The 60,948-nt window shown below is 46.6% G+C and overlaps 1 protein-coding gene across 2 annotated transcripts; it reads right to left on the bottom strand.

Moving 5' to 3' along the window:
• Positions 1-1,479: 1,479 nt before the first annotated feature.
• On the bottom strand, positions 1,480-40,666 carry TNFAIP8L3 (TNF alpha induced protein 8 like 3). Of its 2 annotated transcripts, none has more exons than XM_070422905.1 (2): positions 40,539-40,666; positions 1,480-2,999 (listed from the first exon to the last, which is right to left on the bottom strand). In XM_070422905.1, the coding sequence occupies exons 1-2, from the start codon at positions 40,588-40,590 to the stop codon at positions 2,437-2,439; spliced, it is 615 nt and encodes a 204-aa protein (XP_070279006.1). In that variant the 5' UTR covers positions 40,591-40,666; the 3' UTR covers positions 1,480-2,436. The 2 variants fall into 2 exon arrangements, with proteins under 2 accessions (XP_070279006.1, XP_070279017.1); XM_070422916.1 differs by lacking the exon at positions 40,539-40,666 and adding an exon at positions 19,542-19,623.
• Between the last annotated feature and the right edge of the window lie 20,282 nt (positions 40,667-60,948).

Here is a 60,948-nt window from a genome sequence, read left to right as displayed (position 1 = left end):
ACGCAGTCCTTAATCAGATGAGTACACCAAGGCAGGCACTGAGGGCTCTGCATGTGAAAACTCATTTGGCTACTGCTGGGCTGCTTGCTGCCTACTGGTGGGTGAGAAGGGGAGCCATCTGCCTGTAATTCCCACCAGCTTTGCCCCAATGACCAACGACTCCAGCCCAGATGTGCACAAGGTATCATTGTTAGTCCTTATGTCTATGAGGAGGCACTAGGCCAGTGGTCGGCAAACTCATTAGTCAACAGAGCCAAATATCAACAGTACACGATTGAAATTTCTTTTGAGAGCCAAATTTTTAAAACTTAAACTATATAGGTAGGTACATTGTTATTAACTTTATTAGGGTACTCCTAAGCTGGCCTTTGCTAAAAACGTGGTATTTTGTGGAAGAGCCACACTCAAGGGGCCACAGAGCAGCATGTGGTTCGCGAGCCGCGGTTTGCCGACCACTGCACTAGGCCATGCCTGTCAAATATGGAGAACAGGGGCTGACTTAACTATTCCCTATTCCTCCCTGGACATCCTTCCTATGAACTAATTTTGAGCACTGGTAGCTGAATAACTGAACTGAATGGTTTGCACTGATATTGACATGGGAGCCAGTTGAGGCTAAATGGCCACTGTAGGTTTGTTTCACATGTTCCCAAAAACCATCTCTTGATGCTCCTGCTAGAGAGAGACCATGGAGTGGGATGTACTATGGGGCATAGCTAATGTGGTGTTCTATAAGAGAAGCATAGTGGGACAGGATGTGATGTAGGAAGAGCACATCTTTTTTTGTAAAAAACCCTGTTTTTATTGATTTTTAGAGAGAGGGAGAGAGAAACATTGATGCAAGAAACATCGATTGGCTGCCTCCTGCAGGCCCCCTACTGGGGATTATGCCCGAAACCCTGAGCATGTATCCTGACTGGGAATCGAACCAGTGACCTTTTGGTGCATAGGGTGACACTCAACCAACTGAGCCACACGGGCCAGGGCAAGAGCACGTCTCTTAATGTGGTGTCCTTTAGACAGCATTATAAGACAATACATTGTCCTGATGTCTATTAAGATTATGATGAAAATGTCAGAAGCCACAGTGTGAAAGGGAGGCTGTGAGACATTCAGAAGAGGCAGTCAACATGTCTGTGAGTTGGCTCCCCCTGGACCAGGGACACATACCCACCTCGTTTCCCCTGGGGCTACTTCCCCGTAGGGTCTAAGTGCAGAGGCCTTACTCTTCATTTTCTTCTTCCTTTAAATCCCATTATCCTTAACACTGTATCTAACTCCAAGGAATTTTATTTTTTATCCTCACCTGAGGATATGTTTATTGAATTTAGAGAGAGAAGAAGGGAAAGAGAGAGAGAGAGAGAAACATTGATGTGTAAGAGAAACATTGATCAGTTGTCTCCAGTACAGCCCCAACCGGGAATCCAACCTGCAACCTTCTGGTGCATGGGACGACGTTCCAACCAACTGAGCACCCGGCCAGGGCAGGAATTTTATTTTTGAATCACAATTCCAAAACCTCTTGTTGGAAGGGTAGTTTTAATTTACTAACAAACTAGAGAAAACAGCACACAATGACTATGAGAAGCCAAGAAAGATGGGTAGGGGTTCACTTTGCCTGACTCTCCTGTGCAGCTGGAAAAAACCCTCCTGTGCCTCACGGACTGTGCCCCTTAGAGGAGGGAGGGTGGTCCTGCAGGGAGCACAGTTCTCCGCTTCTGAGTGATGGGTGGGACTCTACCCGCCCGCTGGAGGATCATAAAACCGCACATCTAAGATCCAGAAAACAGAGCTTTTGAAAAACATTTTCCCAATGTGCAGCTATACTTTTTCACACCTTTAGATTCATTTTAAATTTGTTTGAAATAGCACATCTAGAGACAGATTGCAAACCCAGCCCACCAGAGCCTATTGTTCTGTTCTCTGCTGCTTAATAGTCTAGATCCAAGTGGATTCCTCTCACACTCTGAAGGGAAAAGAAAACCCTACATTAGAGTTTTCAAAATCGTGAACATACATTATTTCATTTGATCCTCACAGCAGCTCAGGGAGCAGGCAGGCGGGCAGGATCCAGAGGATGGAGTCGTAACTGGTGGAGCTGGGAACCAAACCCATGTCCTATGCCTCCTGGGCCAGGGCTCCTTCTACTCCACAGATGAACTGAGCTCTCCTTGATGAGCAGGGCAGCCTTTCTGCTTAGCATAGAAGACATGTCCTTTGGGCTCGCAAACAAAGGTGATTTAAAGTACAGACCTCGTCAGCAAGCTCAGAGGATAAACACACCTGAGCTCAATTCGGCATCCACATCAGAGGGATGAAAAGGACAGAACATGGGCGTCTTCGACGAGGGTTACTTCCCGTTTTCTTGACTCTCACCCAGACCACACTGGGGGGCTGTGACTGGAACGCAGCAAAGTCCAGGAGGAGGGAAAATATTCAGAGGACTTTCTCATCTAGCAATTTGTTGATTCCTTCACACATCCTCTTGAGGCTGGGTCTACAGTTTCCATCTGGACTATAAAGGGTGGAGAGGAACTCCACATCAGCAAAGTGGTTGAAGACGTGGTTGATGCGCCCGTGGGTCCTGGGGGTCAGGTGTCGCTGCACCAGTTCATGCACCAGGTCCTTGCACTCGTGTAGGAGCTTGGAGAGCACGTTCCTATCGAAGGTGTATTCCACCTCATAGAAGCTGACGATGGTCATGGCGGTCTGGTTCAGCTTCTTCCTGAACTTCTCCACGATAGCAACCTCCTCCTGGTTGAACTGGTTGTTCCGGTAGAGGATCCCGATTTTGATGGCCACCTTGATTAAGTCTTTCATGATCTTGTGGGCTTCCTTCTTGTTGTGGGTGTGCTCTTTGGTGACTTTGTAGAGCTCATCAAAGATCTCACTGCTGGTGTCATCAATCAGCATGTTGGCCACGGTCTTGCTGGCTATTTTGCTCAGAATCTTCTTCTGGGCTTGAAGGGCAAAACTCTTTGAACTAAACACATCGGGACCTACGATAAGAAAAGAAATGAAAGTTATGGCAATAGGAGAACCATTTGTTATTTTCCTACAAGTGACACACACTAATTTGCACTTATGTTCTTAGAGCAAAAATCCATGCTTTTAGAGTCCACACTCCCTAACTGAACCCCACCCATGCCTGGTCGCCACATGGTCCTGTCCACATGACATGCTCATTTACTCTTTGAACCTTCTAAATTGTGCTCTTCCTTCTCTGGAACGGGTCTCCTCTTGTCTAGGCCAAATCTCACCTCTTTACACCTACTTCACATACAGCCTTCCAGACTCTATTAGATCACAGAGGACTCCCTGTTGTGGCTGTTGCACTGGAAGCCATTCAGTTTTGCAAATTATACAGGAGGAAATTATAGCTTAATGACAAGAATGTAGTCTTTTTTTTTTTTTTTAAATAAATCCTCACCTGAGGATATGTTTTTACTGATTTTAGAGAGAGAGGAAGAGAGAGAGAGAAACACTGATGTGAGAGAAAAACATCCATCGGTTGCCTCCCATAAGTGCCCCACCTGAGATTTGAACCTGAAACCTAGATATATGCCCCGACCGGGGATCAAACCCAAAACCTTTTGGCGTATGGGATGATGCTCCAACTGAGCCACCTGGTCAGGGCAAGAATGTAGTCTTTTTTTTGGCTGAGTCTCAGAATTCATAGTTCATAGAGTCTAAGATGTGTATTTTTCCAGTTTGATATCTTGGAAATTGAGATGCATTTACAGTCGCTGTTGCCAGGTGGCGGTTGTGCTGTGGTTGTCATTACCTTTGTGCATATCAACTTACACAATAGGAGCCAGAAGTTTGGGAGAAAAGTCAAGAGTACTTTTGTAAGAAATATTGCCTCGCCAATGCTCCGACGGCACAGAGAACCGCGCTGTGTGGGAAGTAAGACATCGACAACGTCAGGTCAAAGGTGCTTCAGCCAGTACTACTCTGACTGTGATCACCTTGAGGTGTGTTTTTCTGAAGCTCAGAAAAACAAAGCCAATTTATTTCCCTGTTATTTTCCACTTTATGAATGAGAAAGAGAAATACATGTTAAAAAATAGTAAGTCTAAGTAAGTCTAAAAAGGATGCTTCAATAAGCATAAAATAAAAAATTCTAAGAATACAGCAAGCAATTTAATTGGCAGCACCTTTATCTTTCTTAAGAACACATAAAACAGCATCTTACAATCCATGGTGCCTTAGATCTGATGAAATCCCCCGTGAAGTCACCAATTAGCTGGAGCTGACATTTGAAATGAACCCCCCTGGCCAGCTTGACTCATTATTACTATCTTCCCAAGGAGAGTCAAGTTGCCTGAAGACAGAGACAGGAGTTTCGAGTTGCCATAGCACCTAGCTCAGTTCTGGTTACAGCGATGGGATGGTGTCTGTTAAGTACCGGAGAAATATTGCAGAAGAATAAGGAAGTGGTAAAATATGGTGCGAACTTACACTGAAAACACAAACCCCAACAATTTTCCTTTGAGAACCGAGGGCCCTCTAGGTCCCTAGAGCTTTTGCCCAGTGCTCTGTGGCCACCCCGAAGTGACAGATGTGATATGCAGAGTGGACAGCAGCTTCTGCAGTCCTTGTCGGGCCCGTCCCCATCTCATCTGCCACCCCCTCTGCCCAGCCTGGATTCATTCCCTCAGTGGACAGTGATTAATTCCTGGACACTGAGGTCTTGCAGACACAGACTCAATAAACACTCAAACACAATGTAGACATAGGCCCCGGGGCTTCCTCCAGCTGCAGGCCTCTCACGACTGGCCGGGCCTTGCTCCCTCAGCCCTGGGTCCTTCCAGGAAAGTGAATCCAGCTGCAGGCTCTTCCAGCTGCAGGTCTCAGGGGACTCCACCCAGAACTAAAGTGGTGGGTGCCACAGCCTCTCACAGCCCCAGGAAGCTCCCTCCCTGAAGTTTGAGATCATAGCAATTTCAAGCAACTTCACAGCCAAGTAGCCCTGACATGGCCAAGATGTTCCTTCAGCCTCGATGACTCTTCCGTCCCCTGAAAAAGCTGACTTCCTTTGTGCCCTTCCAGAGTTTGAGACAAATAATATTCTTGCCCCACCTGATGATCCACCACAGTCACCAGACCTTTGTGTGAATAACCTTTGTTCCAAAAACATCAAATCGGTCCTTGAAAGACAAATATTTACAAGCACATAGGATGTGCAAAAGATGGTGCTGTGTGCTCAGAAGTCAATTCCACAGGAGAAGCTGAAAGACTTTGTTACTGAAATATGTACATGTCTCCTCAGGTGATTATTCTGACGGGAACAACGAAGTCTAGCTAGATCCGTTCTGGAATATCACAGAAGCACGAATCAACTGAATGTGTGTTCACTAGAGTATAAGCTCTGTGGGAGCAGGGACTTGTGTCTAAGCCCTCCTGTCTGTCCATCCAGAGCCCAGCGTGTTGGTGGCACATGGCAGCCAGTGGCTGGACGAGGGGCGCGCTGGCTCTGTGCCAGGCACTGCACGGTGTTAACCCTGTGAGCTGGGTGAAGCTGGCATTTCTACCAGCGCCTCCCTGCCAGCCTGATTCCAAGCCCTCTCTGTTCACCAGCAGCCTTCCCAACATTGTTCTCTAGAGCACTGCCCGGCACACCTTTTGCTCAGATATCCCTCTAAGAATTTGAAAAACGACGAGCCTCCTTGCATTATTAACTTGACAGTAGTATTTTTCACTTCATGGTTAAATAGTTATGTTTCTAATAGATATAACTTCTATATTGTTAATATTGCTACATAAAAATTGTCCTTTTATTTTTTAAAATATGTTTTTATTGATTTCAGAGAGGAAGGGAGAGGGAGAGAAAGATAGAAACATCAATGATGAGAGAGAATCATCGATTGGCTGCCTCCTGCACATCCCCCATTGGGGATGGAGCCTGCAACCCAGGCATGTGCAGGCCTGGGATAAACCTTGACCTCCTGGTTTATAGGTTGAAGCTCAACTACTGACCCACACCGGTCGGGCTAAAATTTAACCTTTGGAATAATTCCTTTAAATGTGTCATCGTAACAAACATATCACAGCGATAAAACACCCAGTACTGTCCATTTAAAAATGCTGGTGGGTGCCACTTGGGGGCCAACATCCTTTTTGTCCCTTGGTTTCTCTGCAGTCATTGAGCATTTGCTATCTGTTCAACTCTGCATGAAGTTGAACCCCCAAATGCTTAATTGGGTTCTACTTTGAATATGACCCCGCAGGGGGGTGAGATACAGACAAATGAAACAAAATAGAGAAACATGTGAAGTAGCCCAAATTGGCATGAGTGACAACAGCTCTGAGGGCTATGACGGTGGACTGCAATGCGGGTAGACAAGGATGGCTACATAGGAGGTGGTTTCTAAAAGCACAGAAACAGGCCAGCAATTTCCCCAAATCACAAAGGCCCTCATCGGTTTGCAGCATCTCTCTTGCATAATAAACATGTGTTTTTTACCTACAAAGGAGACTTGGGTACAAGTTCCTCGGCGAGGGCCCAGGAGGTCACAGGTATAGCGTCTCCAAAGCTCTAAAGATCAATAGTCATCATCCAAATCACAAGGAAAGCTTTAAGAAAAAAACCACAAACAGCAATCAGCAGATTCCCACACTCTGCCCCAGACCGCCAGGATTAGCATCTTTAGGAGCAGGGCCAGGAATCGGAGCTCCCTGAGTGATTCTGACGTGCTGGATGCAGGGGCCCCGCCGATCATGACATGCCCCAGCGAGGATCCTTCGGAATACTAGTCTTACTAGACGTTCCTGGAAGGCAGGTTCTGTGGTCACTTCAGTGAGTGTGTAGCTGACTCAATATTGTGACTGGCTTTTGATGGTTTGTCAGACCAGGCAGCTTATTAAAGGCCTTGAGAAGTTCTGCAGGAAAGATATCTGCGTAGTTTTATTTAGCCTACCACTTCTCAAACTCACTGGACCTTAGGAAATTATATATCCCTCCAACAGTATCCTGTGGCATACATGATGGGAAATGTGGGGAAAGCATTGACAGAAATAACCTCAAGGCAGCACTCTAGTCAACGTTTACGACTCTCGGGGACCTGTGGGGAGGCGTGTGTTCCCAGCATACACGCTTGATTGCACGATTTAAGGAGGGTGTGTGCACTGAGGGAGGGCTGGGAGGGGCAGTCCTACTCAAAATACTTTTTGCACATGGAAGTCTTGGGCTTGTTTCCCACCATCCACCCGTGTGCCTCAGCTTCCTGCAGAGGGCCCCTGTTGGTGGCCCGCCCTCAAGGAGAGACACTGCAGGCTGACGTGGAGGAAAAGGGGCCACAGGCTAACCTGACAAGCTCAGGGAAGGCCTGCATAGTGAGTTTAATTCGTTCTGAGACCGAGCTCTGAGGCCTTGCAAACTCAGAGACCTAAAGTAACCACAAAGGATGGTCTGAAGCGAAAACCGTTTTAATTAAAAAGCAGTCCAGCCGAAACCGGTTTGGCTCAGTGGATAGAGCGACGGCCTGCGCACTGAAGGGTCCCAGGTTCGATTCCGGTCAAGGGCATGTACGTTGGTTGCGGGCACACCCCCAGTAGGAGATGTGCAGGAGGCAGCTGGTCGATGTTTCTCTCTCATCGATGTTTCTAACTCTCTATCCCTCTCCCTTCCTCTCTGTACAAAATCAATAAAATATATTAAAAAAAAAAAAAAAGCAGTTTATAGTGGGTAGTCATGTCCTAGGCTGGTATCTCCCCTGACAAAGGTTAATCTTTACCTTAACTGAGCCTATTGTCTTTTTGCATCTATGATAACATATCATTGAAATGTCAAAGTAATTTTCCTTTTTCCTGGATCCCTTAAAGCACAGACACCACTCTGCAGAGACCACAAATCCCCTTGTTGTTACTAAATTAATTGTTGACTGTTAACTATCCTGCACCCACCTAAGTAAAATAAGTATGTGTCTATCATTTTACTTTTTATCCAATCCTAGAGGTTTCCTCGCTTTGCTTTCTCCCACCTCCTTAATCTATCACCGGTGGAGTTCATGTAACCCACTTATATTTTCTCTTTTGATTGTAATGTATAAAACAAGATGAAAACCCGCCATTCTCTGGAGCATTATCTCAATACAGTGGGGCCTTGACTTACGAGTTTAATTCGTTCTGAGACCGAGCTCGTTAAGGAGCTCATTAACTCAAATTACTCTGTCAACTCAATGCAAAAAATTGGCCAAGAGACAGCTGGTATCTCAAAAAACTCGTTAGTCGGGACACTCGTAAGTCAAGGCCCCACTGTACTTTGAGATTCTGCTTCCCGGCAATTGTCGACAAATTTGAGTTTGGCTCAAATAAACTTACAAAAATTATTTGCAGGTTTGAATGTTTCTTAGGTTAACACTGAAAGGAAGAGAGTGAGCCTCGGGAGCCGAGGTCAGGAGTACACGTGGGATATCTGGGGAGACAGGCCTGACTATGGGCACAGGCTTGTTTGTGGAAAGACTACGAGATCTAGAATAAACCTGTCCTCTCATCCCTGTGTGTAAGGCTTAAGAAGGCTCTTTTAGCCAGGGATGATTCTCTTACCCATATTTGAACAAAAGTTCCCATTCCCCAGCCATAAAAAGTAATGGATTGTTTAAGTACCCCGGAATCTCTGAGTATGTAGATTGAAAACACGATTATGCAGCTATTGTATATTGCACCTGACTGGCACGCTGAGACAAGATTGATGAAGCTACAAAATTCGTCCTTGAAGAAAAAACAGGGGCTTCCTTAAACCAAGACTGATGGAGGAGCTCAAGCGAAAGAATTATGAAGTCAGTGCTCTGAGAATAAGCACTAGAACTATGTAGGGAGAACGGCATAATAATGGTCATGAACTAGTTTGGCGAAAGAAAGCAAAAACATTTAAGTGGACCCTTCGCTGCATGGAAAAGTGCTGGGGCCAGTCTGAGTTGATGTTTCTATAAATGATGTTCAGCCATAGTACAAGCGATGTACGTTTTTACGTTTCTAGAAAACACTGAGCTCTCCCAGATGGTGAAATGCCAAGCTGGTAGCGATAAACAGCGGGAAGCTGGGTGAGTGGGCAGAAAAGAGGCAGCTGAGCTTCGCGTGGTAAGAACAAGGTACTACATTCTGGGGAAATAAGTGGTGGTGAGGACAGAGGACGGTCTCTGAGCTGACAGCCACAGCCCAGAAAGGAGTCCTAAGCATCACCCAGGATGTGTCCTGGTAGAGAGAAGCTGGGGGACAGACTCAACTCTTCTCTCCATACTCACAGGACTAGGTAACTTTCCTACCTATGGTCAAGGTGTGGGAAACTTGTATATGACTATGGTTACCTGTGTCAAAATTATAAAACTGGAAATTGTGTGTATTCGCCAGTATGTACTCACATAGTATCACTTCATTTCTATCAACAGCTTAAGATGATGGCGAGGCAGAGTTAGCTAAAAGCGTTTAGTAGAAATTAGGAGTGGAGATCGTACCCAGAGGAAACCAATCTGTGGTCCTTAACAAGCACCATCCATCAAAGCATGAGACCCAGAGTGCAAGGCAGGTGGGAGGGGTGAGTTCCCAGGGCACGGGGAGGGGAGGGTAAGACCCGGGCAGAGGGGGATCTGTGGTAGTCCAAGTTGCTGGCACTCAATCACTCACACTTAAGTGATGGAAGGAAAGTCCAAGCAAGCCTCCTTGAGATGGAGCAGCCTCACCAATGACTTCGAATTTGAACTTCCACGATGCACACCCATCCCTCTGCTTAGCTGCACATACTCTCAGAGAAGCTGATTAGACCAGTCCTGTCCCTCAGGGCCCATCCTTCACTAATGACAAGGGGCCAGGAGCCAGTGGAGAGACTGACACCCCGCCCTCCCTTCCTGCTCTTTGTTGTTCCCGGGGTGAATGAGGAGGAAGAGGGGTTGACGGTGGGTAAGGTGGTCTGCAGGATGGCATATCCATGGTGACGATACAGCACCTTCCAGAGAAGACACGGCCTCTGCTTTAGTTTTTGGTGGCCTCTTTGTAGCTGCGGGAACAAAACTACTAAGGAACGATTAAGTAGTGTTTTGAAATACAAACCTGAAACAGTTATGGTTCCCAGAAAAACTAACTGAGTTGTTGCATCTCCAGCGGAGTCAAACTGGAAAACATCTTCCTTTTCTTGTGTAAAAGTGTGGTTCCTATACTGCTGGGATATTGAGAAAACGCAGCACTGGTGGTGGTGCAATGAGATGAAATCATCAAGTAACCTTTGAGTTAGGGACATGCCAAAACTTTGACTCCCCCCCCCCCCCCCCCCCCCGTAATGATCAAAGCTGAGAAGCTCATGAAAAATGCCCTTTCATACTTGAATGAGATGGCATTTTTAAGGCATTAAGAAAGGTATTTTGGGATACTTTAAAAGGCATCACAGTACAATTTAGATGGCCTGGGAGGGTTAGGAAATGGATTTCTCTTACTGGAGGATTAATCCAGCACATTCTTGAGGCCTTCTTAGGTTTGGCCCCTACCCTACCTTCCCGAGGTCCCCAAATTTCCACCACTTGCAATAAGAAGTAAGCAGCTCTGGTCCTGTGGATGGGGTTGCCATGACTTGGAGGGCAGCAGCCTGTACCAGGCACCATTAGTGGGTGTGCACAATGAAAACATTAGAACTTCTATTCTATTTCCTTGCTCTCTAATGGGCTAAATTAAGCTTTTCTAATATTTAACATACAGGCTGACCCTAGGGCTTGGAGTAGGCAATTAGACACACATGAGCAGAGTAGAAACAATAAGCCAGGTAGGGAAGGTCACCAGGGTGGGAAGCCCCAGGTGCCTATGGGTAAAACTGGGAGGGCAAGTATTGTTGGGTGGGACCTCACCCCCCAAGGTGACCTTTCCTCCCGTGGCATGTCCCTAGTCATGTGGCAGACCCCCTTAGAGGAGGAACAAGGGGGCCAGCGAATAGCTTCAGATGACTCCCATACAAGCCCTTGCAGGACCACTCCCCTAAGCATTAAGCCCTCAAGATAATGAGGCTCTGACCCACATTAAATAATCTCAGGAACAAAGCCTCGGGTCTGTTGACCACAGAGACAGAGTTTTGGTCAAACTAGAGATAATATCCAGGCCTCAGTGTGTTTCAGCTCCAGGCCCAGAAAAGCAACAAAACCAGACAAAACAGACACAGTGGCTGCCTCAGGACCAGCTGCACTGACTAATGGCCTCCTACCTGAATGCCGATCAACCTGTAGAGACCATGACCCTGAAAGGACACACCTGGAAAAGCTGATGAATATTCTATTGAGATCCTCCCGAGACCTCCCCTGAAATCCTCGCCTTTGGGAACAGATAAAACCCCGTAAAGCAGTGGTTCTCAACCTTGGCTGCACATTAGAACCACCTGGGAATCTTTTTAAAATCCTGATTTCTGGACCCCATCCTCCGGAAATTCTGTTCCTTTGTTACTACTGTTGTGGCCCCACCCCATAACAACAACAAAAAAAACCCAACAGAATTTCCGGAGGATGAGGCCCAGAAATCAGGATTTTAAAAAGATTCCCAGGTGATTCTAATGTGCAGCCAAGGTTGAGAACCACTGCCTTAAAGCAAAGGATCAGCAAGTGTATTGCACTCTCTCTCTGGTGAGCATGCCCTTGCCTCTCCCCACCTCTTCCGCGCGCACGCGCGCGCTCTCTCTCTCTCTCTCTCTCTCTCACCAATGCCTTTCTCCCCCTTTCTTCCCTCAAGGTGTGTACCTTTGCTTTCTTTCTCCTAAGCTCCAACGGCCCTTCTTTTGCCTCAGTAACTCATTTCCTGAGTCACTTCTACCCGTGACTTTCTACATAAACTTTTGCTTGTATTCGAGTTCCTTGGCTCTGAATTCCTTTCTTAGCCGAGCTCAAGGACCGAGATATAACCTCTGGTGCCTTTCCCACTGGTATGTGGTATCCTAAGGGAACCCTCACCTGGGCAGTGGGTAGTGGATCCCTCACTTGTTTGTTCCCTCCCCGCAATTTTGAATTATTTCGGCATATGTGTATGTGTGCTTGGTTAAACAGACTCACTGATTATATTATTTAGTTCTAACTAAACTAACTCACAAAATGTACCAGTGATTTTTAAAGATTCCTGCAAGAAACACAACTGAGGACTGAAGATGTTCTGCTGATCGTGGCAACACAAGTGAACAGCAAGAACATGGCGGAGCGGACATCTATCCTCAGCGCAAGCCCTTTTCCGCACCCCGCTTATAAGGTAAAAGTAATGATCTAATCAGATCTGACAAGAAATGGGCCATAAAAGTTTCAAAAGTTCAAATAAGATGATTTGAAATATGGATTTCAAACACTTTTACTTGCCTTGAGACATTCCCAGAGGCAGAAGGCAGCCATGGCAATAAGCGAGACAGATAAACGAATGGGGATTCTGATGCTGGCCTGTCCTGTGGGTGCTGGGCAGGCAATGAGCCTCAGCAGACTATTGGGGAAGAGCGATGAATCAAGGATGAGGCTGGTGCTTCTCCCAGCTTGGGAGACCGGAGGGGTGGGGGTCGTTAAGGCACCCCCAAAGGCAACAGGCATCTGGGAATGTGGGGGGAAGATGACTTCTCCAGTCCTGAGCATGCTGCGTTTGGGGGACCCGGAGAGGGGGGGCATGTGGGCCACACAAGGCTGTGTAGTGGGCACCTCCAACTAAACTTGTCCTACCCTGAGCTTCCCATTTTCGCATCCAAACCCTGTCCCTTCCCATAAAAGCAAGACATGGTGAAAAGACCCTTCTTCCCTAAGAAATTAGCCAATTAGGGGTCCTGAGGGATAATGCAAATATCTATTTCGATGGTGTAAGCTACTCTCTGTTCACAGCTTGCTGGGCATCACTGTAGATCACTGTGTCAGAGCTACACTTTACCTTTCCTAGGCAGTCTCTCTCCCCTGTGTGGTCCACCACCAAACCATCCCTTTTCCCTCACCAAGAGAATGAATTATTTAAAAAATAAGGGTTGGAAGTGAAAGGCAGGCTTGGGTACAGAGGGTTGGCAGTTGGTGGATGGAGGGAGAAAGGACTGAGTTGCCAGAAACAACTGAATGCAGAGAGGGGGTGTGGCATTAGCAGTCTCCACTTCCTCTGCCACATGGCCAGTTGTCCCTCCTCCAGCTTGGGCTTGGGTGTCCCTGAAATCTTGCCTTTGGCTCAGGCCTGGGAGCAGGCACAGAAATTCATTCATCCAGGGGTCTGGAGAGAGGATTAAGTGTTTTGGGGGGACCATGCATGATGAAATTTCTTGGCTGTATTGGATATTTTAGGGTGCTGAGCAAGGATATACAAAAGCAATGGTAGTCAAACCGGGCACTCCTTATAGGAAAGCAGGTTCAGATCATTGCAATACCTTGAATTAGATAATTACACGTTAAAAGCAGCATTTCACCATCTTCAAGATGAAGATCACACTGTTGTTTTTTTATTGCAAAAATAAATTCCTGGGCCTTGAAATAACTTACTGTTTCAGGTGAAATGGAAGATATCTGTAATACTATCAACAATAAAATTATATGTTAAAAAATATAAAATAAAAAACTAAAAAAAAAAAGAAAGAAAAAAGAAAGAAACATTGGCAGGGGCAGCTATAAACCCTACTAGCTCCTTACCTCATCTTAGTTTCCCACCAATCCACCCATCCACCAGCATAGAGGAATCTGTAACTCAATTAATAATAACCATATCAGAGATAATGTTAACTTCTGAGCACAGATTCTGTGCCCAAGGTAGTGCACACCATGTATTGGATCCTCACAAGAGTTCTGCAAGAGAGGGACTGTGAGTTCCGTTTTATAGATGAGGAAACTGAGGCACAGCAGATTTAAGTAATTCACTAAAAGCTGAGAGGCTAGTAAGTAGCAGAGCTGTAGTTCCAATCAGCGCCAGACAAAGCCTGCAATCTTTGCTTTCATGCATCCGCTTTCAGAAAATTGTCCTTGGCTCCCTAGTGACTGTGATTTCTCACTTATTTGAGACACTAGATAGGCCTCAATTAAATCCCCATCTAACAAGGAGATTTAGATTTCATCCTTTTTTTTTTTTTAAATACAAAAAGCCAGTCTTACTACACAATGGAATAATACCACATATTCATCAAGTTACATGAAGCTTTCATTTTTAAAGGGAATTTTATGTATTTCAACAGAGATACATATTGATTTTGTTCTTCATATTGATTATACAGATGGCTCTGAAAAGTGAATGAGTGATAATTTTACTTATGAGAGCTAACTGTGAAGTCACCAGCAGGTGAATCATCTCCAACTCAACAGGTTAATTTTGGAGATCTGAGAGATATTTTTGTCTCACTGCAGTAGAAGAGCAACCATCACTAAAAACATCTACTTACATGATTTCTTTAAACTCTTAATGCCTGGCCAGTGTGGCACAGTGGTTGAGCGTTGACCTATGAAATAGGAGGTCATGTTTCTATTCCCGGTCAGGGCACATGCCTGGGTTTCAGACTCTATCCCCAGTGTGGGGCATGCAGGAGGCAGCTGTTGAATGATTCTCTCATCATTGATGTTTCTATCTCTCCCTTTCCCTTCCTCTCTGAAATTAAAAAAATATATATATATATATAAATATATATATATGTACACACACACACACACACACTAGAGGCCCAGTGCATGAAGTCATGCACCAGTGGGGTCCCTCAGCCTGGGCTGTGGGATGGGGTCTAAACTGGCTCTCCAACATCCCCTGAGGGGTCCCGGATTTCGAGAGGGTGCGGGCCAGGCCAAGGGACCCCACCAGTGCACGATCAGGGCCGGGGAGGAACATGGGAGGTTGCCCAGCTGGGGAGGGACCGTGGGAGGGCTCCAGGGCATGTCCGGTCCATCTCACTCAGTCCCAATTGGCTCGACCCCAACAGCAAGCTAACCTACCGGTCTGAGCATCTGCCCCCTGGTGGTCAGTGCACATCATAGTGAGTGGTTGAGTGGCCTTAGCATATCATTAGCATATTACGCTTTGATTGGTTGAATGGACGACCAGACCCTTAGCATATTAGGCTTTCATTATATAGGATATATATATTAAACAATACTTATTCACTCCTCTCCCACTCTTTTTGTATCTAACAAATAACTAGTGTCTCTCCACCCAGTTGGAACAAATCTTAACATTTTGTCCTCAGAGACAGAGTGAGGTAAGTCACATTCAGGCATAACAGTAACAGAGTCCACCTATGTGTGAACAGTAACTCATCATATCCTTGCAGCAGCTCTATGAGTAGGCACTAAATAGCATCACCATCAGCAGCATTTAAATCCAAGGAAACCACAGCCAAGAGAGACTACATAGCATGTTTAAGCTACCATTTCAGAGTGGCAGAGCTAGATCAGACCCAGGCAGACTGCCCCAGAACCCTGCGCTTTAATCCCCCACACTGAATGGCCATTCATGAGGTGATAAACATCAATCGTTTTAAATGGTTTTTGAATTATTGTTCACTTTAAAATGGAGATGGAGCAGGTGTTTTTCCTCAGATGCATTTCAAATTTATAGGCAAAACAGAAAATAATGTAACAAACTCTACTTGGGTGGCCACCGCCCAGTTGGAACAAATCTTAACATTTTGTCCTCAGAGACAGAGTGAGGCAAAGCCCTCTTTGTTTTCAACTCCCTCTCTTTCCCTTCTATCTCCCCAGGTTGAATTGAATTTCAGAAGTTGATGTGTCTTTGTCTCATCTATGTTTTTATACTTTTGCCCATGAGTATGCATCATCCACATTATATTGCTCAGTGTTCTTAAATTTTGGATAAGGTGTCATACTACAGAATCTTTTGCAACTCTTCATTCAACATCATGCTTTCTAGATTTATCTACTTTAGTCATTTAGTTGTTTATATGAACATGCTATATAACCATGTTTCCTGTTGATGGACATTTAAACTCCTTCCACTTTCTGCAAGAAAAAGGCCCACAGACGTGTCTTTGTGCTCACACAACAGTGTACCTAGAATGCAACTGCCAGGTCCTGTACCAGAGAGGTTGCCAATTGCTTTCCAGTGAGATTGCACTAATTTTCACTCCCAGCAGCAATGTATGACTTCCCACAGTTCCACTTCCTCATCAACACTTCAAATAGTCCACCTTTCAATATTTTGCCAATCTGATAAGTACAAAATGGTATCTTGTTTTAATATAAACTTCTTTGATTCCTGGTAAGATTCAATATATTTTCTGTGTATGAACATCCAGGTCTTTTATCTGTGAGTTGCTCATTCATATAATTTATTCATTTTTATTCCCTCCCAACTTGATTGTATGTCTTTTTCCCAGCTAATTTGTCAGAGCTTTTAATACCTTATGGATGCTAATCCTCTGTTGATCACACTATTGCCTCTCAGGCTGTAGCATTATCTTTTAACTTACGTGGTGTCTTCAGTTATACAGAAATTAAACATTTTAACATAGTCATATTTATCAATATTTTTCTTTATAGTTAGTGATAACTTTGCATTTTTTTAAAAAATATATTTTTATTGATTTCAAAGAGGAAGGGAGAGGGAGAGAGAGAGAGAGATGGAAACATCAATGATGAGAGAGAATCATTGATTGGCTGCCTCCTGCACACCCCCTACTGGGGATTGAGCCTGCAACCTGAGCATGTGCCCTTGACCGAAATTGAACCCGGGACCCTTCAGTCTGCAGGCCGACACTTTATCCACTGAGCCAAACCAGCTAGGGCTGCATTGTGTTTTTAAAAATCCATTCCTGCCATTAGGTGATAAGAGAGTCTTAACATATTTCCCCAAAATCTTAAGGTTTTGCTTTTCACATTTAGGTCTTTAATCCACCTGGAATTTATTTGTGCATATTGTATGAGGTACCTTTTTCTTCTCACAATTTACTTAATTTATTGAATAGTTCATCCTTCTGCTGTTGATCTCTTAGGCCCGTGGTCGGCAAACTGCGGCTCACGAGCCACATGCGGCTCTTTGGCCCCTTGAGTGTGGCTCTTCCTAAGCCTTAGGAGTACCCTAATTAAGTTAATAACAATGTACCTACCTATATAATTTAAGTTTAAAATAATTGGCTCTCAAAAGAAATTTCAATCGTTGTACTGTTGATATTTGGCTCTGTTGACTAATGAGTTTGCCGACCACTGTCTTAGGCCATCTTTTGTTTATCAAGTTTAAATAATTCATGGGCCTGAGGTTTTTACTCTGTTCCATTGAGCAATATCTACTTCAGTACCAATATCACACTGTCTTGATTGCTATAAAATTACTATACTCATAATAAACCTTGATAAGCCATAGGGAAATTCTCCTCACTTTGTTCTTCTTAGAAATTATCTTGACTATTCTTGCCTTTTTCATATGAATTTTAGGATCATTTGACCAAATGCCATGAATACCCTGTATTAATATGGGGTAAACTGGAATCTTTATATTAAGCCTCCCATCCAACATGATGTATCTCTTCATTTAGTTGGATCTTCTGTGTCCTTCAATAATGTTTTACAGTTATTTCCTCAAAGCTATTGCATATCTTTCATTAGATTTACTTCTAGGTACCATATAGTTTTGGTTGTTACTATAAGTGTAATTTTTTTCTATTATAGTTTCTAAATGGTTATTAAGGATATATAGGAACCCAACTGATTCCTGTATATTTATCTCCAATTGAGAGATTCTGCTGAGTTCTGTTATTAATTCTAATAGATTTTATGTAGCACATCTTGGATTTTTTTTTAAAGAGCATTGGAGCACTATTAAGAATTGCTTTTTTCTTTTTTAAAATATATATTTTATTGATTTTTTACAGAGAGGAAGGGAGAGTGATAGAGAGTTAGAAACATTGATGACAGAGAAACATCGATCAGCTGCCTTCTGCACACCCCTAACTGGGGATTTGCCTGCAACCGAGGTACATGCCCTTGACCGGAATCGAACCTGGGACCTTTTAGTCCGCAGGCTGACGCTCTATCCACTGAGCCAAACCAGTTAGGGCATCTTGGATGTTTTTTATGTGAACAACTACATTGCCTGTACAAAATGATTGTTTTTTGCTACCTCCTATTTCTTTTTCTTGCCTTATTGAACTGGTGGGAACCTCCAGTACAATGCTGAATAGTAAGTATGTTCTTTGGCATCCCTGTCTTGTTCCTGACTTTAATAGAATTATCTCTAAAATCTTTCCACCATATGATATCTAATGTGGGTTTTTGATGGATATCACTTATCCAGTTAAGGAATCTTTCTTCTGTTCCTGCTTTGCTAAGGCTTTGTTTCAAGGTAGGAATATATGTCTAATTTTATCAAACACTTTCTTTGTAACCAATGAGATGATCATACGGTTTATCCCTTTTAATAAGTGAATTTAACCAATTATTAAAAGACCCTTTGATCAAAGTCATCTTTGCTTTCCAAAGATAAGCCATACTTGGTCATGATGCATATATATTTAATATACTGAAGGATTCTATTAGCAAATATGGTATTTAGCATATTGTAAATATGACAAAAGGTGAGATGGGTCTATAACTTTTTCCTAGTACAGTCCTTGTCTGATTTTGATGTTAGAGTAAACTATCCTCATACAATGGATCAAGTAGCTCTCTTTTTCTGTTCTCTGAGACTGTGTAAGATGAAGGTTAACTGTTTCCTGAAGGTTTAATAAAACTTGCCTACAAAGCCCCTTGTGATTAGTGTGCAATCCGAGAGTGGAGAATCAGTTTCGGTAATGTTTATTCATGTGTGGGAGAGCAATAATCCCTTAAAACAACAAAAAGTTTCAATTTTTGATTTAACAGCTATTTTAAGCTCTCTAGCTTTCTCCTTTCTTTCCCTAGAGCATCCACAAAGTAGGCAGTCTGTCTGAATGGGAGATCATCCTCAGGAATAAAGCGATAAACACCATCACTGGCATAATGTTCATCTTGTTGTATTTTGAGAGGAGAGACCGAGGAGCTATTTCTCAAAATATTTTTTCTTCAATCATTTACTTACAAAAAATGCTACATGAGCACTGAGAAAGTCAGAAAAGACAGATGAGCTAAAGGAAGAAAATGAGTCCCCCACAATCCCACCATGCACCATGGTTAGCATGTCTGTATTTTTCCAAACATTCTCCCAGGCATTTATGCTTTAATATTCACAGACACTCTTTCACTAATGCTCAGAGGCCTGGTGTATGCTCTCAGTTTGGGCAGTGTCTTCCATGTAGAAGTTGTGCAATAGATGTGTGTTAAATGAATGGCTGAATGCATGATTTAGCATGTCCTTCCTCATCCTTGAAGGCCCAGATTCTATCTGTTTAGGGTGTTCCCTGGAATGAGGTGCGCATTCATGAGTGCGGGCTGAACTGAAGGCACTCACATACCATCTGAACTCAGCACCAGGTCCAGCCCTTGTCTTTCACATGGAGCCTCCTTCCTGGCCCCGTGGGGCTGGCTGCCTGTCTGCACTCCTACAAGCCGCAGCAGCAGCATCTGGGGCACCGGATGCATCACCGCCACACCCTCCGTGCTCAATCCCTCCATGACGGCAGCCCCCACCCGTCCTGCCACCCCCAGAGCCTCCTCACTCACGCTCACCAGCTATTTTCATACTCAGGAGCTGTTGGGGATCCGAATAGAACAGGCCACGTCTGCCTCTCTGGTGATCCTCTCTCTCTGCTGTTAGTGCTCAAACTGTTCACCACAGCAGGCGCCCACAGATCCAGGCTTAGGCCACCAGGCTGCTAACAAGGACAGCAGTGGGATGCTGAATCCAGAACTGGGGGAGGACGCCAACTTGGTAATATGTGAAATCAGTAAATAGATCGATGCCATAAAAATGTCAGTCTTTGGAAATCTTCATTTTTGGAGTGCAGGTGTAAAACCTAAAATGTTAAAAAGAAGGGAACAAAATGGAACCAACTCTAGTCTTTATTGGAAAATAAAATATGGCCTGAGACAATGTGTGTTTCAGCTTAAAAAACAGAGGCTTCTGGAAAGTGCTGGAGTTAGATAAAGATAGTAATGCATTAACCTTCAGCTTTAAAAGAAAAAGGGAAAGATAAACGGCTAGCTGTCCTAGAGAGGTCGTAACACACGAGGGAGAAGAAACCAGAAGGTACTTCAGGATGGGAGACGATTTGGCAGACAGCACCGTGCCTCGCTCAATGTTCTACTCAACTTCTTTTAGTGAAATATCAATTTTGTGCAATGACATTTTTGGATTTCAGTCAACTTGAAAGTGGAGCAGCAGGGAAGGAACACGTAATATATCACTTATAATACCCCTTACGTATATTCTGTTGCAATTGTTTTTTTTGTGTTCATGAGTTTGAGATCTGAGACATGAATCAAGCCTCATTTTGGATATCCACGATGCCACGGTCGGTATCTAGCCAGCTTGCAGATGGGAGGTGGCACCTGCAAGGTCTGAGGTTGGGCTCCAGCGCTCAGCGGGGTCCCTGCTCTGACGGAACCACCCTGAGCCCGGAGGTCCCAGTCACATCCCTCAAGAAGAGCCAAACCGGCTGTGGGGACCTGTCTTCCTGGACGTTACTCAGAAATGCATCTTTCTCTGAGGCTTCCTTTCTAAATTATACTTTCTCCATACTTGTCTCAAAGGCAGTAAATATCTATATATAAAACCCTAATATGCAAATAGACCAAATGGTGGAACAACTGAATAACCGGTTGCTATGACATGTGCTGACCACCAGGGAGCATGCGTGGAACATGGCGGGCTTTGGCAGCAGAGGGTGGAACATGGCAGTCATTGGCCGTGGCGGGATGGTAGAGCAGGTGAACGGGGCGCCAGACCAAGGTGGGGCACTTGTCACTGTCATCGGGGCGAGCCTCTGGTGGTTACTGAAAATTCTTTGCTCCTGCACGCCGTGGTCCTGCCCGGCGCTCGCACCTGCTGCTGGCCCCAATCATTGGCGCCATCAGCAGGTGCAAGCGGCAGCTGCCAGCCCTGATCATCCCTGAGGGCTTCTCCACCTCCCCCTGCTCCTGAGGGGCAATCAGGGCAGCAGCCGCTGCTCGCACCCACTGACGGCGCTGGCCCCACTCACACCACTGCTGGTGCTGGCCCCAATTGCTCCATGCCATCAGTGGGTGTGAGTGGGGCTGGCACTGTCAGTGTGTGGGAGTGGCTGTGGCGGGAGCGAGGCTGCTGGCAGACAGGGTCAGGGGCCATGGTGGGAGGGGCTAAGCGGGGGTGTGGAGGATGGAGGATGGGCTGAGACCCGCCCCTATGCCCACCACAGCCTCGCGGCCCACAGTACCTTTCAAGGTGCATGAATTCGTGCACTGAGCCCCTAGTCCTATATAATAAAAGGGTAATATGCAAATCGATCGAACAGTGGAAAGACTGGTTGCTATGACATGTGCTAACCACCAGGGGGCAGACGCTCAACGCAGAAGCTGCCCCCTGGTGGTCAGTGCGCTCCCACAGGGGGAGTGCTGCTCAGCCAGAACCCAGGCTCATGGCTCATGGCTCATGGCTGGCGAGTGTAGTGGCGATGGTGAGAGCCTCTCCCACCTCTGCGGCACCGCTAAGGATGTCAGTCGGACATCCCCCGAGGGCTCCCGGACTGCAAGAAGATGCAGGCTGGGCTGAGGGACCCTCCCGAGTGCACGAATCTCATGCACCAGGCTTCTAGTCTCCAAATAAAATTACATTTCATGGTAATATGAGATAGTGCCACCAAAAAGTTTCAAATGAAATCACTGGATATGGTCACTCCAAGATGCTGACAGTGACTGTCCTGTGGAGTCAGGGTGCCAGTGCTGGGGCCACAGAGTCCCTCCCCAAATACAGGGCAGACCCCAAGTGGAAAACTGGAGAGCGGATCCCGGTCCTGTCTCTAGCCATATGGGGTGGCAGCAGGGCGTGGAGGTGAGAGCCTGACCCCACAGTGCACTCAGCATGTGCTTTGCACTCAAGTTTTCACCTTCCTGGTTTCTCGGTGTGCTTAACGAGGGAACTGAACTAGATGATTCTAATTTCTTTTATTGTCTCAGTATAATAGTAACTTCTACAGAGTCAGAAATTGAGTTTTTAAATCCATAAAGAAAACAACCCTGGCATATATGAGACGTGAGCCAACGGCTTATTAGTGTTCCCTCCTGTCTCGGGCTCCCCTCCATCCATGTAGCTGGCTCCCCCCGGGTCTGCCACTGTGGTGCTCCCCCAGAGGAATGGCTCCTGCCTTTCTCTCCCTCTGAAGCTCCTGGGGCACTGACCTCAGAGCCTCCAGCTTTCCCTTTCTGTGGCTTCCCTCCAAAATGCCTCTCCCTCCCCTGATTTCATGGGGCCTCGACAGGCTCTGTGAGACATCAGCCTGTGCTCTCCACAGGGCAGGGGTTAGCAGACTCTCCCCAAGGCCTCCTGGGCTAGTCTCAGGGCCCAGACCACACTGCAGACTGCCAGCTCCAGCGGGCTGCCCTGTGCTGCTGCACCTGGCATGGAAGTTGTGTCCAAAATCCCAGGGCCTCACACATCCTCTCGTCCCACCTCTCTGCCCCAAAGAGAAAGTGCCTCACCTTTCTCCAGTCTCTGTGCATCTTCTCCCTAGATCCAAGTGCCCCTCCTCCCTTCCTTGACCCCCCCACATGGCCTATTCCAGTACTTCCCACGGCTGTACTTGTTTGTTCCCTGCAAACTCCCCAGGGTCGGGGGCCGGGGGGAGAGGTGGGGCTAGACTGCCGTATCTACTGTGGTATCCCTGGCACATAGTAGGAGCTCAATAATACATTTAAACCTCAGAAAACCAACAGTGAATGGTCAGCCCAGGAAGTGATGTCATGGGGGACAGGATGGGGTTGCCAAGAGGGGAGGCCTGAGGGAGGATGGCCAGGGTAGGGGGTAGGGGTGGGACAGAGGAGCTGTGGTCTCCTTCCCTGGCTTCACCCCAAACTCAATGGCAACTGCTTTCACCAACTTCATCCCGTGGCCTCTAGTTGTCCCTGAGGAGTGTTTGGACACACGGAAGGACATTTTTGTTGTCACAGGATGTGAGTGGAGGGTTCTATAGGCTATTAGTGGGTGGGGCCAGATATGCGAACTATTCTGCAGCACACAAACGACTCTGTAAGGCCAGTGGCACCCTGCCACTCCCCTCAGCCCTAGGCCTACCTGACCTCTGTGGCAGGGGACCTCAGTCTGTCACTGCTTTCCCGACCACCCCGCCCCTTGGTCCTTCTCAGCCTCTCCAGGGCTCCTTGGCCTCTGTCCATGCCTGAGGTCTGGTGTTCTCCTGCGTTCACTCAGGGCTCTCTTCTCTCTTGCCAGGGACTCTCCCCGAGTGAGATGTCACCCCTTGTCCCGGTGCTGCTCCCTTCCTGCCACATCCCAGCCCAGGAGTCTCTCCTGAGGCCCAGCCCCACATATATTACTGCTTACCGGGCCTCTCTATACGAGGGTCCGACAGACCCACCCCTCGCCACACGTTCAAAACGTGACTCATCTCCTTTCTCCAACCCTTTGCAGCCCTCCTCCTTGTAGTATAAGTGGCTCGGCTGCCTGCCAAGAGTCCAGACAAGAACCTGGGGGCCATCCTTGCCTTCTTTTTCACCTCACCTCCCACATCTGATGGTGCATCACATTGTCGACTGAGCTTCCTTGGTATCTTCAAATGCCTCTGCCTTTCTCTGCCTCACTGACACCACCTTAGAACAGACTCTCCTCATTTCTCACCCGGACGATAGTCTGTTTCCTCACTCCTCTCTCTACTCCAGCTTCCATTCTGTATTCCGCTGGGCTGAGAGCTGGCTTTGATGGTGCTACTCCTTTGTAAGAACTGGCTTTTCTACATTTACCTTTCTATATTTAAATTACAAACTGATACTGTTAGTTCCTGATTTTATTTGCTTTTACCTTCCTATTATGAAAGGTGAGGATTTAAATCTCTTCTCCATTTATTTCTACCTTCCCATTTGGTTCTATTTTACATCAAACTTCCTGTAATTTAGATACCATTCATAGCTGAGTCATGGACGTTCCATCACTTCCATGACTGAACTTCCTTTCATATTCATCTTGTTTTTCCAGAGTTAAACACTGCCTTGTTTTGGTTAGTTTTCTATCTGTCACTAATGCACTCCCAAAGTTCCTAGCAGAATATATGAAGTTCTTCTCAATAGTTTCAAACTCATCAACTAACGGTCCACTTCACCTTTCTTTCTTGGAGACTCCTCTGGGAGCACTCTGCCCTGGCTTGTGTCTGTGTGTGCTTCCCTCTAGGCCTGCTCTGGGCTGTCCTCCCAGCTCTCCCTGCAAACTTGTCCCTCTGCTCCTGGGCCCACCTCCTGTGTCTCGGCTCTCATGGCTTCCTCTTTCTTCACTTACTCCCCATTTCAGTGGACCATTTTGTCTAGCACAGGTGCCAGCAAACCACCTCGAAGGGCTAGAGAATAAAGGGCCAAAAGCAAAACAGATCAAGGTATTTATATAACTTCTAGAGGCCCGATGCACGAAATTCATGCAAGAGTAGGCCTTTCTTTCCCCAGCTGCCGGCACCAGCTTCCCTCTGGCACCCTAGATCTGGGCTTCTCTCGCAGCCCTGGCTTTTTCCAGAAGGTTGTCCAGTCTAATTAGCATATTACACTTTTATTATAGAAGCTTTAAAATGTAACCATTAAAAAAAAGTAAAAATGCTCTTAGTTTGTGGGTTATAAAATATAGGTAGCAGGTTGGACTTGGCCTGGGGGAGCCTCAGCTGGCTGACTCCTGATCTCGCAGCTGCCTAAGGACAGGAACATGTTGAGACCTAACATGTCTTACAATGACTTTATTCCACCCGCACACTTGATTGATGCTTTGGCTGGATTCAGAACTCTATGTCAGAAATCATTCACCTGGAGAATTCGAAGGCACCGTGCCACCTGTTGTTTAGCTCTTGGTGTTGCTATTTAGAAAACTAGTACATTCCTAAAGGCCTGGGTTTCTCTCTGGAAGCTTTTAAGATCTTTGCTTCATGACCAGTCTCCAGTCATGGCCACAGGCCTCAGAGTTTCCACTATCTTAGTCTCTCTATTGCCTAGGAGGGCTTGTGGGTGGGTGGGGGGGCCAGAGGCAGAGTAAATGGAGAGGAGCACCTGGTCCAAGGGGCTGCAAGGAAAGGGAGCATCAAGGATGAGACAGATCTGGGGCCAGGGAGACAGGGCGGAAGTGGAGAAGTCAGGACTTGCTTCTGGGGTGAGAGGTCAGTAGGCCCCTTGCTTTGGAGCCAGTATTTCTAAGTTCTGGCCTCTTTAAGGTTAAGAAGAGCTACCTTCCAGGTGGAGAGACCCAAGAAGGCTAGCACAGCCATGAGTGGCAGATCCGCTGCAGGCCAGTGACTCTCGAGAGAACGGTCCTGTCCTCCAGCCCTCTGCCCCTCTGGCTTCTCTGCCACCTGACCCGACCTCCAGGTCACCTAATCAGCTGTGCTTAATCCTTGCCTGCTCTCCCTCTTGCCTGTATGACAGTCTTGGCCCGTAATTACCAGCAACCTTCACCCGTCTTCAGACTTTGCTTAGACTTCAGCTCCTCTCATTGGGTTATGACCATTTGACAGAGCTATTTTTATGTGGAGGAGAAGTTTGTTTTTGTTTGTTTGTTTTTTAACAAAAATGAAACAAACAAAAACCCAAAGGATGGCTGGAACCTGACTTCTTCACCCACCCATGAGCCTCAGCCCATCTCTGACCTCCCTCCTGAGTTAAGTTAGTAGTTCTAATAGTTGTGTGTGTGTGTGTGGTGTGTAGAGGTTTCTATATGTATCTATCTATCTGCAAATAATGAGAGTTGTACTTCTTCCTTTCCAATTTGAATGCCTCTTCTCTCTTTTTCTTGTTTGCTGTGGCTAGGCCTTCTGATACTATGCCGAATAGAAGTGGTGACAGTAGGCATCCTTGTCTTGTTCCTGATCTTACAGGGGAAGCTTTCAGCTTTTCACCTGTGAGTATGATGGTTTGTCATAGCCTTTGGTATCTTGAGATGCTATGTTCCTTCTATACGGACTTTGTTGAGAGTTTTTAATATAAAATGATTTTGAATTTTATCAAATGCTTTTTCTGCATCTATTGAGATGATCATATGGTTTTTGGCCTTTATTTTGTTAATGTGATATATCATGTTGATTGACTTATGAATGTTGAAACATCTTTAGTGATTATACAAGGATGGATCCCACTTGATGATGGTGTATAATCCTTTTAATGTATTGCTGAATCCAGTTTGCTAATATTTTGTTGCAAATTTCTGCATCTATGTCCACTAAGGATATATGCCTGCAATTTTCTTTTTTTGTAATGTCTTTGTGGTATCAGAGTAATGCTGGCTTCATAGGATGAGCTGGGAGCATTCCTTCCTCTTGAATTTTCTGTAACAGTATAGGAAACATAGGCATTAATTCTTCTTTGAATGGAAGAATTCACCTGTGAAGCAGTCTGGTCCTGGACTTTTATTTGTTGTAAGTTTTTGGATTACTGATTCTACTTCATTGCTAGTAGTAGAGCTGGTTAGAATTTGTATTTCTTCCTGCTCAGTCTTGCAAGGTTATATAATTCTAGAAATTTATCCATTTCTTCTAGATTGTCAAATTTGTTGGCATACAATTGTAGTATGCTACAATGATTCTTTGCATTTCTGTGGTGTTGGTTGTAACTTCTTTCATTTATAATTTTATTTATTTGGATTCTTTCTCCTTGTTTCTTGGTACGTTTGGTTGAAGACTTGTCAATATTATTTCTTTTTTGGTCAGTTTTTATTTATCTTGTTTCATTCTTGCTTCCTTCAAAATTGTCTCTTTCTCTTTAAATTTTGCCATTTTAATTATAATAAATCTTGGTGTGGATCTCTTTGGGTTTGTCTTGTTTGTCTATCCTTCCTAGACCTGATGTCTATTTCCTTTCCTAGGTTAAGGAAGTTTTCAGCCATTCTTCCTTCCTTCCTTCCTTCCTTTTTTTTTTTTTTTTAATTCTTCATTGTTTAAAGTATTACATATGAATCCTTCTTCCTCCATTGACCTTTCCCTCCCCGTTCCCAACCCCCCAGCACATGCCCTCACCCCCCTACTGACTGTGTCCATGGGTTATGCTTGTATGCATGCATGCAAGTCCTTTGGTTGTTCTCTCAACCCCTCTCCTTTCTCTTCCCCCTTGTGGTTGGATAGTCTGTCCGATGCTTCTCTGTCTCTGTATCTATTTTTGTTCATCAGTTTATGTTGTTCATTATATTCCACAAATGAGTGAGATCATGTGATCTTTATCTTTCTCCAACTGGCTTATTTCGCTTAGCATAATGCTCGCCATGTCCATCCATGCTGTTGCAAATGGTAAGGTTCTTTGTTTTTTACAGCAGCATAGTATTCCATTGTGTAGATGTACCACAGTTTTTTAATCCACTCATCTGCTGATGGGCACTTAGGCTGTTTCCAAACCTTAGCTATTGTAAATGGTGCTGCTATGAACATAGGGGTGCACATATCCTTTCTGATTAGTGTTTCTGGTTTCTTAGGATAATTCCTAGAAGTGGGATTACTGGGTCAAATGGGAGGTGCAATTTTAGTTTTTTAGAAAACTCCATACTGTTTTCCACAGTGGCTGCACCAGCCTGCATTCCCACCAGCAGTGCATGAGGGTTCCTTTTTCTCCACATCCTCTCCAGCACTTGTCATTTGTTGATTTGTTGATGATAGCCATCCTGACAGGTGTGAGATGGTACCTCACCATCACACAACTTAACAAAAGGAAGATAAACAATCCAATAAAAAAAATGGGCAGCCCTAGCTAGTTTGGCTCAGTAGATAAGAGTGTTGGCCTTCGGACTGAAGGGTCCCTGGTTTGATTCCAGCCAAGGGCACGTGCCTGGGTTTCAGGCTCGATCCCCAGTAGGGGGCATGCAGGAGGCAGCTGATCAATGATTCTCTCTCATCACTGATGTTTCTATCTCTCTCTCCCTCTCCCTTCCTCTCTGAAATCAATAAAAATCTATATTTTTTAAAATCGGCAAAAGACCTAAATAGACCTTTAAAGAGGACATAAAGAAGGCCAAGAGACATATGAAAACATGCTCACCCAAGAGATGCAAATCAGCCATTATTTCTTTAAATAAAGTTCCTGTTCCTTTTTCTCTTTCTTTTCTGTCTGGGATCCCTGCAATGCAAATGTTTGAGTACTTGATGTTATTTCCAGAGGTCCCTTAAACTATCCTGGTTTTTTTTCTTTTTTTTTTAAATCCTTTTTTTCTTTGTGCTATTCTGATTGGTTGATTTCCACTAGTCTGTCTTCCAAGTCTCTGATCTGTTCTAATGAGTTTCCAGTTTGCTGTTGGTTCTTTCTAATGTTTTTCATTTCAGTTATTGCATTCTTCAGATCTGCTTGGTTCTTTATTACACTTTCCAACTCTTTGTTGAAGGTCTCCCAAGTTCCTTTGCTCCACTCTCAAGTTTGGTCAGCATCCTTACAACCATTTCTTTAAATTCTTTATCAGGTAAATTAGTTACCTCCATTTCCCTTATTTGTCCCCCCACCCCCCCGGATTTTTCTTGTTCCTTTATTTGAGAGCTATTCTTCTGTCTTCATTTTGTTTGACTTCCTATGTTTGTTTATATGAATTAGGCAAAATAGCTATTTCTCCCAGTTTTGAAAAGGTGGCCTTTTGTCTAAGGGGCCTCTGTGTAAGCTGCGTGTGCTGGGTGGTTGTGGCAGGCTGGTATGAGCCGAATGGGTGCCTCAGGCCTCAGGGGCACTGGCCTACTGAGCCAGAGTGGCTCTGGGTAGAGGGGCCAGGTGCATATAGCAATGCCTTATTGATCCTGCTTGTTCCCAAACATGGAGCCAAAATGGACTTTGGAATGAGTCTGGAAACCCATTGCAGTGACCTTGCTGATAGGCCAGAGCACATGGCTAGAATCCCTGCCCACTCTATGAGGCGGAGGGAGACATAAACAATGGCGCTGACCGCCCCTCCGACCCCAAAGAGTTCCCGAAGTCCTGAAAGCTCCTGTGGCTCCCCAGCCTTCTCTATACAGTCTCTCCCTGGTTTGTTAGACAGAAAGTGGTTGGGTGTAAAAGTAACCAGAGCGTAGGCAGTATGTGCCAGGTGGTTTGGGAAGCTGCTTAGAGCTGGGCATGCGCTTCCCACGTGGCCCTGAGGCACTGGCCTGCAGGCTGGACAGCTCTGGGCACTGAGGCCAGGCTTAGCAGTGAAGTGCCATTGTGCCTGCTTGCTCCAGAGGAAAAAGGCTCCTGCCAACGTAGCTGGGGGTAGTGGTGCTTTGCAGGTAGGCCAAAGCACCTGCATAGAAGTGGAGGGAACAGTACACAATCACGCTCCTGTGGAGTGCTCCCGCAGCTCCCTGAGGGCTCCGGGGCCTCCCAGCTTTCCCCATTGGGTCTCTTCCTTGCTTGTTGTCAGAAGCTGTTCATTCAGCCCTGGTGTCTCAAAGGAGTAACTGCTCTCTATTTGGTTTGCTCAGGGGAGGGGAAGGGGAGAGTTTCCGTTTTCCATGCCGGGGCCACCTTAGACTTCCTCTCACTGAACATTGAGATTGTTTAGGCTGGATGTTTATGTTTGTTTCTGTCCCCTTTAAGTGGTGGTGGTGGGGGTGGGGGGGTGGGGCGGGAGTTTCAAATAGTAAAAATCCACCGCTTACTTTCTGCTTTTGTATTTCTTCCTGGCTCAGCCTTGGAAGGTTATATACTTATGGAAATTTATCCATTTCTTATAGATTTGGTAACTTAATATTTCAGAATCTGTTTCTTCATCTGTAAACTGAGAATAAGAATACCTGCTTCATCCATGTCCTGTTTGTGCTACGAGATCATGTGTATAGGATATTTCATTGTTCTTATGACTTCACAGCTGTTTAACTTGGTGGCTGTTGAGGCCACCTGAAGAGCTGGGAAAAGGTAAAAGAAAGACAATGATCTGGGTATGGAGATGCTGAGTTAAAGGGTTTCCTAGACAGTAAGGAGGGGCCCAGAGTCCTCTGAAATGCAGCATTCTTCCTTTGGAGAGAGAACTGGGCTAGGCCACAGCTTTGGGAATCTTTAGTTTTGTGCTGTAAGACTGGGTGATCCCTTCCAAATAAAGGTGTATTGTCAGACAAGAACAAGGCCAAGAGCATTTTCTTAGGAAAAATAGTGAGGGATGCCGCAGGAGCAACTGAGGACGGGTACAGGGAAACCAACAGGAGAGGCCAACAGGAAAAAAATTTCAAGGAAATTCAGATTTAATCCCCATTGGATACAACTGTGGGCTCTTTAAAAGTGGACTCTGTATTAACTTAGTCCTGCCTGCCTTGTTTGGCTGAGACTGAATTGCTAAATTATGCAGTTAAATTCTAAGGGTAGACAGGCTGACAGATGAACAAATTTCCTTACAAAAATGAAAAATCAATCTAAACAAAGATAAAATATGATTGGAGCATCAGAGGCCAATAAACCTATTCCTGACGCCTAGTAGCTATTAAACTAAAAGTAAGCTAACCTTTGCAATTAATAGTCACTGGGCATCTATCTCTTGGGTATTAAAGAAAACAAGAGTAAAAATCTTCCGAGTGCCCCATGTAGGGCAATTCTGACTGAGAGACAGGTGTGGGCGGGGCAAAGGGAAGGGCCTGGAGTGGGCCTGTGGTAGTGTCACCTCTGGGCAGATGTGCCCAGGAGGGAGAAGCCTCAGGAGAGGAAAAAGAGTGAAGGGACAGCAAGAACATGGTGGAAAGTGTTGCAAGGAAACAGAGTAGGGGTCCTTTTGATATCCTGACACCCAGAATAACTTGGCTCCTTTTTAAGAAATTACATATGTTTTGGAAGAAGAATAGAGGAGCCAGAGGATCTGGCTTCCAGGTCTGGTTCTGACACTGCCTGGTGGTATAGCCAGATGTTTTTAGTGTCCCCAAGTAAACATTTCAGAAAGGGGGACTCCAATTCTATATAATAAAAGCCTAATATGCAATTGACCAAAGGGCAGAACGACCAGTCGCTATGACACACACTGACCACCAGGGGGCAGATGCTCAACACAGGAGCTGCCCCCAGCCAGCAGGCCCCAGGCTGCCAAGGCAAGTGCCAGCGGGACCCCTTGATCGACCCGACGGTCGCCCCACAGATTGGCCTTGATCGCTGGCTAGGCCTAGGGACCCTATCTGTGCACGAATTTTGTGCACCGGGTCTCTAATTCTCATATAAAGCCCCCTTCTTTCCAAAATAGAGCTCTCTTGCATCTTCTCAAAACTGCTTTAGAACTACATTCATTCCTTTGGAAAAGCACATCTATTCTTAGGGCTCTATCGGATTGTCTTCTTTGTATTGTTTTCACATATTCTACCAAGAGCTTGCATTCTTTTGGTCAGAAAATAATGTTACTAAAAAGCAGTAATTAAGAGATAGCGCTGAAAACCCAAACCCAAGTTGTATAGCTCTGAATCTCAAGTTCCTGTCACTGTGCTGCAGTCTCATCTTTGAGTTTTTTTTCTCCCCCTTGAATCCAACTGGTTACCATGCCCTGAGGATATTATATCTGAAAAGATTCTAAATTCTGGAGTGGGGAAAAGTGGCTTCGGACCCAGCTAAGGTGCACTCTGGCAAAGAGAATGTTGGTTTGTCTTCGGCACCTTTCTTGACTGCTTTTCAGCCCTTCTCACCCCTCAGTGTTTGCCACATTCACCATCCACCAGGTCCCCCTCACTCTGGAGATAAGAGTGGCTGCAGGGTCCTCCCAGGACTTTCTCTCCATGGCAGCAGCTTTATGCTGCTCTCCCCATCTTCCCTCCCAAGCTACCCCTCACCAGCTCTGTTCCGGAGCCAGTGCCAACCATCCTTGCCCATGTGTTACTGGGTTAATGCAGGTAATGTCTGCAGCTTAAAATAGGGTCCTAACCAAACAGAAGGAACCTAACGAACGGACCTAATGGTCAGGGTTCTGGGTCTCACGGGAGCTGGTAGGAGATGCAAAGATGCCTGGTGGCATCCATTCACCTAACTACATAGTCCACCTGGTACAAGAACACCATTTTTGGAGTTAGACTGGTTTCATATCCACTAACAAGCTGCACATCCCTGAGCAAGTTACTTAACCTCTCTGTGCCTTAGTTTTTCTGGTCTATAAAATGGCGCCCAGAAAGCCGGTATAAGGGTTAAATATAAATAGTTAACCCAGTCTCAAATACACTGTGCATGCTTAATTAATCTAAGAGAATAAGTACAAATTAAAATCATCACTGTTATTTTATACTCAGCACTAGCCCGCTGGGGCTGAGCTCTGGCTGGCAACGACTATCCTTACAGCTTTTCATCTTGTTGGATATTAACCACAACTTGCACCCTAGTTTCTCTTGCCCTGTAACCCCAGCCCCAGTCCCTCTCATGAATTTCTCATTGTTATCCCAAGGAAACCAAGGAACCAGACTCCAATGTGGGCAGAAAGAGGCCTGCCCTGCACATGGCCCCCATCAGCTCTCCCCCATATTTTACACCGAAAGATCAGTTTATCTTCTCAGCATAACCGCAGGCCCCAAATCAGGACTGTGGGCCCTGCGTGCTCACCAGAACGGCCCTTCTCAGAGTTCCCTCCTGCACATAAAATCAGATGCCTCTACTATAAAAAAGAAACTGGGAGTCGTCACAAAGCTATGTATCACCAGAATGCTTCCTTTCAGGGCTAGAACCGTTTCACAGAAAGAAAGCATATCTGACTTCTGAGTAGAAACCTAGAAGCCGGTGGCTGCTCCTGTGGCTTTTCAACGGTTGAAGCCAATACTTGGACATTGCCAAAGCCTGTCCTTTTTTTCCTGGAGAACTGAGTTACAAAATACTGGTTTCTATTAGGGTGTGTCTAGCACTTTCTGTGCCGCCAAGCCTGCCATTTTTTATAGACTGCACACTAGATTTTCCGTGAACAGCCTCAAATTTATTCCCAGGCAGTAATGTTTAGGAAACCCAATATGAACGTGAAGATTGTCCTAAGGCAGCCTCAGAATTTGTGTCATAAAGAGAGTATTTCTGATGTATAAAAAAATAATGTGTATTTTTGGCATGCCTTAATAGATGTGGGGCAAAGGGTAGTCACTCTTCTGATATGTTTTCTTGGATTGGGTTGCTAGGGAAACTTAAAAAAAATTCTTCTCTCTTCTTTATTTCTATACTTGTACAAGACATAGCCCAAACACCCACCTACACAGGCATTTTACATAAAGGGTTGGAAGCCAAGTGACTGAGAAACACAACAAAATTATGTATATAGTGTTGTTGTTTTTTCTAGAGATTTACATGTGAATTCAAGCGGGAGCCAAAGGAAACTCTGGAGGAAAATAAACCAGTTAGAGAAAGGGCTCATGGGAAGTGTAATTGTAATTTGCTTTTGCTGACAAATAAAAAAGCAGGTGCCATATTTTAAAAGAGAAATATAACATAGGAAATAGAGCTTTATGTTGACATACTCATAAACATTCTCTCACCATCTCTAGGAACTTGCATGTTGGCTACAACCACCACCACGGCTCCCAGTTTTATGTTTTGAGGAAGACAGTCCTCTTCTCCCAGGTGGCCTCTCAGGGGGACGCCACCCTCAAGGGCCTCTAGTTATATAAAGGCTTCCATGAAGCCTTTCCACCAGAACTTCAGACCACCATGCCCCATGCTCCAAATCATGCACTAGTTATTGCTGATGCCACCTGGCCTTGCAGATCCTGTTTTGGGGTGGGGGTGGGGGTGTTTTGTCTCCCTAACATGGCTGCAAGCCTCCTGAGGGCAGGGCCATATCTAATTCCATTTCTGCATGCCACCAAAGCACCCTGCACCACCCTGATCACAAAGCAGATGTTCAACCAGTATCTGTTGGATTGTGTAAAGATTTGGGTGCCAAGCTATGAGGTCTAGATAAAGTTTATAGCTCAACAACTATCCCCTACACACTGCTGGTAGACAAGGCTGGCATCCCTAATGAAACATTGCTGAAGAATTTTGGAGGCCACCTGGGTGGATGCTGAGGCGTACTGCCCAGGTTGTGCCTTGGGAATGAAGGCCCAAACACTCCACGAACTGCTGGGAGTGCTGCCTTCAGATGGCCCTTAGCAGAAGGGGACAGCTTCATCCCAGGTCACACCCTGGGACGGCCTGCATGATCATTGTATCATCCTATATAATAAAAGCCTAATATGCAAATTGTTCAACCAGGAGTTCAACCGCTCGCAATGATGTGCGCTGACCACCAAGGGGCGGTGTGGCCCTGGCAGCAGGTGGCAGTGGAGGCACTGCTGCCCCCAATGGGCCCTGACGAGAGTGGGACAACGGTGGGATGGTGGAGCAGGTGAGTGGGTGGCACCAGGCCAAGGCGGGTGTGAGCAGAAGCCTGATTGCCCTGCTGATTGACTGCCCAGCTGATTGATCACCCTGCAGATGGCAACCAGTGGTGGTGGCGGGGGGCAGGGCCGCCGCCCAGCTCCCAGGCACTGAGGGAGCTGGGCTGGGGGCTTGAGGGGGAGGGGGCGGGGGCAGCCCTGATTGATCACCCTGCAGGTGGGATGGTGGAGCAGGTGAGGGGGCTGCGTCAGGCCACTGCGGGGTGCCAGACAGGGCTGCGGGGCTTCGAGGCTGGGGGCGCGAGCTGGGGCCCAATCCCCACAGGCCACCCTAAAGGACCCCACCCGTGCATGAATTCATGCACCAGGCCTCTAGTTATATATAAAGGCCTGGCCCCTCACCGCAACGCAGAACAGTTTGAAGGGCTATTCCAGTTCCAAAGCATAATGATTTGTTGGGTCTGCTTTACAATCCAGTGTCTCTCTATTTCTCTTTTCTTCCAAGGTGTTGATCCCAAGAGCAGTCTCAGATAAACCTACTAATCTTAACACTCCGGTGTGGGGTGAATTTCCCGCCAAAATATAAGATGGCGCGGGCAATTATTTAGGTTTCCCGCGCAAAATCAGGGATTTTTATGATACCTATTACCCCAATGGGTATGAAACGGTTCGCATACGCAGGTAGGTATCTTTGTGAACGGCAAACAAACAAATATTTGGTAATACGCAGTTACAATCGGCCCGAGTTTACACGTTTCCCGCACTCCACCGCAAATCTATATGAACCGAGTTAAGACGGCTCCCGCGGAGTACGCGCAATTCACGCGAGCCGACTTAACTCGTTTCCCCCACTCCAAGTGTTAACCTGCATCTCAGGGTCTGCTTCCTGGGGAACCAACCAACAACAGCATCCGTACATCTACCTACCCATCCAGCATCCATCCAGCTAGCAACCTACCACTGTGTTTAGGGCACATGAGTAGGGTTGGTGAGAGGTGAAAGAGACCCAGACCTTGGCCTTAGAATAGTTCAGGACAAGAGATGAGACATATACAGAAATAACCATGGAAAGTGGCTGGTGTCAAGAGAGAACCTAAACAGAGACGAGGCTGAGGTGTAATCCCAGGCAAGGAGATCAGGAGTCTTCATGCACTGGCTTAGATTGTGGTAATCGGTATATGTGTCCTCTCCTCCCACCTGACCTCAAGCCCTGGCGGACAGGATGGACTGCGTCCTTATCTCTCTCCGCTCCCCTATACTTTCCAACACAGTGACCTAGTCAGTGCCAGAAATCTTAAAGCAATGAAGCAAAACCAAACATGGAAGGGAAGCTTTGGCAGTTCCGCTTCACTGGACAGGTTTCTGGCTGTGTATCTGGCCTTATAGTGCAGAGTTCTCAGGAGGCTCATCAAGGCCTCATTTATTTATTATGTCCATAAAAATCTAGGGAACATGAAAGCACAAGACAAGGTCCTGACCCTCAAAGCAGCTACAGCCCACTGTGCGGACAAGGCAGAGGCCCCTGAATATGTCCACAAACAGGAATAAAACATGGGACTGGGACTAACAGCCAAGCGGTACGTCACCCCCAGGAGGCCCCTGCCCTCAGTTGATCCGTTCATTAATCGTCCTTCTGTGGGTTGACAGAGGTTACTGAACAGCCTCCTCCAGGAACCTAACAATGAGAATCAACAAACTCCAGAACCTCACCATCCCCAAAGCTAATGCTCTGGCATGATTTACTGTCTACAGGGGGAAAGTCCCTTTAAGGCAGACATCGCAAAGTTCCTGATGGAAGGAGGGGCTGGGAGTGCGTCTCCTGCATTTCCCCGCCCTCACCCCTGTTAACATGGCAGTCTCCTCCACTCTCCCTTTCACTGCTTTTGTACAATCTGTCACCAACTTCAGTTTGTTCCTCTGAAATGGCATTTGCATCCTTCCTCTTCTGCCTCGCCTTAGCGCTTAGCACTGCCACCCCCTCTGATATTGTGCCCACACCCTGGGAGCTGAGGCTCAAACCTGGGTCCCTGTACTTCACGTCAGTCAAATGTGGCTTCTGCAAACCCAGCTCCCAGTTGGTCACATCTCTGCCCAATAGTAAGCCCAGGGGATTCTTTCATCACCATCAGGACCAAGTTACCAAGACCCTCTTATCAGTGGCCCTTCCTACACTCATCTAACTTCATTTCCCAGTACTCCCTAGTATTGTCTCCATTCCACTCACCTCCCTGTTTATTTGTGCCTTTGCTCAAGTGGTGTCTGACTTTGAAAACACCTTTTCTCCTCCCGGCCACCAATCGGGCCCACACACTCCTTGCTACCTTGTTCACATGGACCAAGCTTAGGACCTAGGGGATGAACTGTTAGGAGCCTGCTGTTTTCCACTTCCTTTGTTGTCTTCAAGTTCTGCTACCACATCTGCACTCCACAGCATGGAAATGCTTGTCTGCGGTACCTACCCAGCCGCAAGGATGCCCCGTCAGCTTGGCTGCCCTGGACCAGCTAGCTGTCTGCTTTTAGCTGGGTAGACTACCTTGGTCTCACAAGCCAGAAAGGGAAAAAGCTGACATTGCTAATGTTTACTCGCTTGTTGCATCTTTGGACAGACTCTCAATCACTGCGGAGTTAATAGACCAAGCTCTAGGGTTTCAAAGGACAGACTGCCAAGTTGGGTCTCTGGAGTGAATCCAGTGTTCCATAAACTCTGCTTCTCTCCTAATCATAGAAAGAACCATAAAACAAGAGAAAGGCTGAGGCGCTGCAAGCAGCAGAACGACACAGAAGCATCATCCCGTGCTTCCTGAAAAACAGAAAATGCAGATTGAGACAGATCTCACCCCCGCTTGGCCCTCCTGTGCATGGTGGTGCTAGATGAGAGATCTGCTGGTGCTGAGGGGATCTCTGGAAAAGTCTCTTGAAAGGGGTAAAGAGTAAGTGGTTCTTGGAGATGTCCTCACTCCTCTGCCAATTCGTGACTGGTGAGACGGGCAAAAATGGAAGAGAGATCAGGTGAGTACCTCCTGTGCCTCCTGCTACCTTGAAGGGAAAAGTGTGTGTGTGTGTGTGTGTGTGTGTGTGTGTGTGTGTGTTTGTGGGGGTATTAGGGGGTTACACCCTCTTCTTCTATTTGAAGTGGCATGAAAGTGGCCAATCTCCAGGTTACCAGGTGGACTGGGCAAGGGGTTCTCTGCTTTTTACAACTTTCCCTAGAGTTAGAGGAAAGGGTGGTGAAAGCAGATTTAAAATCCCCATCTTCATGCCTTGAGCTGGAAGATGATGAGGGTGAAAAGAGGTAAATTAAAAATAATCTACCCAAAACAAATAAGCAAACACACACACACACACACACACACACCACCTTGGAGAGAAAATTTTAAAAAATCTCCTTAGACAGTTTTATTAATGTGATAATAATGACAACAATATTGTCTTACAAATGCCTACGGTTTTACATTTTACAAAACACTGGGGCACATTATTTAGCAGTGTTCTTATGTCACATAATCCAATCAGGTGGTAACCAAAATAGCAGCTATACTTTATTGAATGACTATCAGGAATACTTTTCATGTGTTAGTTAATCCTCACAGCCCCTTTTGGTACTATTGCTAACCCCCATTTTACAGAGGGGGAAACTGATGTTTGGAGAGGCTAAGTAACTTGCCCATCAGGTAGAGATTGAAATCTAGGTCTTTCTGATTCCACAATCCAGGCTCTTGACTTGAATAAGGCCCATTTTAGGGCAGGGCTTTTTCACAAGTTCAGGAAGGGCAGGGCACTGAGGAGGAAGGAGCCCTTATATGGCAACTCCCTATGAAATAGGTATGCTCACACATGTGCGCGCGCACACACACACACACACACATGGATATCCAAGAGGTCCACTTGTTCTCCTGTCCATCTGAGTTAAAACCCATCCAGCTTGTACAGGTACAGGTCCACACTCCTTAGAGCAGTGGTTCTCAACCTTGGCCCCACATTAGAATCACCTGGGAATCTTTTTAAAATCCTGGTTTCTGGGCCTCATCCTCTGGAAATGTTGTGGCCCCCCCCCCCCCCCCCCATAACAAAGAAACAGAATTTCCGGAGGATGAGGCCCAGAAGTCAGGATTTTAAAAAGATTCCCAGGTGATTCTAATGTGCAGCCAAGGTTGAGAACCACTGCCTTAGAGGGACAAAGGTCACCCCCTGTGACTGACATACCTGTCATTTCACCTGTATCTGAAGCTGCAACAGAGTTTCCATTTGACAGGATGCAGCCACAGCAAGGTGGTGAATAACATCAAGCTTTGACGCTTTGTCTCAAAGAATACTTTAAGACTGAAAATAATGAGTGAGACAGAATGCCATTTAGCAGAGTGGCTCGTGGCATTCAAATAAATGTTCAACTTGTGGGATCCAAGCACATGGAGAGAGAAGTGACTTAGAAAACAGTGAGGCACAAGCAAATGGTGACAGCTCAGAAGAGCTGGCTGCCCTGCTCTTCATCTGGCTGCCTGACTTCAGTGGTGATGTTTGCTGTTAGCTGTGCAGAGGCCTTCTGACACGGACATGAGCACATTCAGACACTCAGCGTTGGGCAAGGCTGGAGGGAGCAGCAGCAACACGCTTAAGAATACCTTACTTGCCCCTTTCACCTAAGCACTAACTTTTCTGGCATGTCTCCCGCCCCCCCCCCCCCCCCCCCCCCCTTCTCCTCTCCCCATCAACCCAAAGGAGATCTCAGGGTGGGCCTGGAGAGCCTGTTAGTTCCTGGGATTTTGAGAAAGTAAAGTGTCAGTGTCACCACCCCCCCCCCCCCGCCCCCCCTGCTTTCAATTTTGAAAATATACTTAGATACACACAAAACACCCACTGGATCTTTTAAATGATGTGAGAAGATCCACAAGTCACCTGTGAAATGTTTCACAGCCACAGAAACATACAGGTAGGCAAAGGGCTCATGTTTATTAATTATACCTACACAAAGCAGGGAGCCCTGGTGCACACACACAGGAATCCTCACACACGGGCATCTTGGCGCTGCCACCTTTCCTTCCTGCGGCCTCTTCCCACCCACCTGAAGGTGTTGGCCACAGCCGTCCTGTGAGAGGCTGAGGCGTACGACCCAGTGGAAAAGGACTCCATCAGTGGCTACTCCCAGACTGAGATGTGGGCAAGCTGTGACAGTCACCTGGCCAGGTGCTATCCGGATGAAGGGGAATGATACATGCAGGGTCCTTGGCACAGCGCCTGGCGCGGTCCTGCCTGGTTCCAGAGCCTGCCTTCCCTACACCCACTCTCGGGCTGATGGTGCCCTCTTGTCACTTGGTCCCCATCCTTAGGACACTGGTCTGACATTGGGAAGAGTGGGGACTAGTCCGGGGCCTCGGGGCTACACCAGGTGGGACCCAACACTCAGGTCACAGGTCTGCTGGGGAGGGCTGGCCTTCAGGGTCACACAGGGGGCCGCAGAAAGGGCATGTGCACGGGTGGTGTTGTCTTCGGGGCCTGAACTCCAGGGCGGCGGCCGGAGCCAGCCAGTGGAGGTGGGCAGAGCCCAGCAGTAAGTCCACCCAAGGCTGTGGGTGGCTTCCTCCTGTTGCTCAGTATCAGGGAGAGGCGGGGGAGGACATTCATTTTCTTCCCAAGCATCCACCCATCGCTTCAATAACTATCGATTGTGAAAAGCCGGCGGCGCCTCTTTCCAGGCGAAGCCCGGCCCCGGCGCGGCCCCACCCCCCTGCGTCTGTGTTCCGGGACCCTCCGCGGGACCTCCTGCGCGCGTGCGGGACAGGCGGTTGGGCTAACGCTTCTGCACGGGCTGGTCTAGCGAAACCGCAGCCACCAGCTGTGGTTTGACCCCTGCCCGTCCACCCGCGGGGTATTTCTTCCCCGAGTCCCCAGTCATATCCTCGCCCCGGGTCACCTGCTCCGCAGCGGCCGCGTCGCCCTGGATTCGAGGACGGGGCCAAGAGCTCGGAAAGTTATTTCAGAGGCAGATGTGTTGCAACCCTCGCCGTAGCAAACTACAGGTCTGGGATTTCCCAAACCTTTCCCCACCCCCGTCAGCTCCGGAGACCCGCGCGCGCTGCGGGAGCCCTGCTGCGCCGAGAGCTACACGCAGATGCACCTCCTTTGCCTCCTAAAGAAAAGCCCCAGCAAACTCCCAGCGCGGAGCAATTGCCAGTCCCTGCCTGGAAGGGACCCAGCTGCTGGGGATTGGCCTCCCGCCTGGCAGCTCCGAGAAACACTCGCGATTTCCTGCCCCGGCCTCTCCTCTCCCGGTCCCAGCCCTCCCGGCCGGGCTGCCGCGACCACTCAGTACCTGCGGCGGTCGTGGGCTCGCCCTCACTTTGCTCGCCAGAATCCGAATCCATGCTGCGGGCTGCCGGCTGGGCGTCCACCGCCTCCTGCCCGTCTGCGGGGCGCTGGGAGCCTGCGTCCCGGCTCGAGCTGTCGGGCGCAGTCGGTGCGGTCAGCCAGGAGGCGGCGGCCGGGGAGGTGCGGTCTGGACTGTGCGCGGCGGCCGCGGCCAGGAGGCGGCTCCGCAGAGGCGAGCGCCGCCCGCTCCCCACTCCCCGCGCCCGCCGGCCGGTGCCTGCGCGAGGGGAGCGCGGGGCGGAGGGTGGGGCGCGCCTGGAGAGAGTGGGGAGGAGAGAGGGGAGGCGCGAGTGGTTCGGAGCGGGAGCAGCCGGCGCCTCGCGGGCCCCAGACGGGGCTTAAGTACCCCGGGGGCGGTGCCACTCCTCCTACCGGCGCCGGGCGCCCGGACTCGGGGAGCGCGGGGAAGTGGCGCGGTGGGCGAGGCCGGTCCCTCTTTCTTGGGTGTGGCCAAGTTTGGAGGATTCTTAGGTGAAAAGGTGCCAAATAGGAAAATGTGAAGTTCCGAGTGAGAGGGAGTCGGGGCGCTCCGGTTCGATGCGACTCCGCCGCTTACAGACCTTGGGCGAGTGACTCAACTTAGGTCTTTTCCTCACTTGGGAGATGGGAAAGAGGAGAGTTTCCTTTTGTCCGGAATGTTTTGGGGGAGTAAATAGGATAATGCAAGCGAGGGTTCCGGGGAAGTAAACGACGCCCGGCAGGTAAAGCGAACTCCCCAGGCGTGCACGGGGCAGGGTGGACCAGCCTAAGGGGCGCTGGTTCCCAGCGCTGGGAGCCCTGGGCCACATCAAAGGCAGGACCTACCCTGCCAGTCTCCAGGGGCAAGAATTGATTTTAAAACCTTTGCTTTGTCTTTAACACAGTGTGCTAAACTTCCTCAATACTTCCTCTTTCTACTTTCTTTAAAAAGGCATTTGTAAATTTATTCAGTAAGTAAGAGACTAAGGGAAAAAACACACGTATCAGTAGGGCCTCAGGAGATTGTTCCTTGTTAATCCTTGACTGTCCACACAGTCTTCTTGTCTCCCTGAACTATCAGCTCCAGCACCTGTGTAACCTCAGGCCAGCTTCTCTTCGTATGAAGTGTAGGCAGAGAATACAGACTAATGAGCGAGCAAAATGAAATCCGGAAGAGCAGCCTACTAAAAAGTGCCATTGTTTGAGTGTTTCCTAAGCGCACTCCTACAATGATCCAAGGAAAATTTTAGGTGAAGCCATTTGAAAATGCTTTGTTGGAGGTCAAAACTAGTTTCAAGTTGGCAAGTTTATAGAATTCAATCTATACTGATATCTCCATTTTATAGATGTGGAAACGGAGTCTCCTGTTCCAGTAGATGACTTTCCCGTGGTCTCAGGTTCAGTAAGTGGGTGAGCAGGGACTTGAAGTCAGGGCTATGCGATGTCCAGGACAGCTCCTTAGGGTATAGTGTCACAGGTGGGTTTGGCCTCCCTGTTACCTGGGGGCTGCTTCCCTTAGTCAGATATGGGCTTTGCAGATCGCAAATACAGCGCTACCTTGTGTTCTCAGAAGATGTGTTCTGGGTGACCAAACACACGGACTTTGGTAAGAGTTACATGGATTTCGATGGAGGGGTGGGAAGAGCCCCACCCTAAATGTGTGGTCTTGGGCACATGGCATAAGCTTCCTCAGTTTCCTCCTGTGTTGGCATCTCCTTCACAGGGTGGCTGTAAGGGAGTAAATGAAACAATGACTGTGGAAGCTCTTACCCAATGCCTGGCGCACAGCTTATGTCTGATAAGTGGAAAGAACATTCATTCTTAGATCTAATCGATCCCATTTAGAAAAACAAATATTTAAAATCACATTTTTAAGTGACAAGAAAAAATTCATAGCAACATTTGGATAGAAGTTGATACTCAAAAACCAAATAGCTGGGGTCGTTTTAAAAGTTTGCCATCAGAGCTTTGCAGTCTTAAGGCAAAATAATGACGATAGCATCAGAGAACAGAGCATATTGGAATAAATACCTCCCAAACACCTCTGATCACAGCAATAAAGGAAACAGGGGAGCTCACTGCTGGAACCCGGTCAATAGTAAGCAGAGCACCAGGAGCACACGCTTACGATACACATGCCCATCAGTCATCAGATCTTCACTGAGTACGTAGTACTCTTCAGCCTAGAGATAAAATGGGGGTTGGGGGGCTGCTGGTCAAAGTGATCCTGAAAAGCCTATGAGGTGAGTTTTCAATAAGTAGCAATCATCCATTTACCTGTTCCTATATTCAGCCACAGTGTATTTCTGCACAGGAGGCAGATGTAGAATGAAAAATTGAATGTGGAACTAAACAATGGAGAAGAGAGATCCGAACTAAATAAGGTCCCCATTCCAATTTCCGATGATATGCAATCTGTTGTCATGGGATAGCAAGACAAGAGGAAATGACTGCTGGCATGCATGCGTGTTTAATGAGGAACATTAGTGGAACATACCTTATCTGTCCTCCCCCAGTGTGGAAAAATCTGTATAAGAGAAGGAAGTCCTTAAAATAGTATCCCACGGCCATCACCCCCATGAAAACAGTGAAATCTGTGGTGGCGAAGCTCCTTTACAAACCAATCCTAGTATATTTCTTTAAAAAAGGAAAGGGAGAAAAAGCTCTTAGAAAAGAGGAAAGGGTTTCCGTAGTTCCTCTGTATATTTTTAGAAGAATGGCATCACTTTGCCGACTTGAATCTAGCGTCTGAGGGTTATAAACCACGTTCCTCAGTGTTTCCACTACATCTTTGCAGCCTGGCTGCTCTTCAGACACGAGTTTCTAACTCTTATTGGTCATTTCTTAGCTTCAGCCAAACGAAACTGTTGGCTTTTTAAGGAACTTGCCTCTCTGGTGGGAAAAGCATATCTATTTGTAAGGTGTCAAGAAACAGATAATAAAATAGATCCATTTTTGCCAGCACAATAATACTTCTTCAATCTGAGCCAGGGCTGTGACTCATCTGCCTGTCTCCTCTTGTGGGATGGAAAGGGAGCTGTCTCCAGACCTTCGGCAGGCAGCTGGGAGGAGCGAGGGAGGTTCCTCTCACCAGCTAGGGCTGCTGCTCTGCTTTAAAAACCCACATGGCTCCCGAACTGCGTTTCTCTGGGCTGAAGTGGCCCTTGGCACTTCAGGATGAGAGGATGGCCAAGACAACTCCATTTTTAATAACTTGTCTCAAGGTGGATGCTGGCACCAAGGAAGCTTCTGCCCAGAGCCAAGGCCGCCTCCGTGGGGCTCGAGGCAAGCTGGGCAGCGGGGTCTGAGCTGGCTTCTTACCATCTGACAGAACAAGGTGCCAGAAGGCAGCCTTTAAAGAGTGGGCTTTTCCTGTTTCTTTCCGGCTAGCAAAAATAAGTTGTATTGCCCCTGCCCCAATTTCCAATGCAATTCACACCACTGTAGAAAAATGAGAAAACACATATAAACAATGAAAAATAAAAATTTAAAATCCATTCATAATCCCACTGGCTACAATAATGTACATATCTTTAAAAAAACAACTCTCTCTTTGTGGTGTATAGCATTCTACTTTTGTAACTTGCTTTTTCCTTTTAACAATATGTTGTGAACATTATTCCATCCACTCTCTGACAACATGGTTTTTAATATCTTCACAGTATTCTATTGTACACATGTATGGGTATACCATAATGTATTTAAACACTCCTCTTTTGTTGGGCATGTAGGCTGTTTCCAATTTTCTGTTAATAGAAGACAGCATCAGTGAACATCGTCATGTCTAAATCTGTGCACACATCTGCAATCACTATCTACGAACCTTCACCAACCGCATTTGGTCTTGGGAGAGAGAAACAAGACAGAAAATTGTAGCTAACAAAGTAATCATGGTGAATATCCCGAGACTTTAAGGTTATAAAGAATTTTTATGGACATGATCTCCTCTCAGCAGAGAGTGGGTTGATTTAGTTTATTCTTGCCTTTATCGGGCATTGATTGAGCCCACAGGGGGTTCCTTGAAGATGAGGGGTGGAAAATTTCCTTCCACATTTTTATTGTGGGCGCTGTGTGCTCTGCACAGCCCCATCCGAGTCCAGACACCTTGTGGGAGGCTGGCAAATTGGGCATCAGGCTGTTCTCTCAGGTTCTTCGCTTCTGCCCTCCTTAACTGCCTCCTTAGCTGCCTGAGAAGCTAATGCAGTTATAGTGACTCTCAAGCACTGATTCAGAGGGGGAGGAAAATTGAGACGGAGGAAGGGAAAGAGGGAGAGAGAAGAACACTCTATGGCTCCAATCTCTGTTGTGCTCTGGCTCTGCTTCCTGTGGGGTTGTTTGTAAGCCTCTTAAACAGCAGCGATAGGAGGACAGGTTCAGCCCTGCTGGGAGAATCCCTGGTTGCTTATGGTGGCTGGTCCCACTGTGGCATTCACTTTGAGGCTGCGACTACTGTATTGGAGATGGTTTTACAAGGACCCACATGGCTCCTATGTGGGCACCCTAAGGGACTGTTTTAGCTGTGCCCATCTTCCCGGATCCTTACACAGCTCTGTTGCATGGAAAGGGTCACCATTATTCCTATTGGGGAGAAGTGGGAGTCAAGACCCAAGAGGCTTAAGCAGCCACTAGAGTCCCTAAAGTGTTTAGGAAGATAAGAGAGTATCCAAAGACTGGATAGGGACAATATTGCCCTAGCTTTTAAAAGGAAGTAAAGAGTGGATTCCAGGAATAACATTGGTAGCATTTTTGTCACTCGCTAGCAAAATGTCTGTAGCAAACAGGTTTATAAACATTAAAAGGAGAAAATGGTGATCACCAGCAGCCAACAAGGCTTCATTATCATGTCCCATTAAAATGACCGGGTAGCTTTCTGTAAATAGAGTCAACAGGTGTATAAATCAAGATAATTTTATTCAACTTCAATGCAGCAAGTATTAGTGGAGCACCCTCTGTGTTTCAGGTACAAAGTGAAGGGAAATGATTGTTGTACATAAAGCACTTGATGAATCTTACATAATTCTCTTGCTGTTAGGTGGGTCTGGAACTGATTGAACAACCCTACCCAGGAAGCCTTGATTCATGATTCTTAGTTAATGTGGAGGGAAGTCTCCAATGGAGTGACACAGAGCTCTATCCTTAGCTCTGGTCTATTTTATTTTTTTAAAAACCAGTATATAGAAAATTTTAAAAAAACACACAAGAAACCCCCCAGTGATTTAGAGGATGAATTTGGTCATATTTATCACATGTGTAGATTACCCTACTAGGACAGGTTAGGAAAGACTGGGGATTACTTGGTATTATATCAGGAAGACTAGAGGCCCAATGCATGAAGATTCATGCAAGAATGGGCCTTCCTTCCCCTGGCTGCCATCACCGCCTTCATTCTGACCCGGAGCTGCCTTTCCGCCTTCCCATGCTGCCCAGAGGCCCAGAGTGGCTGGGGCAGTGCGGAACGCCTGTGTTATCGCCATGGTGACAACACAAGCATCCCGCACTGTCCCCGGCCGCTCAGCGCCTGTGTATGCAAATTAACCCGCCATATTTGTTGGGTTAATTCGCATACCCACACCTGATTGATTGGTGGGTGTCGCGAAGGTATGGTCAATTAGCATCTTTCTCTTTTATTTGTGTAGATATCATTACAAGGTCCTGGTTGTCCATAAACTCAACATGAGTCAACAGTGGAATAACAGGGCATTGCCACAAGAAGAGCAGGACTAATCCTCCTGTATTTGGGCTGGTATTATGGACATCTGGGGTCTCATGAACATCTGGTGACACATTTTTTAAAAAAATATATTGATTTCAGAGAGGAAGGGAGAGGGAGAAAGAGATAGAAACATCATTGATCAGCTGCCTCCTGCATGCCCCCCATTGGGGACTGAGCCCACAACCTGGGGAATGTGCCCTTGACTAGAATCAAACCCAGGACCCTTCAGTCTGCAGGCCATTGCTCTATCCACTGAGCTAAATCAGCTAGGGCTTGTGACGCATTTTAAGGAGCCATACCAGGTTGCTCCTGAAAGAGTAGAACCAGAATAATGAAGGAGATTTGGAAAGCATTCTGTATGAGGAAGTTTGAGTGTCAGTCTGGGTAAGAAAGAAAACAAGGCATGACAGGATGGATGCCCTCCTGTGTGAAGACCTAGACTCTAGGCTGATGGACAACTAATGGATAGATGTTATAAGAAAGTAGAATTTGGATCTAGTGCTAATCCAGGCCTGCTTGTCCTCAGATCCATTCCTTTCCCTTTCTCTGCTCTGTATGGAAGAGGTTTCCCTTTCTCTGCTCTGTATGGAAGAGGGCTGACCCCTGCAGGCTGCATTTGCCAAGCTCCTGGAAGCTGGCCTCTAGCTGGATCCAACCAGTGTGAGACAAAGACAGAAGATTGGAGAGCAGGGGAAAGAAGAGCAAAAATATTCTCCTCAATCCTCTATCCCTCAGATCCTGGCACCTCCGGCAATGGCTGCATCTCCTCCATGGCTTCAGCTCCCACCAGATGAACCCACTGTGGTTCCAGCATCCATCTGGTGACCACAGCCTCTGTGTTCCAGTCACAGTACCTCTTCCCTTTCAAACCTCCAGCCTGGGTGGCATTGGCCTTTTGCTGTTGCTAATAGGTTGCCACACTGTCTTCTGTTTGGCTTCTCAGCTCTTCCATCACTTAGTTAATGTGGAGGGAAGTCTCCAATGGAGTGACACAGAGCTCTGTCCTTAGCTCTGGTCTATTTTATTTTTTTCTACAGCCAGTTCTCTTTATTACACTTTTGGAAAAACATAACTTCTGCTTTCCTAGTTGGACCTATTAGTACAGACACATAGAAAGAGGAAAGAGTATTTTAATGAGTACAGGTGGATGACTATACTGTGGGAGGCTGGAATCCATGATCTTTAGGATTCCTTTGGAAGTTGGGGCACATGCTCAAATCCTCAATGTGGCCGAGTTGGGACTAAACCTCAAGGTTCCTGACCCCTATGCCGATACTCTTTTCTCTCCTTCTGCATATATCTTTACTAACCATCCACCTGTGATTTGTCTTAATCACTCTTCTTATCTATGGAAGGGAAAAGTGAGTCTCCTATATAATTTTTCTTGTTTAATTCTCTTGGAATTATGTGACAACCCAGTTCAATAATGCTCACTTGCTAATTATTTTACAGAACAAATACTGCTTGCCAAGTGTTGAGTGGAACCTTTTTTCCTCTCTTCAAAGCATTTGCTACTTAGAAAAACTAAGTACATGTTCTTGTCTGGAACCTTCATTTACCTAAGTCTCTGATTTCATAACATCTGTGTTGAGTTGAGGGCTGTAGAAGAGAAATGGGCTGTTCAAGGCTACCTAGTCTGACTCCATTTTAGATATAAAGAAGTGAATCCAGAAAGATGGAACAACTTGCCAAAAGTTAGGGGCAAAAGTGAGACTAGAACCTAGGTCTCCAGCTCTAGTTCAGGACAACCATCATACTGCCAGGCTCCTTCATGGACCCTTTACTCTGCTTCTGCCTTCTACTCCCAATATCTTTCCTCAATATAGATATTCCCCCTCTCCCCCCCCCCCCCCCCACCCCTCCGCACACCAGTGTTCCAGTAACCCATTTCACCTAGAATGGAATTATCAAAAGCAGGACTTGACCAATCTTTCTTTTCAATTTCTTCATCTCATCAACAACTTTCTTCTATTCCCTTCTCTTCCCTCCCTCCCTCCCCTTCTCTTCTGGATTCTCAAACTTTCCATTCCTCTCTGCTCTCTAGCCAACAATTTCTTTCCCACCCAGTCTTCATTGGAATTGTTCTTTAATTGATCCCTCTCTTCTGTGTTCAAAGCTCATCTGACCAGTTGAAGCCATCAACACTTTCAAGGGAGGAATCTTTCATGCACTGCATCTGATTTCTAGTTGCCAAAAGCTTTTGCTCATTCTCTGATAAAAGCCATACATTAATGTCATCCCTGTGCCAATCTCTATTATTTCCCTGGTTTCTCCACTGTGGATGTAAGCATATAACCCCTCAAACAGTATGTATAGATGGGAAATCCTCTATAGAATATAAAATTTATTTTAGTTTAAACCATTAACACATATTGTCCCACGGGAGTTTCCAGTGCTTGAACAACCTTCTCCTCTGGCTGTCAGTATCAATCTTAGCTGGTTTTTAGATCTTTCCAAATTTGTTATCTAGACATTCGTAAGTGGTTATATTTATTGCAGCTCTTCTGGTTAACATCATTACAATGCAATATTTTTCAGTCACAGTGACCCTGTTCAAATGAACAAATCCTCCCCCCAAATAGACACATTGACACCATATTTCCAGTTGGCTTAATTATATTCTTCTCTCCTTCCAAATCATGTGTTACTTTCTCCCAATGTGGATTTTGTCAGATCACATAGTTGTCAAGAATCCATGAACTCAGTTCACCCTTCACATACTCATACTTTAATTTCTCTTGATGAAGTTGATAGGTCTAAGGATTGAGTATCGGATTTCTGGTTCAGAAATAAGTGTAGGGGACACCTTTTTCTTTCCTTAGCACAATGACATTGCTGCAAACAGAAACAGGGAGTGGCCCACAGGGAAGAGGACAGCCTTGGACATCATAACGCTGTCCTCTCCGAGATACAAAGTGGAGGGTGGGGCCAGAGCAACCCACACTCTCGGTTCCAAACAATCACATCTTCCAAAGTCTCCATTGTGTCCCAGGGTGCCAGCAGCCTTCCAGTTCCTCAGGCTCATAGTCTTCAAATTAGTTCTCTAATTTCTGTCTTATTCTTACTTTGGCATTCACAGTCTTATTAAGTTCTACTGCTATTTCTTTCACAAGTCTTTTGATTTTACCCCTTTCTTTTCATATCTACAGTCTCCCTCCACCCAGCTCTTCACTCATGTCTTTATTGCTGCAACAACACTTTCTCCATCCTTGCCCACATCCCACTACTCCCAAGCCAGAGCTCAAGGCCTCTCTCTTCACCTGAGAACTTGCGTCTTTACCATCTGCTCTGCTCTCCATGAATGGGAGAGCCCTGAATATGTATCAAAACAAAGAACTAGCCAGAGTCTAGGCAGTGATGGGTTTGTCCCACGTCCAGCCCACTTCAGTCTCTGCTTGCTGCCTGCCTTGCTCCACATTTAATTTATCTGGCTCTCTGTTTGTGGCAGCCCCATCCCTGGTGTGTGAGCCCCTTGCCCCTCTTCTCCCCAGTCTCCCTATCTCCTCCCTGCCAGCCAGCGTGCTTTTCTGTGAAGACTCGAGGTTTGGACTCTCTGGCTTGGCCTCAGGCCCTTCTCCCAGAATTATCCTCATGGGAACTTTTGGCCAGTGTGCCATGGTGTCCCTGGAACCCACATCCTGTCCCTGGCATTGCCTCTGGACTACTGAGTGTTGGGTAATTTCTTCTGTGGTAGATTGAAGACACCTGGATTTTTGTCCTGGTTGTTTATAAACTTGATGTGTGACTTCAATTAAGTCAGTGCTGCCTGTCCCAGGCCTTTTCAGATGCCCGTTTTGAGGACCTATAGTTTGCCATCTCTCATGAACATGAGAGTTTGAACATGCCCCCCTACTTCATTGCTAACATACTGACCAACTCCCCTTCCCCCCATGAGACAAGGGAGGGGATGAGTCCTGTAAACTGGTGTCCAGCATACCCAGGTCCCTGTGTATCTGCTGACTCACAGTTTTCCCTTTGGCTGTGCCTCAGTGTATAAACCAGTGTGGTTGGGCTTGGCCTCAGTTTCCCCACTTGCACTCATGTGTCCTCCTTGGGACAGTAGCCCCATCTTGAACACTGACTCTTTCTGAGGTCTGGCATCTCCTATTACTTGAGGCAACATGAACATTCAGTTTTCATCTCCAGAGCATTTGCCTAAGACAACCTGCCATTTGTAGATTCTTACTTTGCTTTAAAAATTAATTTCATTGGGTATTTTTGAGTGGCCCAATGCAATTTTTTTAAAAAAGTACTAGCTGTCTTACAACATCTTTTAAAAGAATATAACCCCAAACCGGGAGAAGTCAGAAATTAAAGGCCCATGAACCATCAAAAAAGATATCTTTGACTCAGAGGAGAGTCCCTTAGGCTCTCACTCATAATCTGGTTTTCTTTCTTTATCCCCAAATTCTGTCAGGTGTGAGAACAAGAGGGAGGGATAGAGCAGGCACTCCAGGCAGCACCGGAGCCAGAGTGCAGGAGCTTCTGGCCTTGCCCACATCCCCTCAGCATTCATTTTCCCCTACATCCTGCTGGCTTCCTACCACAAAACCTGCAGAGACACCTGGAAGTACCAGGGAGCTAAGGGGAGCAGCTCTCAAAGAATGATGGAGAGGCCCTGGCTGATGTGGCTCAGTTGGTTGAGCGTAGTCCCATGCATCAAGAGGTGGCCAGTTGGATCCCAGTCAGGGCACCTGCCCATGTTTCGGGCTCTATCTTCAGTAGGGGGCGTGCAGGAGGCAGCCAATCAATGTTTTTTTCTTTCTCACTCCTCCTCCTGCTCTCTCTAAAATTAATAAAAACATATTTTTAAAAAAGAATGATTTGGGGGTATGCTCTAGGTTTCTGTTCCTCAAGTCGGACAGCTCTGCAGAGTCTTGTAGAGGCTCCAAGGAGCCCCAGCTGCCTCCAGGGGTAAGTTGCACCTGTAAGGCATGCACCTGTACAGGCTGCCTTCCCTCTCCTGTCACACTCTCAGCCCCTACTGTTGTTGGAATCACCTCCCAAACAGCAACTTGCCCTCAAATCCTTATCTCAGAGGCTGTGTCAGGGAAACAATCCTAAACCATGGCACAAGAACAAAAAGCTGAGACATGATGGACAAAGAAAATAGAAGAACTTTGAAACAGCAGAGACAGAAACGAAAGTATTTGGGGCCCTGCGGTTTTAGCAAGAACCAGTGGGACTCAAGGGTCTGTGACCTAATCACTGAGGGCTGTCATCATGATCTGGGTATAATGTATACTCTTTAGGAGGCCTGGGGAATAAGTACCACATTTTAGAAAGGTTTTTGCCTGAAAGAGTGAAAATAGGTTGTGACGCTTAAAGGAATAATTCCTTAGCTATCTAGAAACTTGAGTCTCCTGCACAACCCTTTTTTTAATAGCCAGGATTTATTGGGTTTTCAATTGAACTAAAATCATTGACTTCAACCTTCAAAGTCCCTGGCTCCAGCAGCTTGGCTCATTTAGATTTGTATTCTTTGTGTTTTTCATCACCTTTGATTTCATCCCTTCCTATCCTCAGTTTGCATAATGGAGCTCTTTTGAAGAAAAAAAAAAGCCTATCTTCTCACGGAAGCCCCTTTTCCCACTTGACCACCTCAGTGGCCCTTGTTGTGCACCATTATCTCATTCTCCGGGTACAGGGATAGGCTCTGCGTTCAGTATTCCGAAGGCCAGTACACTGAGATTTGTACTTCTGTTTTGTTTCCGATCCAAATTGATTATTTTTTCAGTTTTCATCCAGATGTTTGATATCATGTAAACACAGCTTGAAAGTGTTCCTGAACTGCTTACAGATGTACACCCATGAAATCCTTTCCAAATTATATATAATGATGATGCTCTGGGTCTATTTATATCCGTGTCACAGTCTCTGGCTTGAGTTTTAGCTACAAGTCTAAGTTAGAAAGAAAGTGGAAAACTCACATGTATGGGTGATTTGTCTATTTGATTCAAGACTCCAGATATTTAGAAATAGGAATTGACGTCATTTTCCACTGAATGCTGGCTTGTCTATAACTATGGCGTTATGGACTGAATGTTTGTGTCCCCTGCAAACTCAACTGTTGAAGACCTGCTCCTCAATGCAAAGGTGTTTGAAGATTGGGCCTTTGGGAGGTGATTAGGGTCAGATGAGGTCATGAGGGTGGAGCCCTTATGATGGTATTAGTGGCCTAATAAGAAGAGACACTAGAGAGCGAGCACACTGTGAGAAGCTGGCCATCTGCAGCCCAAGGGGAGAGGCCTCAGCAGAACCATGCTTGCACCTTGATCTTAGACTTCTAGCCTCCCTAATGATGAGACATTTGTTTTAATTTATGTTGTTTAAGCCACCCCAGTCTATGGTATTATGTTATGGCAGCCTGAGCATAATAATACACACAGGGACCCCGATCTGTTGATCCATTTAACATATGGTTACTGTAACTCTAAAACCTGCTGTACACCTATTTAGACCAAGCCAAGACCTCCTCATCTGATGTCTGGCACCAGAAAGACACCCTTTAACCCTTTAGGCCCACTTAGTTCTTATCAAAATCTTGGTTGCAGGATATGGTATTTATGTGTGATTGCGTAAAGGATGTCCTAGCAGATTGCATTTTTTAAAGATGGCAGCAACAATATCTCCTGTCCACATGTTTGTCTACAGCGTGACTTTGACAGGCTTCCTATCAAGAAATGGGGTCTGCGTCCTCCCCCCATAATCTGTGTGGACTTGTGACTTGCTTGTAACCAATCAAATGCAGTGAAAGGGACTTGGTATAATTCTGGGGCTTGGCCAGAAAAGAGTATACAGCTTCCGGCTGGTTCTATGGGGGCACTCACCTTCGGAGCCCTGAGCTGCCGTAGGAGAATTCTTACTACCCTCAGGCCTTCATGCAGTGAGCAAGCCATGGCCTAATAGAGAGGCCAGTGTGAGCACTCCTGTTCCAGCCAACAGCCAGGTAAACCACCAGACATGTATGTGAAGATGCCTTCATATTTCAGCTTTGGAGTGGGCCCTAGGTGAGCCCCGAACATCTCCAAATTCTTAGCCCACAAAACTGGGAGCAAAATAAAATGGTAGTTGTAAGTTACTAAGTTTTGGTGTAATTTGTTATGCATCTATCGGAACTGGAATGGATGTATATTTCATTGATTCCTCTGTGACTAAAATTCCACCCCTGTGATCAAGCCAGACCAACAGGAACCCTCATTGCTGTGATCTCTCTTGAGCAGCCCTCGTGTGTGGTTCTGTACCAACAGGCAGGAGCAGAGGCAGCTCTCCTGCAGAGCTGTGCTGAGGACGGGGCAGAGTTCACTTAGCGCTTACCGCAGGGAAAACTGTATTTCCTGGAAACAACTGGTACCTTGCATTTTGAATCTTACTGTTGCTCAGCTTTCCCTGTTTGCTTTGGCTTCTGGGAAGCTCAGGATCAACTTAGTGACTAACCTGTAACAATTAATTTTATCTTTCGTATCCTGTTGTATTTATTTTTGTAAGCTCCCTCAAAATACGTTTGGAACAAGGTGGGATAGAAATGAATTAATGGGAGGATGAATGTCTCTCCAATCATTCTAGTACATATTTGAGAATATCATTAGACTAAGCTGGTTGTTGCAGATAGGTTTATTACAACTAAACACCAAACATATTTTACATTCTCTAAAACGAAAACAGAAGAAACTAAAAGGGGTAGTCTAGACCAGCAATTAAAAGAAAGAATAATCCACCACAAAGAATATAATGTTATTTAGTAAGCAGCACAATGAGATACTTAGATAAGGAAAGCAATATTTATAGAGCACTCCCAGCCATTCTCTAGATCCGTTATGTACACAATTTCATTTAATCATATTTATTCTGATAAAACAAACCGATGGGCAAAAAGTTGTTTTATTTTGCGAATAATGCAGCGGAGGCTCAGAAACTGAGAGGTTAATAGGTTTGCCCAGGATCACACAGCTAAGTGGGAGAGCTGAGACTCACACCCCACTCCCTTGCCAGTTACGGTGGGTGTCAGTGACACCTGTGAGGCCCACATCAGTTAGAATTCTCCCCCAGGCACAGATCACGTCCTGTTCAAGTGAACACTGTGCAGATGCATCTCTGTCATGGGAGAGGGGTCTTATTGTCACCAGTTTTCCCTTGGAGGCAGCAGGCAGGGAAGGCTGAGCCGCAGGAGAGGGACAGCGACACGCCTGCCGGAGAGCCTCTTACACAACCACCACTTGCTGAGCTCACACTTTCGGAATGGGATGCTTTGTTTTCTTTTCCTCCTTCCATGTTATCACCACCATACCCAGCCCTCTCTGGAAAATATCCCGCTTCTTCAGGGAAGCTCCCAGAAAACCTCTCAGATGTTGGCCATGGCTGTGGGTGAGGTTTCTGTCTCACTCACCAGGGTGACAGCCTGCTCGTTTCCGGACACTGTCACACGGAGAGGCGTTTGCCATTTCTCCCACATATGGACAGGAACTGCAGAAATGTGTTCTTGGTACCGAAATAATTCCTCTCAATGGGTTCAGCCGTGAGCAGATGGGTGAGCATCGTGACCGGGGCTTCTGGGCGGGGGGTTGGACTTCCTTGCACTTGGTGTTGTGACTTGTTCACAGTAACCGTACCCTGCCTGCTGCGTCCTGTACCAGGCGGTGATTTCCAGCACCAGGGAGAAGGAACCCCGACTTGTGGGCGAGAGCTCCACCCCAGCTCGAGCCACTTTTATCCGGGTAGTGCCACCGGAACTATGACTTTAATTCTCAAATTTCTCTAATGACTTGTCTGCATACATGGCCTTTTGGTTGCTATTGGAGTGAGCCTTAGAAGTAGATGTGAAGTGACTCAAGGGGTGTGATTTGGGTGAGGCAAACAGCTTGACACATTTCCCCTGCTGGCCATGGTGCCTGGCAGAGGGACCAGCTGGGCGAAGGGCCTGGATAGCGAGCCCGGGTGGTGTGCCGAAGGGCCAGCAAGGGGCCTGGGGGCTGCGGGGAGGCCTGGGGAGGGTGGTCGGGGAGGAGGACAGAGAGAAGGAGGCAGGCAGGAATAGTTATTTCTGATTCCCAGTGTGAGTGCGGGAAGACTTGGAGTAAACCCTTGACTTGATGCAGCCTCTCCTCCCGAGGGCCAAGAAGCTCCATGCAGGGCCCCAGCTCACCAGGACGAGGCCCTGGAAACTCCTGCCCATTTCCCTGGGGCTGTAAACCGTCCCTCCCTCTGCATCAGCAAGTACCATCCCTTTACATGCTCCCTGGGATGGCCCCTGGGATGTTCCGGTGGCACTACCCAGATAAAATTGGCCACCCCCATCCCCTACCCTGACACCAGGTGGGAGCAAGCCACCTTGTAGATTGGCTCTCCTTAGCCCTGCCCGGGTCTAGCCCCTTGAATCTGGGTTCCAGCTTCTGTGCCGCCCTCTATGACCCCAGCCAATCCTCCACCCCATCCTCCACCCCGTTCCCGAGGTTGCTCCTGTCTGCATGAAATCAGTGCATGGGAAAGGAGGCTGTGGACAACAACTCTCTCCTCACAATTTTGGCCGGGCCCCACCCTAAGTAGGTCTCTCCTGCCCTTGGGAGATTCACTGAGTGATTGGTATGTGCTAAGCACGTGCTTTACATGTGTTAAGATTTCCTAATGAGATGGGTGCTTTTTAAAATTTTTATTTATTTATTTTTATTATTTTTAAAAAATATATATTTTTTATTGATTTTTTACAGAGAGGAAGGGAAAGGAATAGAGAGTCAGAAACATCGATCGACTGCCTCCTGCACACTCCCCACTGGGGATGTGCCCGCAACTAAGGTACATGCCCTTGACTGGAATTGAACCTGGGACCCTTCAGTCCACAGCCCGACGCTCTACCCACTGAGCAAAACCGGTTAGGCTGAGATGGGTGCTTTTAAAGAAAGGCTAAGTCACTTGCCCAAGGTCACACAGCTGGTCGATGGTAAAGTTTTGGTTGAAACCCAAGTCTGTCTTCCCCCAGAGTCCCTCCCAGGAAAAGGGCCACAGTTGAGTGTGTTCAGCGAGAGTTTCTGAGCAGAGCGTTGGAAGGGGCAGCTCCGTGGCTCAGGCTTGGAGACGCTCATCTGTGCCCCCTGCTCACATGGTTTGCCTGCCAGGAATGAAGGTCCTGGAAACAGCCTGCTAAACCTCACAGTGACAGCTCTACTTCACTAGCATCCAAAACGGTGCTGCTCCTCTGGCCTGGAGAAAAGAACCTGCGTTTGTAGCATTTCCCCAGGTATAGATGTTCTTTCTCCTGGCCCGAATGCCTGGCTTTGCACATCAGAGATTTGCTGAGTGCTTTCCGGGTACCATGGACTGGGGACACAGCTAATTATGGCCTGGTCCTGGCTGTCATAGGACATCCAGAACACAAGACCAAGTGACCTCTTGAGCTGGCTGCACCATGACCCTGTTTTCCTGAGGAAAAGGCCATGCTGCCGCCTCCCCCACAGTTCCCCTGAGATCTGCAGGTTCTCACTGAGCCTCTACTACCTGGGAAGTATGGGTGAGGCCTGCTGAGAGAAATGGGACCCTCTCAGCCTTAAGGTCTCAGTTAGCTAGACTGGGGTGGGGAGGAATGGGGTGTGTCCAAGACAAATACCCAAAAACTTGACTAGCAGGCAGAACATAGGCCCCTGGTTGCTTAGCTATGTGCTTCAAAACAACACAAAACAAAACACAAATTAAATAAAGGCAATGCCATTTTAACAAGATGGGCCTGCAATGAAAATGAACATGATCTAAAACATTTCTTCAGAGAACATTCAAACTGCACGTTATTTTCAGTAAACTTAAACCTCACATGGTTTTCCAGGAGGTTTCCCGGAGGTTATTGCTTCTGTGCAGTTGGTTATGTCTGTTTTCCTGTAGTCCAGATGTAAAACCCATAGGGAAAGTCGCCCCCCATGTCCAGGATTAAAGGCAAAAACATGTACACAATTTCCCTTGGTTCGCCGAGACGTCTCAGGATAATTTGTTTTCTGTTGTTGCTTCATCCAGGTCTCCCCACTTCCTCAGGGATTTCTGGGGCGGGCCTTCCCCAGAGGATACTGTGGGGAGATCATTTCTTCAGGTGGCACCTGTGGGGCACAAGGAAGGACTCAGCTGCCAGCAGGGAGTGTGATTTGAAAGGTGTCAAAGCGTCCCCTCTGCCACCAAGTGTGGCCCCCGTCACCTGCCATGGTGCCTCCAGTCCCACCATTAGAGGTTGGTTCCCTTGGATGACATTGTTTTCACACTTGTTCTGAGGGCACAATGGTAATGCAATGGAGCTCCTTCTGCAAATGAGCTCTGGTACCCAAGGCCCAGATGTACATAACGACGTGAATTAGGGATCTCTCGCTCCTGGTATTTTAGGTGAAATTCCCTAGACATCTCCCCCCTTTTGCCATCTTTCTTATCTGTTTTCACACCCTGATGAAGCCCTGGGGTGTGACAGCCCTGTGGTCCCCTCAGCTTCCAGCTCTTGCATTTCATTTTCTTTTGCATCCACCCTGCCGGTGGGTGGATGGGGGCTACACTTGGTGGCGAGCTCAGCCACACTTTGGTTTCCATGGGACACCCATTATGGAAAGTGTTTTGTGAGTTTTAAAGATGTCCCTGAAGATTCTGTGGAGATCAAAGGAGAGTTCACTCCATCAGCAGGATCACCGCCCCCCCCCCCCCCCCCATCTTCTCTCACACCCTGACCCTCCTGGGGCTCCAAATTCTTCTCCTTGCACTTGGATGACCAGCTGGTGAACTCAGCTCTCCTTGGACCCACCGAATCCCACTCCTCACCACTGCACATGCTCTTTCTGCTGGGTCCTGGAAGACTCCATTGTTTTCCTGCTGCTTGAGCTGGAGATAGGAGTCATCCCTCTCTGTGTCCCATGTCCAAATACCACATCCTGTCTACCCTAAACATCCCCATTTCTCCAGGCTGGATAGAATTCACTCTGTGCGTGTGTGTGTGTGTGTGTGTGTGTGTGTGTGTGTGTGTGTTGGGGGGAGGCATTAGGTGGAAGAGGGGTGGCATTGGGGGCTCTTTTCCCAGCTATAGGTGCATAGCCAATTCCCTGCTTTAAATTGAGTATCAGTTTACTTGGGGTGACTTTTGCAGATGAGTTGATAGAGATTATGGGCAATGGCTAAGGTCCCCCAACCTCTCCACCACTACAGTTACTTCTCTCAATCCCCACTGCTGCTGTCTTCACTGAGGGACATAGAATGATGGAATGATGGCATGGCCTTCCCCCACTTCTGATCCATTCTCCACACATCCTTCTAGACTGGCTTCCAGAGATTGAATCTGATCCTGCTGTTCCCCAGCTTCAGTGACCTTCACTGTCCTACAGCTAAAGACCCACATTCTTCACAGGACCTGCAGGGCCCACCACAGTCTGGGCTCACTTTTCTAGCATTGCTCTTGCCTCCCCAGAATCCTTGTTTTCAGTGCCCTGAGTGCACGCGTGGTATTCGCACAGGCTACGCCATCTGCCAGTAACACTCCATTCCTATCACCCAGGGAAGCTCTCTGTGTCTCAGATTAACCTCCCATGTGGACAGCACTTCTTCTGGGCTAGGTTCTTCACATCCTAGACTATCCTATAGGGTGCTAGCTTGGGAATTTTTTGCTAGAGATGATAATAATGGCCACACAGCTGAGGGCTTCCCTTGCTGACAGTATGTGGCAGTACTGATGTCCTGAGAGGCCAACCTGCCCACAGTTGTATCCCCAATATCTGGCACAAGCCTGTCACATGGAAAGTGATCAGTGAATATGAGCTGAATGAATGAACGGATGAATGAATGAATGAATGAACATGGTGCCAAAGGGATGTGTCTGTGTGAAAATAGATCTCATGATGTTTCATCTGGAAAAGAGATAACAGACAGAGAGGTTTGCTGTGCATGATCGTGAACCTGAGGATGCTGTGAAAAATTGTTAGAGGATTAGAAAAAATGTGTGTAAAGTGCTGAGCACAGCGCCTGGGACCCAGTAAGATTTCCTGAAGGACACTTTCCATCCCCTCTTGTCCTCTTCGTACCCATTCTACCCAACCCCAACTTTTGACAAAAGATTGAATTATAGGCAACAAACAGAGAGTTCACTAAAGCAGATTTTTGCCTCTGGGAAGGAGAACTTTCTAAGAGAATATTCTGGAAAGGAAAGGGGATCCTTGTGATGGTGACATCACTGCCCTGTAAACATATGATGTTGAAACAAGGGCGGCATATAACAGAGATGTGGGCATGGGGTGGACCAGATGTCTTTCATGTTTCCCTCCTTCCCCAAGAAGCTCTGATTCTATTATATCATCTTAAAAAAAATCCTTTGTTGCCATGATTTCAAATAGGTGTAGAGAAGCTGCAAATTCAAATATAAGAGAAATCTCAAGAAAATTACATTACTAGGAAGTAAAAAAGGCTTGGCATTTGTTCAAGAAAATTTCTATTCTGCCACCGTATCTTGTTCCAGAGGTCTTGCCAAACTAAATTCTTTATCAGTGGCCAGTCTTCTTTGGCTGGACTCCCTCCCACAATGAACCTTGACCATTGAGCACCAACTGCCACTTGTTGGCTACTACCTTTCTTTCTCTTTTAGGTATTAAAGGAGAAAGCAGAATTTTCAAGTGTGCTTCTCGTTCCAAGCAAGAGTGTGGATTTATTCTGGACATTTTGGTCTCTGTCAATAAAATATATAAGATGTTTAGGTCAGGGTTTCTCAACCTTGACTCTCTGACATGTTGGGCCTGACAGTTCTTTGTTGTGGAGGGTAGTCCTGTGCATTTTATAATGTTTTAGCAGCATCACTGGCCTCTACCAACTGGATTCCATAGCACCTCCCCAGTGGTGACAACCAAAAATGTCTCTAGATATTGTCAAATGTCCCTTGGAGAGCAAAATCACGCCTGCTTGAGAACCACTGGTCTAAATAAAAAATTTGGAAGTCAGTCCATCCTCCAGATGTTCTGTTGGTCTAGGTAACTTACACACTGAATTTGAAACCCAGTTTTCCTGACCTCATAACCTGGGCTTAGGAGGTAGGACCTCAGGGTAATTAAGATAAAGGATCTAGAAGCCAAATGGCCTGGATTCAAATCCTGAATCTCCTAGGTCTCAGTCGTTAACCTCTGTAGGCTTAGTTTTTTCCTTATGAAGTGGGGCAATGATAGTATTTACATAACTTGATGTAAATTAGGTATCTCTCCCTCCTTGCATTCTGGATGGTCACGCAGATTAAATGAGATGTTTGCAAAATGCTTATCACAATACCTGACATCCAATAAGGCTGAAATCCATGTGGCCTATAATTAATTGTTTGTGACAATAACTTACATAACCCTGAAGTTTGTTATATAAGAGGGTATTTTTCACCCACCCAATAAATCCATCACTGGTGTTTCTGGTAGGACTGCTCTCCTGGGCAGCTCCAAGCAGTGACTCGGGGACTGATGTGCCTTTCATCTCTTGGCCCCTCCACAGGATCTTTCCTGAGCATAAATGTCGTGTGTGTGTGTGTGTGTGTGTGTGTGTGTGTGTGTGTGTAGGGACTTCTGGGGTCAAATGCATTTGAGAAATAATGCACTTATAACTTCTTTCTTGAAGATAAAATGTGTCCATTAACATATGAAGGACTCGAATGAGTTCTATAGTAAAACCCGTTGAACTTCATTTCTCAGTAAGTCAAACAAATCTCAATAAG

The sequence above is a fragment of the Myotis yumanensis genome, unplaced genomic scaffold (assembly GCF_028538775.1).
Source record: "Myotis yumanensis isolate MYYU_CA2020_CCGP unplaced genomic scaffold, mMyoYum1.0.hap1 SCAF_1, whole genome shotgun sequence".
Classification (NCBI taxonomy): domain Eukaryota; kingdom Metazoa; phylum Chordata; class Mammalia; order Chiroptera; family Vespertilionidae; genus Myotis; species Myotis yumanensis.
Note: the sequence above shows the minus strand (reverse complement) of the source record. Positions and strands in the feature narration are given on the sequence as shown.

Coding starts and splice junctions, on each gene's coding strand:
- TNFAIP8L3 (XM_070422905.1), bottom strand. CDS start 40,590: ATGGATTCGGATTCTGGCGAGCAAAGTGAGGGCGAGCCCACGACCGCC. Junction 3,000..40,538: donor CGAGCCCACGACCGCCGCAG/GTACTGAGTGGT, acceptor TTCTTATCGTAG/GTCCCGATGTGTTTAGTTCA.